The 72,089-nt window shown below is 42.1% G+C and overlaps 1 long non-coding RNA gene across 1 annotated transcript; it reads right to left on the bottom strand.

Moving 5' to 3' along the window:
• Positions 1-10,966: 10,966 nt before the first annotated feature.
• LOC138872638 (uncharacterized) lies at positions 10,967-45,187 on the bottom strand. Its single transcript, XR_011401116.1, has 2 exons — positions 44,847-45,187; positions 10,967-11,587 (listed from the first exon to the last, which is right to left on the bottom strand). It is a non-coding gene; the product is annotated as an uncharacterized lncRNA (long non-coding RNA).
• Between the last annotated feature and the right edge of the window lie 26,902 nt (positions 45,188-72,089).

A 72,089-nucleotide genomic window follows, 5' to 3' on the forward strand; every position in this document is an offset into this window, starting at 1 on the left:
CCAAATCATAATGAGGCTATTATGAATAATTAAAGATATTGAATGCTACGTTACACAATCATTATAATCAATATAAATTCTCTAACGTATCCAGTATTTAATGTCTGTCAAATTCCGTATCTGCGTTCTTTATTATGGTCAGATCTATTCCTTTTGATAAATGACTTAAATAGGTAGGGGCGCTGAATCCTTCGAATGTCCTCCCGTGTCTCTTCCTTTGCCTTTACTCATTTCTATTGCTTCCTGTGCCTCTTGACTAATTATAATTCTTTGACTATTTGACCAGTCCATGTGTCTCAACATGTCACTTACATATATAAATGCAATTTTTCCCAATAGTCCCCCCACTTTTCATTTATTCATCAATTGAATATTTGGGAAGTGGATTTCATTAAAATGAGAATTTTTGTCACCATTAATGCTATCGCAAAATTGACGCTTCAATTGTCACTTCCATTTAATATTCCGTACACGTATCGATTTTCCATTGGCTCTGCAGCTTTTGCAGCCTTTTTCAAGATTTTTACGATTCCACTATTAATGAAGTGCCAGTTATCATAATTATGGTCCTTCCACCTCCGCACTTTTACCTTTGGCGGTTGCTTATCAGTATAAATATAACTTTTTCCCTTGTCTTTTATCACATAAAGCTTATTGAACACTTATTTCTCCAAATCTCTATTTACTTCTTCCTTAAATCATTCTTCTTTGATATGTCTTCTCCAAGCCCTAACCCTGAGAGAGTTTCCATTACTGACTCCTTCGCCAACGCCCCTGTTAGGCACAGAAGGGGAGGTAGACTTCGTAGTTTAGGATCTACTCGAGGTGGTTCGTCTATGCCTTCTTCTAGTTCTGGTCCTTCTTCTAGAACCAGAGGTTCCCTTTCTCACAAATCTTCTTCTAGGGGTAAAGATCATTCTGAACCTTTACGCGAACCTTTAGTATATGAGATAGTCCCTTCAGAATTGTCTTTTTACTATGACATGGAATCTCTTAGAAACCAGGTTTCCACATTAGAACATGTCGATGCTTACCCCACTCAAATTACAGAGGTTTTGACTCCTATGGTTTGTAAGGACTGTCATTAGAGTAATGATTTTCCCATTATTATCCCTAATCCGAATCAAAGAATTACTTCTTATTTAACTGGGTTCTCTTTTGTTTACACTTACCCTTTTACTTTAGGGTTTAGACCAGCAATCGACCTAGTCATTCTTGAATTTTGCCATTTCTTCAATGTCTGCTTGGGTCAAATTGGCCCAATCATATGGAGGGTTATTGCCTGTTTAAGGCATTTAGCCACTAAAGCCGAAGTTCCTTTTACTTTCCCTCACTTGATTCATCTTTACTCACATAGGCTTTTTCGCAATGGTGTTTTTACACTAGTAGCCAGGAGTAAGAGGGTTTTGGTGAGCCCTGAAGATGACAAGGATCGTGGCTGGTATGCCCGATTTGTTGCTGTCCCCACTGTTGGTTTAGTGGGTGAAGATAATGTTCCCTTCCCTGAGAAGTGAAATTTTGCACGTAGGTCTTTTATCCCTCTCGTACCTTCTTCTTTCAAGTTTATCAACTTTTTCTAATTTTACCCCCCCTTTTTTAGCAACCATGAGAGTTGTGGGGGATATTCCCAATTTCCGTGGTTGGGTAGATAAATTGCTGAAGATCGCACCAACGGATGGTAGATCTTGGAAAACACTTTCTAACCACTTTAGTTGGAAGGTAAAGACTCATGGTAAGAGTTCACATTTGTTCTTTTCGTGCCTATATTCTCCTTTATTGTTTTAACTTTTATCCTTCTTTTTGTCAGGATTTGCTATTCGAGGGGTTACTGCTGAAGCAGTTGCAGCCTATCGTGTCTCTTTGGGAACCTGTACTCCTTCGAGAACCCGTATCTCTTTAGAAAGAGCCCTAAAAACAGTCTTGGGTTCCTCTTCTGTGAAAAGAAAGGCCGCTGAAGAGGAAAATTCTGAATAAGAGGAAGATGAGAGTTCCCTGGTAACGAGGCCACGAGTTAGGAGACGCATCGTTTCCGATGACGAAGCTGAAGTTTCGGTTTCTCTTACCAAACCTGTTGAAACCCCAATAATAATTCCTGATGATGACGTCACTCCCCACGATATTCGTGAGTCTATTGACCAATTTTTCATCAGTGGATTTGGTCGTGAAGATGTCGGGCCTATTTTAGACGAAGTAACTTTATCGTCTTTTTCATCACCCGTGCCTGTGATTCCTTCTTTACCGGCCCCAGCTATTTTCGTTCCTTCTTCTACTGCTCTTACCTCTTCTCCGGCTCCTCATTTGACTATTCCCCCTCCTATCGTTCATCATACTGAAACAGGCTCTTCATGTAGAAGTGCCGCTATGAGGCGGGTAATTATTGAAGTTCCTGCTGAGAGCAACCTTTTGAGAAAGTCAGGTCAGGCAGATGTATGGCTGGAGCCTCTTATTGGCCCAGTTGAAAAAGCAAATTTGGAGAGCCACAGTTCCCTGACTTTAATGAATGATATCATACATGCCACTTTGAAGGTATTTTTCTTCTCTCCCTTTTTTACTTTGCAAAATTTTTCATCTTTAGGATTCTTATTTCTTTTTTTTTTAGGCCAATCTTATCGGCACAGAATTGATGAAAAGAATTGCCCCTTTGGAGAAGATAGCACGCGACTCTCAATTGGAAGCAATCAATTGGAAGGAGCAATTTCAGAGTGCACAGTTTGATTTAGAGGACTTACAAGAGAGCAAGAATACCTTAGAGCAGCGAGTACGGGCTTTAACTTCAGAATTGGCGGTTACAAAAGCCTCTTCAAACCAAGCAGAAAAAGAAAAAGAGCGTCTCGAGTCCTCCTTCTCAGAGCAGTTATCTAAAGCTAGTGAAGAGATTAGAAAATTAAAGGCTCTTTTAAACCAAAAGGAAGTTTACGCTGGGGAGCTTGTGCAAAATTTGACTCAAGGACAAGAGGACCTCAGAATTTCTGCTGATAAGGTGCGTGCTTTGGAATGCTCTCACGCCTCTCTTCAAGCTTCCCACAGCTCCGCCTTGGCTGAAAATGAAGAGCTAACAAATGAGATCGCTGCTTGGGAAAAGGATTATGAGATCCTTGAAGAAAAATTTACTGTTGAGGCAAGTTGGGTATTTTTGAATTACCATCGTGATACCCTACTTGAAGCTGGCCAAGAAAACTTCAACCTAGAGGGGAGTTAGCTAAAATCAACGAAACCATTGAAAAGGCTCAACAAACTCAGGACTTCCCTTCTCTCGTGGATGAAGTTCCCATGAATGTTGAAGCTAATACGGGTATCCCGACTATTTCAAGCCCGATCGAGCCCGTTGCTGCAAGCCAAATTGAAACTGCACCTGCTGATGCACCTGCCCAAATTGAGCCCGCTGCTATTGATGTTCCTTCCTCAGTACCACAAACCTCTCAGTGACCGGTTTTAATCATTCAAATGATTTTGTTTTTGTTTTGATTTTGGAAAATTGTAATCAAACCTTTAGCTTCATTTGAGGGTTGATTTTGGAAACGCCAGTCCCCAAGTCTTTTTATGGGGCAATCTATATAAACAATTTCGTAGTTTTATGCTAAGTTCGAACTTAGTCTTAGATTTTTTTACATATTAAGAAGTTTTTCATGTTATTATCTTAAACTTCTGTTTGCTTTATTCTCGCCTTTATTTTTAAGGACTTACAGAATAATTTGCATTTTTGTTTTCCGAAAATGCTTCTGTTAACCTCATGATTAATTTAAACATGAGTTTTATAAAAGAGGGCCCTTTTATATTCCGACACTTAATGAAAAAGACATCTCAACTTCATAATGGTGTTGTCATACGATAAAAGAAATAGGAACACACATGTTTCTTTGAAATAACTTTGACAAGTTTTTATTTTTGAACCTTGTCTAGTTCCGAATAAAACTTTACATGTATTTAAATTACATCTATAACTTTCTCGTAACTGTTTTTCTTGTAATAGATTTAAAAGAAGAATAAGACACGAGGTTTTTCCTTATAACCTGTTTTAGTACATAGCCTTTACCCTAACTATAGTAAGGTTTGTCTTTGGCCTTAGCTCGTGGCTTTATGACTTTTACTCTGCACTTGACTCTTTCAGACTTGATTTTTCCTTAATCTTCTTTGCCTTCTTTATACACATGTCCATGTATATTATGTAGTCCCCCAAGTATTTGAGTGTTGAAGTATGAAGTCTCGAGCACTTGATAGTTTCTCTCATTTGGTCCTTTTCCTGAAAAGGAAAAACATACGGGACTCGGAGGGACGATTATAGATGAAGAATGCATAACCAGTTTGCATTTCTATCAGAATAATTGTAACATTAGGCCAAGAATTTTAGGTTACTCCATGTGCCTTACAGGTCGTGACTCATCATTTAGTACGGGTTAGCTTTTTGCCTATCATCTAAAATCATTAGTAAAATTTTAACAATTCAAAAATAAAATTTAAAATGGTTATACCTGATCGTGGGTTTTCCTTAGAAATAGTATCTCTTTAAATGAACAACATTCCAATGCGAAGGTAGTATCTTGTCATCCATTGTTTCCAGTTCATATGCCCCCTTTCCTGCAACATCACGAACTCTGTAGGGTCCTTCCCATGTTGCAATTAATTTCCCTGTGTTAGCTACCTTTGTAGATTGAAAAATCTTTTTAAGCACGAAGTCCCCAATTTTGAAGAACCTGAGGCGTGCTTTTCTATTGTAGTATCATTCTATGACTTGCTTTTGTGCTGCCATTCTTATTAAAGCAGCTTCTCTCCGCCCCTCGAGTAAATTTAGGTTGAACTGCATCTCTTCGTCATTAGATTCTTGTGTCGCCTGTGTGAATCGTGTACTTGGTTCCCTTATCTCAACTGGAATTAAAGCCTCAGCTCCATAAACCAATGAGAACGGTGTTTCTCCTGTACTTGTTTTTGCAGTTGTGCGATATGCCCATAAAACTCCAGGTAACACTTCAGGCCAATTTGCTTTTGATTCCTCTAGTCGTTTCTTTAAATTATTGATAATGACCTTGTTCGTTGATTCTGCCTGTCCATTACCCACCGGATGATAGGGTGTTGATGTAATCCTTTTAATTTGCTAGCTTTGAAAAAATTCCGTGATCTGAGCTCCAATAAACTGAGGACCATTATCACATACGATCTCCTTTGGTACACCGAATCGACATATGATATTCCGCCAAATAAAGTCTCTGACTTCCTTTTCTCGCACCTGTTTGAATGCACCTACCTCTACCCATTTAGTAAAATAATCAGTGAGAACAAGCACAAACTTTACCTGTCCTTTTGCTTGCGATAATGTACCTACGATATCCATTCCCCATTTCATAAATGGCCATGGCGCAATGACCAGATGTAATAATTCTATAGGTCTATGCATATTGTTACCATACCTCTAGCATTTATCACATTTGGCCACGAAACTTTCTGCCTCCTCTTCCATTCTGCAGATCTTCCACCTGCGTGATTCCCGCAATGACCCTCGTGTATTTATCTCATTACATACTCTGTTTGCGAAGGTCTAAGGCATCTCGCTAAGGGACCACCAAATATTTTACGATATAGATTGCCTTGTTTTAAGCAGTACCGAGCAGCCTGTCTTCGAAGCGCATAAGCCTTTTTCTTGTCATCAGGGACGGTTCCATACTGCAAAAAAGCAATAATTTCATTCCTCCAATCCCAGGTTAAGTTATTAAAATTTACCTCATTCGCATCAGGATCAAGAACTGAATGAAATAAATGTATCACTGAGGCATTTGCATCGTTTGCCACATCGGCTGTAGATGCGAGATTAGCTAGGGCGTCTGCTTCAAGATTTTCGTCCCTGGGTATTTGTCTAACTTTCCAATCTTGAAATTATTTTATCGATTCCCGTACCTTTTCCAAGTACTGGTGCATCCTTGCTTCCCTGGCTGTATAAGTCCCTAGCATTTGATTAACTACGAGTTGCAATCATAGCCTCATATTCTGTCTCATTGTTAGTTATGGAATGACATTTAATAGCTAGCCGAATGGTTTCACCCGTAGGTGGTACCAATACGACCCACAAACCTGCTCCTCTCACATTAGATGAGCCATCAGTGAATAAAGTCCAAGTTCTTGGGTTAGCTCCATTGAACACCTGTAATTCTTTTTCTGCTTCTAACTGTATTCCCTGACTAAAATCAACCACGAAATCAGCTAATACTTGTGATTTTATAGCAGTTCTAGGTTGGTATGCAATTTCGTATTCACTTAACTCTATTGCCCACTTAGCTAACCTACCTGATAACTCATGCTTATGTAATATGTTACATAAAGGGTAGGTAGTTACCACAACAATAGGATGACACTGAAAGTAAGGTCTTAACTTTCTAGATGCCATGATTAACGCAAATGCAAGTTTTTCTAACTGAGGATACCTCGTCTCTGCATCTAACAAATATTTACTTACGTAATAGATAGGGGATTATTTACCTTGCTATTCTCGGACCAAAACAACACTTACCTCCACTTCCGAAACAACAATGTAGAGGAGTAGCTTTTCCCCAGCCTTTGGTTTTGCCAACAAAGGTGGATTTGATAAGTACGTTTTCAAATTCCTAAGTGCTTGTTGACATTCCCCATTCCATTCAAAATGATCCTGCTTCTTAAGGGCTGAGAAGAATTTAAAACACTTCTCTGATGATTTAGAGATGAATCTTTCCAAGGCCGCAATTCTCCCTGTTAATCTTTGAACTTCTTTCTTGTTTGAAAGTATGTCAGGGATTTCCTCAATGGCTTTAATCTGTGCAGGATTCACTTTAATTCCACGGTTAGAAACAAGAAAATCCAAAAACTTACCTGATGCAACGCCAAATGCACATTTTTTGGGATTTAACTTCATATTAAATTTGCGCAAAATTGAAAATGTATCAGATAAGTGTGATATGTGATTTTTTGAGTACTAAGTTTTAACAAGCATATCATCTATATATACCTCCATAGTCTTTCCTAAATATTCCTGAAACATTTTGGTAACTAACCTCTGATACGTTTCACCTGCATTCTTTAGACCAAAGGGCATTACTTTATAACAGTAAGTCCCCCTGTCTGTTATGAATAAAGTTTTTTCATCTCCCGGATCCATTTTAATCTGATTATAACCTGAATATGCATCTACAAAACTTAATAATTCGTGACCTGCAGTTGCATCAATCGATTGATCTATGTGTGGTAGTGGAAAAGAATTTTTAGGGCAGGCTTTGTTAAGATCTGTATAATCTACGCAAACCCGCCACTTACCGTTTTTCACCACAACAGTATTGGCTAACCAGTTAGGATACTTTACCTCTCGAATGGAACCAATTTTTTAGCAATTTTTGGACTTCTTCTTGAATCACTTGATTCTTGAAAGTTCCCTGCTTTCTTTTCTTTTGCTTCACAGGAGGATATGACGGATCTTCATTTAGTTTATGAGTCATCACCTCCGGTGGTATTCCTGTCATGTCGGAGTGGGACCAAGTAAAGCAGTCCATGTTAGTTTTCAAAAATTCAATTAACTTACCTTTCATTCCTTGGTCAAGATTAGCTCCAACATAGACTTTTTTATCAGGCCATCGATCGAATAACACGACAAGTTCTAATTCCTCTATCGTTGTTTTGATATTTTCATTCTCTTTCGGTTCTTGAATGGTATCAGTTCGCCCTTGTTCAGTTGAGGTTTGTGTTGTGATGTCCTCAACTACCTTCTGTGATTGCTATTTGCCTTCACTTCTCGTGCTTGTATCTGCAACGGAGTTAATAGCCCTGGATGTATGTTGATCTCCGCGAATTTGACAGATTCCCCATGTCGATGGAAATTTGATAACTTGATGCAAGGTTGAAGGAACAACATCCATTTCATGGATCCATGGTCTCCCCAGAATCATGTTGTAAGCCATCTCCATGTCTACTACCTGGAACTTTGTATCTTTGACGACCCCTTCAGCAAAAGTGGTGAGTGTTACCTCTCCTTTCGTGACGACACTGGAATTATCAAATCCAGATAGAGTATGCGCCTTTGGTATTACTCTATCTTCAGCTTGCATCTCACGTAGCACTCTTAGCAAAATAATGTTCACGGAACTACCTGGATCAATCAAAACTCGTTTCACATTAGTATCATGCACAATTAAAGATATTACCAGTGCATCGTTATGAGGGGTTAATATGCCATCTGTATCTGCATCATTGAATGTAATATTGCCTTCTTCTAAAACATGTAGTACCCGTTTCCCTTGGGTAATAGTTACTTTAGAACTTTTGTTAGCTGCAGTATATGACATACCATTGATGTCTTCACCCCCACTTATAACGTTAACAGTTCTTTTGGGAGAAGGTGGTTTTTGAGGCTCCTGCCTGTTCTTCATGTAAGCTTGCTTGCCTTTCTCATTGAACAACTCAGTAAGATATCTTTGTTTTAATAAATGATCAACTTCACTTTGTAAAAATCTGCAATCTGTTATTTTATGCCCGTGGTCATTATGGAACTCGCACCAATGGTCAGGTTGCGCCTGTTTGGATTTGATCTCATTTCATTTGGCCGTCGAACCTTATCTCCCATGCTTTTCAAAATAGCTACGAGCTCGGAGGTGTTGACGTTGAAGTTGTAACCTTCAAATCTCGCTTTTAAATTTCTATCATCATCCCGTGACTCATAGTTGTTTCGCTCGTTCCTAAATCTTGATGAAGAACCTGATTCTCTGTTTCTTGATCTGTGATCGTGCCTTTGATTATCCTGTTTTGACCGTGAGTCTTTCCCCGCAGGTCCTATATAGGGCTCGTACCTATTTTTACCGGATCTTTTTTCTGTCTCTGCACATCTTGAACATATATTTTCTTCTTTTTGAGATCGTGGAACAATATCTTCCTCAATCCTCAACTTCGTGCTATACCAGTTATAAACATCATTCCACGTTGTAGCTGGGAATTCTCGAAGGCTTTCCTTGAGTCTCCTCGTAGCTTTCGAGCTTTTTTCATTCAAATTACTTGTAAAAGCTATAGCTGCCCAGTTATCAAGTACACGCGGCAATGTCATTCTTTCACGTTGAAATCTATCCACAAATTCTCTAAGCAATTCTGAATCTCCTTGCTTGATTTTGAAAATATCCTCCATTCTTTTTTCCACTTTTTGGGCTCCCGAGTGTGCTTTGATGAAAGAATCTGCAAGCTCAGCAAAAGAATTTATAGAATTTTCAGGTAAAAGGGAATACCATGTTTGTGCTCCTTTGGTGAGTGTTTCACCAAATTTCTTGACTAATACCGATTCAATCTCCTGCTTAGTCAAATCATTGCCTTTTACGCCCGTTGTGAATGTAGTCACGTGGTCTCGTGGGTCTGTTGTTCCATCATACTTTGGAATATCAGGCATTTTGAACTTTTTTGAAATTGGGAGTGAGGCAGCACTTGGCTTCCAGGGTTGTTGCGAATATCTATCCATGTATACCCCTTTGATTATGGGCGGCACCCCGGGTATCTGCTCTATGCGTTCACTTTGCTCCTTGAGCTGTTTCTGCAAGGTTAGTACTAAATTTTGTAAATCAGAATTAATAACATTACCTGGTTCTCTCTCCTGCGATTTACTGGGAGTTGCACCGCTGCCTAAGTTAACAAGCCCGGAACGAGGGTTTTCTATAGTGTTATTATTTAGAGTAGGTATGGGTGTTGCAACAGGTAACTGGTTAACAAGCGCCTCAACAACTTTGTTGACCTGAGTAGTAATTAATTTCTGCAAAACTTCTTCAGCAGCTTCAACATTTTGAAATTGAGCGTACTCGTTTGTTTGAGACTCATTAGGAGAACCCTCGCGAGATTGCCATGGAGAGTCTTGCAGAGTAGGAACTTGAGTGTTAATATTCTGTGGATCTCCCTGACTTTGTTGGTTCTCTTGGTTTCCTTGAGTGTTGTCATTGTTATTCGACATAATTGATGCAACAAGGAAGGGTTAAGTGAAAAGAAAATAGATTATCAGATTCCCGGTAACGGAACCAATTTGTTTAACCAAAACATAAAATTTTAGTCAAAGCTAGAATTTAGAAGAACGCGGGTTACTAATAATCAAAAGAATATGTAAAAGAAAATAATTTGAGGTAACCAGAGTATAATCGGGAGAAAAATAAGTGAATCAAAGTATATTCCAATAGTATCTCGTGTTTACAAGTGATCAGATACCTCCCTTTTATAGGTATCTTAAAGATATGCGTTTTCCCCAAATCATAATGAGGCTATTATGAATAATTAAAGACATTGAATGCTACGTTACACAATCATTATAATCAATACAAATTCTCTAACGTATCCAGTATTTAATGCCTGTCAAATTTCGTATCTGCGCTCTTTATCAGATCCATTCCATTTGATAAATAATTTAAATAGGTACGGGCACTGAATCCTTCGAATGTCCTCCCGTGTCTCTTCCTTTTCCTTTACTCGTTTCTATTGCTGCCCGTGCCTCTTGACTAATTATAATTTTTTGACTATTTGACCAGTCCACGTGTCTCAACATGTCACTTACATATATAAATGCAATTTTTCCCAATACACTAACAACAATGTAATTAAAAAGCTGTAATTTTACTACTAACAAAGCAAATGTTGTAGACAAGATTGGAAAGGTCTAAGGTTATGATTTTCCCTCTTATCGGAATCCTCTCTATTACGTCTCCTATAAATTCGCCTAGATACTCTTTACCGATCGTGAACACTTTAGATGTTGTAATTCTTCTCTGAGAAAATACAATAATTTACTAAACGTATTCTTCCGAACTACATTAGCTAGCACTAGTTTACCGCTTACTAAGACCGCACCAAGGTTTCGTTATTCCTAATCCCACCTTTAAACCCTTTGTATTGATCCCTCATATACGTTAGGAGTGATGTTGTTCAACAACTACCTAAATATGTATCCTTTTCCAAGCAATACACACTAAATACGCATAGCCGATTGAGAGCCCTTCAATCAACCACAATAATCACGTAATTGAACAAGTAGAAAAAATCCAATGGAAAATTTATATTAAACGCAACAAAAATTCGTCCTCCAAGAGGTTTCATCAAACCCTGGAATAAGGAGTTTAGCCACTCATAATTGTTTTCACAACCATAATATAAGAATGCATCACCAATAATAGAAAAAGGGAAGAAGAAAGATAAAAACTCGATTCCGAATCTTCCGTCTTGTTCCTTGCATGTTCTTGCCTTCAAAAGTCTTCTAAAACCAAGGTACCCTCTTTTTGGGCGAGCTGGGCTTCATATAGGTCAAGGGAATTCGCCTTCGGAATTACAATTTTAGCCCTGAAATATTTTTTCTCGAAAGGTCGTGTGCGGCCGCGCACCTAGGCAGGTGACCGCGCATCTGGCCCCGCACTTTGGCCAGTTTCTTCTTGACTTGCGTGGCCCAGTACGCGTCCGCGCACATGGGCAATTTTTGGCACTCTTCTTCGTTATTCTTTTTAAGTGCGTTAACCTCCTTCGATCCTCGAATGAACTCCTAATTTATTCCATAAGCTTTTACTTGGCCTTTAACGCTCCATAGTAGCTCAAAAATGCTCCATAACTTCATTGTAGCCCGGAATTGCTCCTACAAAGCATAAAGTACTCAATCAGAGCAATTTACTACCATTTAATGCTCAATCATCAGTAAAGTGCAAATTTAGAGTGCAAATAGTGGCCAAAATACATAGTTATAGACTACTATCAGTTAGGAAACACGTTACTTCATGATTAATTATTCCGGATTAATTATTCTTAGATTAATTATCTCACCCTTCCATAGAGATAAAAATACTGTAATCTCGGAACTAGTTATACCACGATTTATTCCAATAAAACATGAGATAAATTCATTTCAAGTATAATCCCAAAATTAATTATTCCTATGTCTCATGCCAAACGAGTCCTTAGCGTCGAGGTTATATATCGTGCATGTGGTTTTAAAGAGTACCTCGCAATCACAAGTTGCACATTAATGAGGCTTTATTAATTTCACTCATTGCTTCTTTAAGTGGAACCTTGGGATTCTCAAGACATTTATGCAAAAGTAGACACTTGTCTCAAATAAGTGGAAGAGAGAACTAAAAGAGAAACAATGTTCAGAAAGGGAAGAACAAATTAAAAAAAGTAGGAATAGTACGTAGTGAAGTGACTAGGAGTTGAAGAAAGCGTCAGATCTAAAACTGGGTCGAAATAGCACAGGCTAACCAATTATCGGACTGATCAATCAAAAATAGCTAGCGTTTGCCAAGTTATTGAAAAATAGTCACTATTTTGTTGTAACAGAGACCGGTCTAGCATAATTTACTGGAGTTCGGTGCACCTGTGTATGAACTTCCAGCATATTATGCTGGACCGGTATTTCGGACTAGAGTTCCAGTATATATTTTTCGAATTTTGAATAGTATTTTCGTTCAGATTTATCTTTACATGAAAAGTGGCTAAATTTCGATGACTTTTAAAACTGTGGTTATTTTTGAATGACCACTTATAAATCTAGCTATTTTTGAATTTCTCCCAAAACTTGAAGGTTTACTTTGGCACATGGGGTACATAGTATAATGTAACAGTCAACCCACTAGTGATATTGTTCGCTTTGGGCCTAGGCCCGCAGTACTTTATGTGATGACCTTTTCACTTGTTTTAGAAATAAATTCTGCGTTCCGAGGCCTTAAAAACCACTTTCAGCATCACCTCGATTTGCATGTGTAGTCCGAGCGTATAGCCGGAAGCCATTATGTAAAAATCTGTGTAAAATGATGAATTTTGACCTTAAAATGAATTAAAGTTGACTTAGGTCAACATTTTGGGTAAAGTGACTCGGACCCGGGGCTTGGGCATATGCTCGGAATCGAATTCCGAGGTCCCAAGCCCAAGAAATGAATTTTTAAAGAAAATTATATTCTGAAATATTTATGAGTTTTTGGAAATAAAATGTGTTTAAAATTTGATTGTATCGGGCCCATATTTTGGTTTCGGAGCCCGGTATAAGTCTTATATGTGATTTAAGATGAGTTTGTGAAATTTGGTAATAAACAGACTTAAAACGACGTGAATCGGACCGTATTTGAGAAAATTGAAAGTTTTTGAAGTTCTTAGGTGATTTCATGATTTTGATGATAAATTCATAGTTGTTGATGTTATTTTTCCGATTTGATCGCACGAGCAAGTTCGTAGGATGTTTTTGAGGTAGTGTACATGTTTGGTTTGGATCCCCGAGGGTTCTGGTGAGTTTCGGATAGGTCTCGGGAGGTTTTTGAACTTAAGAAAAATTGCAGAACTGCTGTTTCTGATGCACATGCCCTATGTGCTTCGCGATCGCGAAGCCTACCACGCGATCGCGAAAGGGAAAGTTGGGCTAGGATGAAATTGTTCTATGTGAACATGAGGTAAGGGACGCGAACGCGGAGCACTGGGGGTTGCTCTACGCGAATGCGACCCATTTCCTGCGAATGCATAGTGTAAATGGGGGACTGGTCTGGGGAAAAGATCGTTCTTCTACGCGAACGCGTGCACAGGCCCACGAACGCGAAGGTCAGGGGGGTCAACCGTTCGTGAACATGTAAGTCCACATTTAGCAGTTCTTCGCGATCGCGACAGTGTTCATGCGAACGCGATGAACACTGTCGCCCAGTCATTTCAACAGTGACAGAAGCAGGATTTAACCCAAAATTCGTAACTTCTTCTTCCAAACTCCAAATTGGGCGATTTTTGAAAGAGAACTTCACCACAAATTCATAGGTATGTAATCTTAGATTAATTTTTCTTCAATTTCCATTAACACCCATTAGATTTCTAAGCCGAAATCATGTTCTTACGGGTAGAAAATTAGGGATTTGGGTAGAGTCAGGGCTTTTTGTATAAATAGAATTTAGACCTCATTTTGGGGTCGATTTTCGAAACTAATTACATATTCGGACTCGTGGGTGAATGAATGATCGGATTTTGGTCCGAACCTCATATTTTGACCAAGCGGGCCCAGGGTCGATTTTAACTTTTTGGGAAAAATGATAGGAAATCTATAATTAAGCATTGGAATTGAATTGTTTAGTGTTTATTGATGTTATTAAGTCGATTATGTCTAGATACAATTGATTTGGAGCCAAATTCAAAAGGAAAAGAGGTGTTTAAGGCTTGAGTTGGCCGTGGAAGTTCGAGGTAAGTGTTTGGTCGAACCTTAACATGAAGGATTAAGAGTTGTGTCCTATTTGCTACGTGTTACTTGTTGAGTACGACGTATAGGCATGGTGATGAGTATCTATACGTTGGTGTCAATCATGACTGTGAGTCTTAAATTGAAATTGTTGTGTTCTTAACAAATACTACAAATGCCTAAGTTGCTGATTCTCTATGTTGAGCATGAATTATGATTATTCTCGTGGAAATTACTTATGATTGAGTATTGGTTCTAGTTGGGGAAGTTAGATGTTAGAACAAGTTTGGTTATAGATAATTTTCCCTTGCCGAGATGTATTTACTCCTACTGTCAATTCCCTTGCCAAGATAGTGTTGTTTCTTTATTAATCCCTTGCCAAGACTCCCTTTGTAATTGGTGTTAAACTGTATATGTGGATCGGGTTGTAAGCCGCAATAATATTATGTTTAGATCAGGTTGCACGCCGCAACAATATTATGTTTGGATCAGGTTGCACGCCGCAACAATAAGATGATTGGATCGGATTGCACGCCGCAACAGTAATAAATGATATGGATCAGGTTGCACGCCGCAACAGCGTTTTTATGATTTAGATCGGGTTGCGCGCCACAACAATAGATAATAAAAGTTCTTATTGGTTGGTTACGAGTTCCTTATTCTGTTATTGTGAATTCTAAATTGTTCTTTATGTTTTCTCTTAAATTACTGTTGGAAAATGAATTTCCCGCAGCATATCTCCCTCCCATCTTTACTTGCTTATTTCTGTTTTATTTTTCGCTGTATATTATATAACTGCACAAGTTTATTTGGTAGTCTGGTCCTAGCCTCATCACTACTTCGCTGGGGTTCGACCAGGCACTTACCAGCACATGAGGTCGGTTATGCTGATACTACACTCCGCACTGTGTGAAGATCCCGGAGTGTCAACTTTTGGACCATAGCTTTGGGTGGCTGCCTTCAGTCTAATCAGAGATCCCGAGGTAGTCCTGCAGGCGTCCGCAGGCCCTGGCGTTCTCTTCTATCTTTATATTCTATTTCATTTACTTCAGAGACAAATTGTATTTTTCTTTCCAGACAATTATTTGTAGTATTCGTAGATGGTCCGTGATATTGTGACACCGGTTCTGGGTAGAGATGTACTTGATATTGTCGTACTTATTTTTGGCTAAGTTGTCAGATTATGTTTTCCGCATGTATTTAATTATTGTTAATATTTCACTGTTGATCGCATGATTGATTTAAACTGCTAAAAAGGGCTAAATAAAAGAGTTAGTTAATCTATAATACTCAGCTTGCCTAGATTTCACGAGTAGGTGCTATCACGACTCCCGATGGTGGGAAATTCGGGTAGTAACAAGCAGGTATCAGAGCTCTAGGTTACATAGGTCTCACAATTCACGGACAAACTTAGTAGAGTTTGAGGGATCGGTACGACGACGTCTGTATTTATCCCTCAGAGGCTACAGAGTTAGGAAAAACTTCACATTTATTATTTCCTGTCGTGCGGTTTGGTTTCTCAATGCTAATTGAATTTATACTTTGTTCTTTCGTAGATGGAGAGAACACGCACTTCCTCATCCACCGATCAGCAGCTCACGCCCCCAGCAACAGCTCCTACGAGGGGCAGAGGGTGAGGCTGAGGCTGTGCTAGAGGTCGAGGTAGGGGTAGAGCTCAGCCTAGAGCAGCAGCACCAGCGGCGGAGCCTCAGGTTGACTTTGATGATGAGGTTCCAGCCCATACAGTTTCGGTGGGCCCAGCTCAGGTCCCAGAGGGGTTTATTGCTACCCTAGTACTCCAGGATGCTCTGGTCTGTCTAGTGGTCCTTATGGAGAGTGTCACCTGGCAGGCTTGCTTTTTGTATCACTAGCCGTCTCTCAAGCTGGAGGATGAGCCTAGACTCCTGCTACTCATACTCTGGAGTAGATGGCTCCCCAGTTTCAGACTCCAGCAGCTCAGCCAGTTGGAGCAGTTTAGCCAGGTGTGGTAGCTCAGACCGGTGATGGAGCAGCTATGTCTGCCGATGCTTTGTGGAGATTGGACAGGATCACAAAGCTCTTCACTACTACTTTTGGCAGTGCATCTTCTGAGGATCCCCAGTATTATCTAGACAACTGTCATGAGGTTCTCAGGAACATGGAGATAGTGGAGACCAATGGGGTTGACATTACTACCTTCCGCTTATCTGGATCTGCCAAGACTTGGTGGAGAGATTATTGTTTGGCTAGACCAGCCGGATCCTCATCTTAGACTTGGGAGCAGTTTACTCAGCTATTTACGGAGAAGTTTCTCCCTATCACTCAGAGAGAGATCTATCGGAGGCAGTTTGAGCGTCTCCAGTAGGGTTCTATGACAGTTACTCAGTATGAGACTAGATTCATCGACTTGGCCCATCATGCTCTTATCATACTTCCCACCGAGAGAGAGAGAGAGGGTGAGGCGGTTCATTGAGGAACTTATTTAGCCGATTTGACTCCAGATGGCTAAAGAGACGGGGAGTGAGATTTCTTTTCAGGAGGCGGCTAATGTGGCCAGGAGAGTTGAGATGGTTCTATCGCAGGGGGGTAGTCAGGGGTCTGACAAGAGGCCTCGTCATTCAGGCAGATTCAGTGGTGCCTCATCTAGAGGCTGGGATTCGTATGGTAGGGGCCATCCTCCTAGGACTTTTCAGTCAACACTTTAGGTTTCTCACGGTGCTTCAGGTGGCCGTAGTTCTCATATGCAGTATTCTGATCAGCATCCCTACAGTGCACCACTAGCTCCTATCAATGCACCACCGCTCCAGAGTTTTCAGGGTGGTCATTTAGGTCGCCAGGGTCAGTCTCAGTTTCCTCAGCCGCAACATTCAGGTGGGTGTTTTGAGTATGGTGAGTATGGTCATATCTGGAGGGCTTGTCCGAGATCGGTGGGTATTCAGTTGTAGCAGCAGGGTTCCCGTGCTATAGTTCAGGCACCAGGTGTTTCACCGCCCGCTCCGCCAGCTAGGGGTGGGGGTAGAGGTGCTAGAGGTGGATGTAGAGGTATTAGAGGTGGAGTTCAGGTAGCTAGAGGTGGAGGCCAGCCAGAAATAGGCCATCCCAGAGATGTAGTTCAGGGTGGTGGGGCCCAGCCCCGATGTTATGCTCTTCCAGCCAGGCCTGAGGCTGAGGCTTCTGATGCAGTTATCACAGGTACCGTTCTGGTTTGTAATAGAGATGCTTCGGTCCTGTTTGATCCAGGGTCTACATACTCCTATGTGTCATCATATTTTGCACCGTATCTGGTCATGCCTAGTGATTCCTTGAGTGCCCCTATATATGTGTCTACACCGGTGGGTGATTCTATTGTGGTAGATCGAGTCCATCATTCGTGTATAGTTGTGATTGGGGGTCTTGATACTCGTGTAGATTTGTTACTTCTGGACATGGTCGATTTCGATGTCATATTGGGGTTGGACTAGTTATCACCTTACCATGCTATCTTGGACTGTTATGCCAAGACTGTGACCTTAGCCTTGCCGGTTTTACCTCGTTTGGAGTGGATAGGGACTCCTGGCCATTCTATCCATAGTGTTATCTCATATATGAAGGCTCGGCGTATGGTCGAGAAGGGGTGTTTGGCCTATTTGGCCTATGTTCATGATTCTAGTACTGAGGTTCCTTCTATTGATTCTGTGCCGGTTGTTCGTGAGTTTCCTGAGGTATTTCCTTCAGACCTGCCGGGTATGCCATCCGACAAGGATATTGACTTCTGAATTAATTTGGCTTCGGGAACTCAGCCCATTTCTATTTCGCCGTATCGTATGGCCCCGCCTAAGTTGAAAGAGTTGAAGGAGCAGTTACATGACTTGCTTGAAAAAGGTTTCATTAGACCTAGTGTTTCACCTTGGGGTGTGCCTGTGTTGTTTGTTAAGAAGAAGGATGGATCAATGCGAATGTGTATAGATTACCGACAGTTGAACAAGGTTACAATCAAGAATAAGTATCCATTGCCGAGGATTGATGATTTTTTTTATCAGCTTCAGGGTGCCAAGGTATTTTCAAAGATTGACTTGAGATTTGGCTAACATCAGTTGAGGATTAGGGCATCCGATGTCCCTAAGATAGCTTTTCACACTCGGTACGTGCATTATGAGTTCTTGGTGATGTCATTCGAGTTGACAAATGCCCCAGCAGCTTTTATGGATTTGATGAACCGAGTGTTCAGGCCTTACTTGGATTCATTCGTGATAGTCTTCATTGATGATATTGATCTATTCTCGCAACCGGGAGGAGCACGAGCAGCATCTTAGAGAGGTCCTTTAGACTTTGAGGGATAGTAAGTTGTATGCCAAGTTCTCGAAGTGCGAGTTCTGGTTGAGTTAAGTTGCATTCCTAGGTCATGTTGTATTAACGGAAGGTATTCAGGTTGATCCGAAGAAGATTGAGGCAGTCAAGAACTGGCCTGACCAACATCAGCTATAGAGATCTGGAGTTTCTTGGGTCTGGCAGGCTACTATCATCAGTTTGTGGAGGGGTTTTCATTTATTGCAGCCCCGATGTATGTTGACCTAGAAGTGTGCCCAGTTTAGATGGTCAGATGAGTGTGAGGCGAGCTTTCATAAGCTCAAGACAGCTTTGACTACGGCACCAATATTGGTTTTGCCCATAGGTTCAGGGCTATATACCGTTTATTGTGATGCGTCTCGTATTAGACTTGGTGCGGTGTTGATGCAGGATGGCAAGGTCATTGCCTATGCTTCACGGCAGTTGAAGATTTATGAGAAGAACTATCCGGTTCATGACTTGGAGTTGGCAGCCATTATTCACGCATTGAAGATTTGGAGGCACTATCTGTATGGCGTGTCATGTGAGGTGTTCACGAATCACAAGAGTCTGTAGTATTTGTTCAAACAGAACGAGCTAAATATGAGGCAGAGAAGGTGGTTAGAACTGTTGAAAGACTATGATATCACCATCTTATATCATCTGGGAAAGTCCAATATGGTGGTCGATGCTTTGAGTAGGAAGTTAGCCAGTATGGACAGTCTAGCTTATATTCCGGTCGGTGAGAGGCCGCTTGCTCTGGATGTTCAAGCTTTGGCCAACCAGTTCATGAGGTTGGATGTTTCTGAGCCCAGCCGTGTGTTAGCTTGCACAGTCGCTCGTTCTTCCTTATTGGAGCATATCCGAGATCGGCAGTATGATGATCCCCATTTGTGAGTCCTTAAAGACACGGTGCAACACAGAGGTGCCAAGCAGGTCACCTTAAGAGATGATGGAATTCTGAGATTGCAGGGTCGAGTTTGTGTGCCTAATGTGGATGGACTCTGAGAGTTTATTTTAGAGGAGGCCCATAGTTCCCAGTACTCTATCCATCCAGGCAAAAGAGTTGTGCCGACCGTAAGGTTTGTGATTTGGCTTTCATGGTCGGTGAGCGGGTATTGCTTCAAGTGTCGCCTATGAAGGGCGTGATGAGATTTGGGAAGAAGGGCAAGCTTATCCCTAGGTTCATTGGCCCGTTTGAGATTCTTGATCGAGTGGGAAAGGTGGCTTATAGAATTGTGTTGCTGCCGAGCGTATCAGCCGTACATTCAGTGTTTCATGTGTCCTTGCTTCGGAAGTATCACAAGGATCCATCCCACGTGTTAGATTTCAGCACTGTCCAGTTAGACAAGGACTTGTCTTATGAGTAGGAGCCGGTAGCTCTTCTAGACCGGCAGGTTCAATAGTTGAGATCGAAGAGTTTTCCTTCGGTTCATTTTCAGTGGAGAGGTCAGCTTGCTGAGGCATCGACCTGGGAGTCCGAATCCGACATGCGGAGCCGTTATCCCCATCTTTTCCCCGACTCAGGTACTTCCTTCTTATGTCCGTTCGAGGACGAACGATGATTTTAGAGGTGGAGAATGTGATGACCCAAAAGGGTTATTACTTGTTTTAGAAATAAATTCTACATTCTGAGGCCTTAAAAACCTCTTTCAGTATCACCTCGATTTGCATGCATAGTCCGGGCGCATAGCCGAAAAGCCATTATGTGAAAATTTGTGTAAAATGATGAATTTTGACCTTAAAAAAAATTCAAGTTGACTTCGGTCAACATTTTGGGCAAACGGAGTCGGACCCGTAATTTGACGGTCCCGGAGGGTCCGTAGGAAAATAGGGGGCTTGGGCGTATGCCCGCAATCGAATTCCGAGGTCCCCAGCCCGAGAAACTAGCCTATGATTACAATGAAAAGGACTTAGATTATTACAAGGTAAAACTAAGTCCGATGGCAGCATCTTTGTCTTGCGGGTCAGGGTTTGCGCGCGCGTTGCTGAGGGCGCGCGCGACACTTGATGTGCTGGCCTGAGGCTGGGCACTGGTGCTTGGCATCAGGGTCTGTGCGCGAGGCGCTGTTGGAATGGGCCGGCAGCTGGGCGCTGGCGAGGCATCAGGATCTACGCGCGCGGCATTGTCAGGGCGCGCGACGCTGTTGTCAATGGCCAGCCCTTGGGCGCTGGCGAGAGGCATCGGTGGGGCGACAGAGGCACATGCGCACTTGTCACTTGGCGCAGCCAAGACCACGGGGCCGACCATGGTGCTAGGCATTATGAGGCTTGCTAGGCCGCCATGGGGCGGGGCCAAGGGGTCATGGGGCGTGTCTGGAAAGCAGCCCATGACATTCTCCCCCACCTGAGTTGGCGCCGTCCTCGGATCCTTATGATGATGATGATGATGATGATGATGTTTCTGATGGTTGTTGGATGGGAGGTCTGCGCCCCTCTGCTCTATGAGCTTGCTGTTGTAGCGACGCAATGATTCCATGCGGCTGACATGGAAGACTGGATGGATCTTCCACCAGGATGGAGTTTTTACCTGGTATGTGGACTTCCCAATGCGTTTTTCAATGGGCAGGGGTCCGATGTATTTTCGTTGCAGGCGAGGGTCATGGGTCCTTTCTACAAACAAGTACCGCTTTGGGATGCATAGCATTACTTTGTCCCCTGGTTGATGTTGGGCAAAGCAACGCTTTTGTTCGGTGAACCTTTTTGCCCGCTCTTGGGCCTTGATGAGATAGCTCCGCACTATCTCCATGTTGCGCTCCCATTCGCTCGAGAAGTTGGCAGCTCGAGGAGATTTTGGCATGGTTGATACATTCACCGTTTGCGGGAGAAGCGGTTGCTGTCCGGTAACAATTTCAAAAGGGCTTTTGTTTGTATGATGGCTCTTTTCAGAATTGAAACATAGTTGAGCAGCATCCAGGAGCTTCATCCAATGCTTCTGTGATCCAGTTGCGAAGTTCCGGAGATATTCCTCCAGCATGTCATCGAACCGGTCTGTCTGGCCGTCCGATGGTGGATGGATGTCTGAGTTGTGACTCAATGTTGACCCAAAGCACCTGAAGAGATGGGTCCAAAAGTTGCTAGTGAAGCGTGGGTCGCGCCTACTAAAAATGTCTTTGGGCAGGCCCCAATGTTTGACAATGTGCGAGAAGAAGAGTCGAGCTGTATCTTCTGCTGATGCATTTTGCGGGGCTGCTATGAAAGTTGCATAGTTTGAGAACTAATCTATGACAACCATGATGGATGCAAGATTGCCGACTTGGGGCAATCCCGTGATGAATCTGAGGGAAACACTTTCCCATGGTCTCTGAGGGACATGTAATGGCTGCGAGGGTCCCGTCTGTGATGAGTGATCCGACTTGTCCTTGTGGCATGGCTGACAAGTCTTCACACGATGAGTAGCATCACCAGTCTTTTGAGGCCGATGACATGATGGCTGATTGTTGCTGCGAAGGGTAGTCGGAACCAGGGGTTCATGTCTGTCGACTACCTTCTCCAACTGCATGGCCGAGATGTTTTCAGCGACCATCTTTTTAGGAAAGCATGGTATGGTGCAGGGCTTGGCCCCTTTTTCTCCCATCATCAGGAGCATGTTGGCATATGGTACCGGTATGGTGTTGGTTTGCCTCATGAACTCCAAACCCACTATGATGTCGAAGTCATCTATGATTGCGATGCGCAGGTCGATGCTTCCTTTGTATGGGCCAAGTTTCACTGGGACATTTGTAGCTGTTCCACCCAATGTCTGAGGTGGTGAGTTGATAGCCTTGACGCGGCCTTTGCTCTTTTGTACCACAAGACCTAGGCGCTCTACTTGCGTTGATGACAAGTAGTTATGGGTGGCACCCGTGTCTATCAATGCGTGAAGGGGCTTGCCGTTCACTTTCAATTCGACGAACATTAGGGTCCTCGCTTGCTTAGGAGGTCCTTCGTCCATCTTTTCTTTCCCTTTCCTGGTGATCGGGACTGATGTTTTCTTAGGAGGACATGCACTGGTCCCCGCTAAGGCATGAGGGATAGAGCCAACAATTGCATTGAAGGCGCCTACCTGGTCGTCGTCTGATGAGTCTGATGTGTCTAACTCATCCTCGACCGTCTGATGAGCATTGACCTTGATGTTTGGGCATTCATTGTTCCAATGTGCCCCACCGCAATGACGGCATTCTGAGGGAGGCTTTCTCCCCTGATTGTTGTTGATGGATGCAGCACTGTTGCTGTTGGAGGGAGGAGTCTTAGTTTTGGATGCACTCCGATCTCCCCCACTTTTGCTTGGGCCACCATTGCTGGGATGGTGCCCGTTGGATCCCCCTCGGACAGACGGCTGGGGCCTGTCGTTCTGAGTTCCCAAATGATAATCGCCAAGGCATTCTGCATCTTGAATGGCCTTGGGCAGGGTGTCTACCCGTTATCTTTGTAGTTCCATACGGGCATGAGGTTTCAAACCTTCTATGAATGCGAAGAGTTTGTCTTTGTCCCCCATGTCGCGTATGTTTAGCATGAGTGCAGAGAATTCGCGCACGTACTCCCGCACTGATCTGGTGTGGCGGAGTTCCCGTAGCTTTCTCCTTGCATTGTATTCCACATTTTCGGGGAAGAACTGCAGGCGTATGGCTACCTTCAATTCATCCCATGTCTGGAGAGTATCTTCACCGGCCTTGATGGCTTCGTATTTGACCCGCCACCAAAGTTTGGCATCGCCCTGAAGATACATGGCAGCAGTCGCTACCTTTTTGGATTCCTCCAAATGGCCCACGGCATCGAAGTATTGTTCGATGTCGAAGATGAAGTTTTCCACTTCTTTAGCATCCCGGGATCCGTCGTATGGCTTTGGCTCCGGTATCTTAAGCTTTTGTGGAATGGGGGTGAGGTTAGCTGCACCCCTGATGTGATGGTCGCCTTCTCGAAATAGGCTCTGTAAGGCAGCATTGACAACATTGAGCTTGTCTGTCAAGTCGTTTATGGTTTGCTGCATGGCAGTTAGTCTGTCTGCCTCCTGTTGCTGATGGGCTAAATCGTCGGCACGCTCCTGTTGGAGGTCCTCAAATTTGCCATGAATATTGGCAGTTTCGATGGCTGCCGTTTGTTCGGTCGTCGTCAGAGTCACGACTGATGTTTGCAATGTCATTTTCGGCCTGCCGCATTCGGCGGTCCAGGTCGTCCAACCTTTGCACTAGGTTGTTGTTTTGATCAGGCACCGTATCCACGATGGGTCGTAATCGGTCAACCGTCTCTTCTAGGGATGCTAGACGCTCCCCATGATTCACCATGGTCAGAAATGGTGATGATGGCAAATGTTCCCTCGTCCGATGTCGAGCCTAGGCTCTGATACCAACTGTTACGCAACGCCTTCCTGATGATCTTTGGAAGGGCAACGTAAGGCTAAGCAACCGATGTCAGTGCGGTTGCTGTCCGCCAATGAGGTCCTCGCCGCACGCTAGACTAGATTGTCAGTGCCGTGCGGGAAAACCAATGTCGTGAGCAAATTGCGGAAGCTGAGAGAGAATTGGGTTTTGAATGATGATGATGATTTTATTGATGAATGAAAATGCTGATTACAATGATGCGGTGTCGAGGGGGAGAGACACCAGAAAATGCTTGCTTGAAAATGTTTGATTGTTTGGTCCCCCTTAATAATGCTTATAAAAAATAAACCAACATTACAAGACTAGCCCTAATAAAGCTGTAGAAGCACACTGAAATGAAAATGATGAAAACTAGCCTATGATTACAATGAAAAGGACTTAGATTATTACAAGGTAAAACTAAGTCCGATGGCAGCATCTTTGTCTTGCGGGTCAGGGTCTGCGCGCGCGTTGCTGAAGGCGCGCGCGACACTTGATGTGCTGGCCTGAGGCTGAGCACTGGTGCTTGGCATCAGGGTCTGTGCGCGAGGCGCTGTTGGAATGGGACTGCAGCTGGGCGCTGGCGAGGCATCAGGATCTGCGCACGCGACATTGTCAGGGCGCGCGGCGCTGTTGTCAATGGCCAGCCCTTGGGCGCTGGCGAGAGGCATCGGTGGGGCGACAGAGGCACATGCGCGCTTGTCACTTGGCGCAGCCAAGACCACGGGGCCGACCATGGCGCTAGGCATTGTGAGGCTTGCTAGGCCGCCATGGGGCGCGGCCAAGGGGTCATGGGGCATGTCTGGAAAGCAGCCCATGACATTCTCCCCCACCTGAGTTGGCGCCGTCCTCGGAGCCTTATGATGATGATGATGATGATGATGATTCTGATGGTTGTTGGATGGGAGGTCTGCGCCCCTCTGTTCTTTGAGCTTGCTGTTGTAGCGAAGCAATGATTGCATGCGGCTGACATGGAAGACTGGATGGATCTTCCACCAGGATGGAGTTTTGACCTGGTATGTGGACTTCCCAATGCGTTTTGCAATGGGCAGGGGCCCAATGTATTTTTGTTGCAGGCGAGGGTCATGGGTCCTTTCTGCAAACAAGTACCGCTTTGGGATGCATAGCATTACTTTGTCCCCTGGTTGATGTTGGGCAAAGCAAAGATTTTGTTCGGTGAACCTTTTTGCCCGCTCTTGGGCCCTGGTGAGATAGCTCCGCACTATCTCCATGTTGCGCTCCCATTCGCTCGAGAAGTTGGCAGCTCGAGGAGATTTCGGCATGGTTGATGTATTTACCGTCTGCGGGAGAAGCGGTTGTTGTCCGGTAACAATTTCAAAAGGGCTTTTGTTTGTATGATGGCTCTTTTGAGAATTGAAACACAGTTGAGCATCATCCAGGAGCTTCACCCAATGCTTCTGTGATCCAGTTGCGAAGTTCCGGAGATATTCCTCCAGCATGTCATCGAACCGGTCTGTTTGGCCGTCCGATGGTGGATGGATGTCTGAGTTGTGACTCAATGTTGACCCAAAGCACCTGAAGAGATGGGTCCAAAAGTTGCTAGTGAAGCGTGAGTCGCGCCTACTAACAATGTCTTTGGGCAGGCCCCAATGTTTGACAATGTGCGAGAAGAAGAGTCGAGCTGTATCTTCTGCTGATGCATTTTGCGGGGCTGCTATGAAAGTTACATAGTTTGAGAACTGATCTATGACAACCATGATGGATGCAAGATTGCCGACTTGGGGCAATCCCGTGATGAATCTGAGGGAAACACTTTCCCATGGTCTCTGAGGGACATGTAATGGCTACGAGGGTCCCGTCTGTGATGAGTGATCCGACTTGTCCTTGTGGCATGGCTGACAAGTCTTCACACGATGAGTAGCGTCACCAGTCTTTTGAGGCCGATGACATGATCGCTGATTGTTGCTGCGAAGGGTAGTCGGAACCAGGGGTTCATGTCTGTCGACTACCTTCTCCAACTGCATGGCCGAGATGTTTTCAGCGGCCATCTTTATGGGAAAGCATGGTATGGTGCAGGGCTTGGCCCCTTTTTCTCCCATCATCAGGAGCATGTTGGCATATGGTACCGGTATGGTGTTGGTTTGCCTCATGAACTCCAAACCCACTATGATGTCGAAGTCATCTATGATTGCGATGCGTAGGTCGATGCTTCCTTTGTATGGGCCAAGTTTCACTGGGACATTTGTAGCTGTTCCACCCAATGTCTGAGGTGGTGAGTTGATAGCCTTGACGCGACCTTTGCTCTTTTGTACAACAAGACCTAGGCGCTCTACTTGCGTTGATGACAAGTAGTTATGGGTGACACCCATGTCTATCAATGCGTGAAAGGGCTTGCCGTTCACTTTCAATTCGACGAACATTAGGGTCCTCGCTTGTTTAGGAGGCCTCTCGTCCATCTTTTCCTTCCCTTTCTTGGTGATTGGGACTGATGTTTTCTTAGGAGGACATGCACTGGTCCCCGCTAAGGCATGTGGGATAGAGCCAACAATTGCATTGAAGGCGCCTACCTGGTCATTTTCTGATGTGTCTGATGTGTCTGACTCATCCTCTACAGTCTGATGAGCATTGACCTTGATGTTTGGGCATTCATTGTTCCAATGTGCCCCGCCGCAATGACGGCATTCTGAGGAAGGCTTTCTCCCCTGATTATTGTTGATGGATGCAGCACTGTTGCTGTTAAAGGGAGGAGTCTTAGTTTTGGATGCACTGTGATCTCCCCCACTTTTGCTTGGGCCACCATTGCTGGGATGGTTCCCGTTGAATCCCCCTCGGACAGACGGCTGGGGCCTATCGTTCTGAGTTCCCAAATGATAATCGCTAAGGCATTCTGCAGCTTGAATGGCCTTGGGCAGGGTGTCTACCCGTTGTCTTTATAGTTCCATACGGGCATGAGGTTTCAAACCTTCTATGAATGCGAAGAGTTTGTCTTTGTCCCCCATGTCGCGTATGTTTAGCATGAGTGCGGAGAATTAGCGCACGTACTCCCGCACTGATCTGGTGTGGCGGAGTTCCCGTAGCTTTCTCCTTGCATTGTATTCCACATTTTCGGGGAAGAACTGCAGGCGTATGGCTACCTTCAATTCATCCCATGTCTGGAGAGTATCTTCACCGGCCTTGATGGCTTAGTATTTGACCCGCCACCAAAGTTTGGCATCGCCCTGAAGATACATGGCAGTAGTCGCTACCTTTTTGGATTCCTCCAAATGGCCCACGGCATCGAAGTATTGTTCGATGTCGAAGATGAAGTTTTCCACTTCTTTACAATCCCAGGATCCGGCGTATGGCTTTGGCTCCGGTATCTTAAGCTTTTGTGGAATGAGGGTGAGGTCTGCTGCACCCCTGATGTGATGGTCGCCTTCTCGAAATAGGCTCTGTAAGGCAGCATTGACAACATTGAGCTTGTCTGTCAAGTCGTTTATGGTTTGCTGCATGGCAGTTAGTCTGTCTGCCTCCTGTTGCTGATGGGCTAAATCGTCAGCACGCTCCTGTTGGAGGTCCTCAAATTTGCCATGAATATTGGCAGTTTCGATGGCTGCCGTTTGTTGGTCGTCGTCAGAGTCACGACTAATGTTTGTAATGTCATTTTTGGCCTGCCGCATTCGGCGGTCCAGGTCGTCCAACCTTTGCACTAGGTTGTTGTTTTGATCAGGCACCGTATCCACGATGGGTCGTAATCGGTCAACCGTCTCTTCTAGGGATGCTAGACGCTCCCCATGATTCACCATGGTCAGAAATGGTGATGATGGCAAATGTTCCCTCGTTCGATGTTGAGCCTAGGCTCTGATACCAACTGTTACGCAACGCCTTCCTGATGTTCTTTGGAAGGGCAACGTAAGGCTAAGCAACCGATGTCAGTGCGGTTGTTGTCCGCCAATGAGGTCCTCGCCGCACGCTAGACTAGATTGTCAGTGCCGTGCGGGAAAAACAATGTCGTGAGCAAATTACGGAAGCTGAGAGAGAATTGGGTTTTGAATGATGATGATGATGATTTTATTGATGAATGAAAATGCTGATTACAATGATGCGGTGTCGAGGGGGAGAGACACCAGAAAATGCTGATTGAAATGTTTGATTGTTTGGTCCCCCTTAATAATGCTTAAAAAAAATAAACCAACATTACAAGACTAGCCCTAATAAAGCTGTAGAATCACACTGAAATGAAAATGATGAAAACTAGACTATGATTACAATGAAAAGGACTTAGATTATTACAAGGTAAAACTAAGTCCGATGGCAACATCTTTGTCTTGCGGGTCAGGGTCTGCGCGCGCGTTGCTGAGGGCGCGCGCGACACTTGATGTGCTGGCCTGAGGCTGGGCACTGATGCTTGGCATCAGGGTCTGTGCGTGAGGCGCTGTTGGAATGGGCCTACAGCTGGGCGCTGGAGAGGCATCAGGATCTGCGCGCGCGACATTGTCAGGGTGCGCGGCGCTGTTGTCAATGGCCAACCCTTGGGCGCTGGCGAGAGGCATCGGTGGGGCGACAGAGGCACATGCGCGCTTGTCACTTGGTGCAGCTAAGACCACGGGGCCGATTATGGCGCTAGGAATTGTGAGGCTTGCTAGGCCTCCATGGGGCGCGGCCAAGGGGTCATGGGGCGTGTCTGGAAAGCAGCCTATGATAGGTTGGATGTTTCTGAGCCCAGCCGTGTGTTAGCTTGCACAGTCGCTCGTTCTTCCTTATTGGAGCGTATCCGAGATCGGCAGTATGATGATCCCCATTTGTGTGTCCTTAAAGACACGGTGCAACACAGAGGTGCCAAGCAGGTCACCTTAAGAGATGATGGAATTCTGAGATTGCAGGGTCGAGTTTGTGTGCCTAATGTGGATGGACTCCGAGAGTTTATTTTAGAGGAGGCCCATAGTTCCCAGTACTCTATCCATCCAGGCAAAAGAGTTATGCCGACCATAAGGTTTGTGATTTGGCTTTCATGGTCGGTGAGCGGGTATTGCTTCAAGTGTCGCCTATGAAGGGCGTGATGAGATTTGGGAAGAAGGGCAAGCTTATCCCTAGGTTCATTGGCCCGTTTGAGATTCTTGATCGAGTGGGAAAGGTGGCTTATAGACTTGTGTTGCTGCCGAGCGTATCAGCCGTACATCCAGTGTTTCATGTGTCCATGCTTCGGAAGTATCACAAGGATCCATCCCACGTGTTAGATTTCAGCACTGTCCAGTTAGACAAGGACTTGTCTTATGAGTAGGAGCCGGTAGCTCTTCTAGACCGGCAGGTTCAATAGTTGAGATCGAAGAGTTTTCCTTCGGTTCATTTTCAGTGGAGAGGTCAGCTTGCTGAGGCATCGACCTGGGAGTCTGAGTCCGACATGCGGAGCCGTTATCCCTATCTTTTCCCCGACTTAGGTACTTCCTTCTTATGTCCGTTCGAGGACGAACGATGATTTTAGAGGTGGAGAATGTGATGACCCAAAAGGGTTATTACTAGTTTTAGAAATAAATTCTGCATTGTGAGGCCTTAAAAACCTCTTTCAGTATCACCTCGATTTGCACGCATAGTCCGGGCGCATAGCCGAAAAGCCATTATGTGAAAATTTGTGTAAAATGATGAATTTTGACCTTAAAATGAATTCAAGTTGACTTCGGTCAACATTTTGGGCAAACGGAGTCGGACCCGTAATTTGACGGTACCGGAGGGTCCGTAGGAAAATATGGGGCTTGGGCGTATGCCCGCAATCGAATTCCGAGGTCCCCAGCCCGAGAAATGAATTTAAATAAAAATTGTTTTCTAAAATATTTATGAGTTTTTGGAATTGAAATGTGTTTAGTTATCAGACCCGTATTTTGGTTCCGGAGCCCGGTACAGGTCTTATATGTGATTTAAGATGAGTCTGTGAAATTTGGTAAGAAACGGACTTAAAACGACGTGAATTAGATCGTATTTGAGAAAATTAGAAAATTTTGAAGTTCTTAGGTGATTTCATGATTTTGATGCTAAATTCATAGTTATTGATGTTATTTTGGCGATTTGATCGCACGAGCAAGTCCGTAGGATATTTTTGAGGTAGTGTACATGTTTGGTTTTGAGCCCCGAGGGCTCGTGTGAGTTTCGGATAGGTCTCGGAAGGTTTTTGAACTTAAGAAAAATTGCAGAACTGCTGTTTCTGATGCACAGGCCATCTGTGCTTCGCGATCGCGAAGCCTATCACACGATCGCGAAAGGGAAAGTTGGGCCGGGGTGAAATTGTTCTATGCGAACGCGAGGTAAGAGACGTGAACTCGGAGCATTGGGGGTTGCTTTCGCGAACGCGACCCATTTCCCGCGAATGCAAGTGTAAATGGGGGACTGGTCTGGGGAAAAGATCGTTCTTCTACGCGAACGCATAAACAGGCCCGCGAACGCGAAGGTCAGGGGTCAACCCTTCTCGAATGCGTAAGAGGACTCACGATCGCATAAGTCCATGTTTGGCAGTTCTTCGCGATCGCGACAGTGTTCACGCGAACGCGATGAACACTGTCGCCCAGTTATTTAAACCGTGACAGAAACGGGATTTAACCCAAAATTCATAACTTCTTCTTCCAAACTCCAAATTGGGCGATTTTTGGAAGAGAACTTCACCACAAATTCATAGGTATGTAATCTTAGATTCATTTTTCTTGAATTTTCATTAACACCCATTAGATTTCTAAGCCTAAATCATATTCTTAAGGGTAGAAAATTAAGGATTTGGGTAGAGTCAGGGCTTTTTGTATAAATGGAATTTAGACCTCGTTTTGGGGTCGGATTTCGAAACTAATGACATATTCGAGCTTGTGGGTGAATGGGTGATTGGGTTTTGGTCCGAACCTCGTATTTTGATGAAGCATGCCCGGGGTCAATTTTTGACTTTTTGTGAAGAATGATAGGAAATCTATAATTAAGTATTGGAATTAAATTGTTTAGGATTTATTGATGTTATTAAGTCGAGTATGTCTAGATACAATTGATTTGGAGCCAAATTCAAAAGGAAAAGCGGTGTTTGAGGCTTGTGTTAGTTGTGGAAGTTCGAGGTAAGTGTTTGGTCAAACCTTAGCTTGAGGGATTAAGAGTTGTGTCCTATTTGCTATGTGTTACTTGTTGAGTACGACGTATAGGCATGGTAACGAGTATCTATACGTTGGTGTCAAGCATGACCGTAAGTCTTAAATTAAAATTGTTGTGTTCTTAACAAATACTACGAATGCCTAAGTTGTTGATTCTTTGTGTTGAGCATGGATTATGATTATTCTCGTGGAAATTACTTATGATTGAGTATTGGTGCTAGTTGGGGAGTTAGATGTTGGAACAAGTTTGGTTATAGTTGATTTTTCCTTGCCGGGACGTATTTACTTATATTGTCAATTCCCTTGCCGGGATAGTGTTGTTTCTTTATTGATCCCTTACCGGGACTACCTTTGTGATTGTTGTTAAACTGTATATGTGGATCGGGTTGCATGCCGCAACAATATTATGTTTGGATCGGGTTGCACGCCACACAAATAATATGATTGAATCGGGTTGCACGCCGCAACGGTAATAAATGATATGGATTGGGTTGCACACCGCAACAGTATTTTTATGATTTGGATCGGGTTGCGCGCCACAATAATAGATAATAAAAGTTCTTATTGATTGGTTACGAGTTCCTTATTCTGTTGGTGTGAATTCAAAATTGTTATTTATGTTTTCTCTTAAATTACTGTTGGAAAATGATATTTCCCCGTAGCATGTCCCCCTCCCATCTTTACTTCATTATTTCTGATTTATTTTTCGTTGTATATTATATAACTGCACGGGTTTATTTGGTAGTCTGGTCCTAGCCTCGTCACTACTTCGCCAGGGTTAGGCCAGGCACTTACCAGCACATGGAGTCGGTTGTGCTGATACTACACTCTGTACTGTGTGAAGATCCCGGAGCGGCAGCTTTTGGACCATAGCTTTGGGTGGCTGTCTTCAGTCTAGTCAGAGATCCTGAGGTAGTCCTGCAGGCGTTCGCAAGCCCCAAAGTTCTCTTCTATCCTTATATTCTGTTTTTATTTAGTTCAGAGACAGATTGCATCTTTCTTTCCAGACAATTGTTTATAGTATTCGTAGACGGTCCGTGATATTGTGACACCGGTTCGGGGTAGAGATGTACTTGATATTATCGTACTTGTTTTTGGCTACGTTATCATATATGTCTTCCGTATGTATTTAATTATTGTTAATATTTCACTGTTGATCGCATGATTGATTTTAACTACTAAAAAGGGCTAAATAAAAGAGTTAGTTAATCTATAATACTCGACTTGCCTAACTTTCACGAGTAGGCACCATCACGACTCCTGAGGGTGGGAAATACGGGTCGTGACACTTTAAAACGCGTCACTAGGGTCTAAGGCATGTTTACTTATATACCCAGCATCTCTCCCGTGTTTTGCCTATGTGGGATTCGCCTAGGGTGTCACATACACCCCCTTCCCCCCTTTGGGACTCAGGGTCCTCGCTAAGATTGCACCACCGCCGTTCAAGGTTGCACGCGGAGTGACTCTGATGCCATATGTAACAGTAATCCTACTAGTGATATTGTTCGCTTTGGGCCTAGGCCCGTATGACTTTAAAACACATCACTATGGTCAAAGGCATGTTTACTTATATACCTAGTGTATTGGTCTAAATTTGGGCAGTTTGATAACTATAGATAAATAGGGTCGAGGGCGGGGTCGACCACGACACAATAGCGAGGAGCCGTCTTAGAAGGGTTATGGCCAAGGTCGAGTAAATAGAGTAAAGAAGCAACGGTAGGATAGGCTTAGAAATAGACATAAGGAATATTCCTTATGTTGTACTTTTTAGGGGTTTTTAAGGATATACCTTATAAATAGGAAGAAATAGAGAACAAAACGGGGATCTTCACTTTTTGATAAGAGTACATTGTAAAAGGTTGACAATAAAGAATATATACAAAAGTTGTCTTGTTCACTGACGACACTGCTCAACGTATGTTATTCAATCTACGTTTGTAAGATCCAAAGATTCCTTATCCGTCATCAATTCCCATCCTTCCACGTTCCTGTCAGGTGGAAGATTCATCCAATTCATATGATATTTGGGTGATAAATTCTCTCTTATTACATTTATTTCCATTGTCTACATTTATTGCATGTTCTTATTATAACATTTATTGATAATCATAAAGCTCGTACCCGACATTCATTATACTCGAACACTGTCCATACCGCTGGTGTTCTCCAACATTAGATCTAGAATTTATTATGTTTAACTAGGATTCACTCTCTATTTCATTATTAATTAGTTAAACAAAAAGCTTGACACTTTTTGCTCAAATAATTTGGCGCAGTTTGTAGGGAGGTTTTAGTTAAAATTTTAGTTTTTTCTAGATTATAAAGAAGAACAGCCATCTTTTTCTCGTTTGCACAAACTAACAATGGAAGGAAAAGGAGATGAAAGACAAAAAAATAATAGTGGGTATAACTACCAACATCTTAAACACCATCAACGAGGATGACAGAGAAGAGGAGGAGAATGTGATGCCGAGTGCTACACCCAGGCGGAGTGATTCACCTTCCCCTCATGGAAGTGTAACAGCTTCCCGCTAAAGGGGAGCTTCCACGTCCACAACTGAGGAAGTGCCACCAGCAGTGAAAAAATTAGTGGAGGAGTGGCTGACAAGTACTCTAAATAACATACTCGACAAACCCACTCAAATAGCGAACAAAAATGCCGCGCAAGCGGATACCACAAAGACCACTAGCGAACAACCCGCTCCCCTAACAGGTAACACTCACACCACTATTGATGCAGGTAATGATTCACTTGTGGCCATTCTAACGAAAATGGAAGAAATGGAAAACGATAACAAAGCACTCCGCGACTTAATGATAGAACATCAAGAAAGGATCGATAAGATACCGGGCGCCCCAAAACTGCTACCAAAATAAGATGTCGACCGATTTATCGAACAACTGTATAGCAAGGAGGCAGCCCTGCATGCCATACCCAAGACCTTCAAAATGCCACCGTATTTTAAGATATACAACAGGACCACAGACCCCGAAGATCACATCATTCATTACGTAACAACAGTAGAAGGCAATAACCAATCAAAGGAGAAAGCACCATCAGTGTAACTGAAGAAGTTTGGCGAGACCCTAATGGGGGGGAGCCTTAACCTGGTACTCATAATTACCAGCACGTTCAATAACAACGTTCGAAGAAATGGCCGACAAGTTCGTCACCGCTCACGCCGGGGCTAAGAAGACGTAGGCTAGGATGAAGGATATATTCGACGTTAGGCAATCGCCTGGCGAGGGACACAGGGACTTCCTCGCTTGGTTTAACAGGGTAAGAATGAGCTTACCAAAAGTATCAGAAGGGCTGGCGGTGACAGCTTTCCAAAATGGGTTGAACAGGAATGGGTCGAGAGAGACCAGAAAGTTATTAAGCAGGCTCATGAAATACCCTCCCACCACTTGGGAAGTAATTCACAACGCCTACTACGCCAAGGTGAGAGTAGATGAGGATGACCTCAACGGTCCAACCCAACGGTTAACTTCGGTCCAAATGGAGTCGAGGAAAGACCATCGTAGTGATGGCCAAAGAGATCAGTCAGGTTCACGCCTCAACCGAGACATGCATCAACCCTATGTCAGAACAACCATCCTACCATCTCCTCGACATACGGAAGAGCTGTCCAGGACAAATACACGGACTCAGCAAAACGAAAGAGGTATGTCTCCACTCTTATCTTCTCACAATTTTTGTGTTTCCCCTTCAAAAATAGTGTACGCACTAGAGAAGCTTGGCACAAAGGTGAAGTGGCCACAAAAAATGAAGTCGGGCTTGGGACCTCGAAATTCGATTCCGGACATATGCCCAAGTCCCAAATTCATTTAGCATTTATTGATATCGTTAAGTAAATTGTGACTAGATACAAGCGAATTAGTGGTGGAAACAAGAGGTAAAACGATAGTTGAGGCTTGAATTATGTTCGTGGCATCGAAATAAGTGTTTGGTCTAACCTTAGCTTTAAGGATTAGGAGTTGTGTCTTATTTGCTATGTGTTAATTATTGAGTACGACGTATAGGCATGGTGACGAGTATCTATAAGTTGGTGTCAAGCATGCCCGTAAGTCTTATACTATGATTACTGTAACTCCGTTTCGTATTGTTCATGCTTTGTATGATGATTTCTATTGTTGAACAAGGCTTGTGGAAGTATTATTGGTAAGTGGACATTGTAGAGCGTTGGCTCAAGTTGAGAATTGAGTTGTGAAGTAAATGTGAAAGAGAGAAGAGGATTATGATATTGTCTCCCTTGTCGGGATGTTATTGCTTTTGATATTATCTCCCTTGCCAGGATATTATTATTCATGATATTGTTTCCCTTGCCGGCATATTGTTGTTATGCTATTGTTCCCTTGCGGAAATTTTATTGAAATATTATTGATTACCTTGCCCAAATTGCTTTGTGATTGTTGCTTGGGTGAGGAAGAATGTAAAGCACGAATGGTGATGCCGTGTATGATTTTTGAGAATGTTAATGAACGAAGGGTAATGCCGTGCCAATATTGTAAGGTAAAAGCACGAAGGGTGATGTTGTGTTGCACGATGTACAATGTCGTGCCATGATATGAGTGATAATGCACGAAGGATAATTCCGTGCCATGATTATGTGAGGTAAAAGCATGAAGGGTGATGGCGTGCACTTGTCTTTGATTTCTGATTCTTGTTGATAATTGAATTATGGTGTTCTTTACATGTATCTGTTGTCCTTCTGTTGTTACTTGTTGTTCCCCACAACATGTTTCCCCCTCCCATTCTTAATTGTAAATTTCTGCCTTTACTTTTCCGTTGTATATGATTTAACTGCACAAGTTTATATGGTAGTCTTGTCCTAGCCTAGTCACTACTTCACCGAGGTTAGGCTAGGTACTTACCAGCAAATGGGGTCGGTTGTGCTGATACTACACTCTGCATTGCATGCAAATCTCGGTGCTGCAGCTTTTGGACCACAGTGAGATTGCTGCTTCAGTCCATCAGGCAACCTAAGGTAGTCCTGCAGGCGTCCACAGGCCTTGGCGTCTCCTTCTATCTTTCTATACTGTTTCTCTTATGTATTTCTGAAACAGCTTGTATTTATCTTTTAGACCCTTATTTGTAGTATTCTTAGACAGTCTATGAAATTGTGACACTAGATCCGGGTAGCTTTTGGTTTATGGATTTTTATCGGTATTAACATTAAATTGTTATATTTCATTCTTCCGCTTTATTATTTCTAGTGATTATGCAATGTTAATTCACAACTGCAAAAGGATCTAAAAATAGAAAAAGGTAAATAATTGTAATGGTTGGCTTGCATAGCTTTCACTAGTAGGCTCCATCATGACTCCCTAAGGTGGGAAATTCGGGTCGTGACAATAGCACACAGCCTAAGAATGCTATCGAATCGCTTAGGATTGTACATACACTCAACAGTTAAAGGGACCAAACTCAGAAACGTAGCAATCACCAAAGTCGGGGGTCGAACTCGACACACAAAAAGACGTCATCAGGGACCCCGACGTCGTGGAAGCCGCAGGGTCAACAGTAGAAGACCTTGATCCCATCCAACTAGACAAAAACAACAACAACAACAAAAAGGCTTACATCAGCTATAAACTCTCAGAACCAGGTAGATTTCATAAATTTTTAATTGACAACGCTGATTTGTTTGCTTTCTCCCATGCAGATATGTCAGGCATCCCGAAAAACGTTGCCACATACAAGTTGAACGTCTATCCACTCTACCCCAAGTATGGAAAGTAAGAAGAAAATTCAATGCCACAATCAACGAGGCCGTCAGTGATGAGGTGGATAAGCTACTTGCTAACGGTTCCATCCGAGAATCAAAATACTCCCAATGGCTCGCCAATGTAGTCATAGTGAAAAAGAAAAATGGGAAGTGGCGAATGTGCATGGATTTCGCGGACCTAAATAAGGCCTGCCCAAAAGAGTCCTTTCCATTGCCTCATATCGATCAGCTCATCGATGCAATAACAAGGCACGAGTTGTTGAGTTTCTTGGACGCCTAATCAGGTTACAACCAAATGCTCATGGAGGAGGAGGACTAGGAAAAGACTACTTTCATCACCCATCAGGGAACGTACTATTACAGAGTCACGAAATTCGGGTTGAAGAACGCAGGGGCGACTTATCAAAGGTTGGTTACCAAGATGTTCAAGAATCAACTCGGCAAAACAATGGAAGTTTACATAGATGACATGTTGGTAAAATAAAAAAAGAAGGTAGACCACATCGACCACCTGAGGGAACATACTATTACAGAGTCATGCCATTCGGGTTGAAGAACGTAGGGGCACGACTCTGCGTTCTTCCATTGTTTTGCCGAGTTGATCCTTGAACATCTTGGTGACAGGGAACGTACTGTTACAGAGTCATGCCATTCGGGTTGAAGAACGTAGAGGCGACTTATCAAAGGTTGGTCACCAAGATGTTCAAGGATCAACTTGGCAAAACAATAGAAGTTTACATAGATGACATGTTGGTAAAATCAAAAAAGAAGGAAGACCACATCGACCACCTGAAAGTGGACTTCGGTATACTAAGGCAGTATAGCATGAAGCTGAATCCCGAAAAATATGCCTTCGAAGTAACTTCGGGCAAGTTCCTCAGCTTTCTGGTATCACAAAGTGGCATCAAGGTCAACCCCGACCAAATTAAAGCCATTAAGGGAATACCTGGAGTATTAACCAGCAAGAAACATGTGCAAAAACTGATAGGCCACATAGCCACCTTGTCGAGGTTCATCTCACGATCCTCCGACAGGTGCCACAAATTCTTCGACGTGCTCAAAAAGAACAACAGGCTCCAGTGAAATTCAGAATGCACTAAGGGCTTAAGAGAACTAAAGGCATACATGGCCTCGCCCCCGCTACTCGCCAAAGCAGAACCTGGCGAACGCCTACTGATATACTTTCCATCTTCGTCGCCCATTTCAGTGCCAAAATAATCCCCGAGGTCGAGCAAGAAACTTCTCGTACCTCTCCCAGGCTGCCCGACCTATGGGTCCTATACACCGATGGTGCATCCAACGTGTCAGGATTTGGACTGAGACTCGTACTCGAGGTCCCAACAGGCAAAGTCATCCGCCAATCCATATGGTGCTCCAATATGACTAACAATGAGGCCGTAATTGCAGGTCTAAAGCTAGCCCTCAAATTCGGAGCATGACTAGTCGTCCTCATATGCGACTGACAGCTCGTTGTCAACCAAGTCACGAGGACTTTCCAAATCAAAGAGCAGAGGTTACAAAAGTACCAGGCAGAAATTCATAAACTGCTACCAAAATTCGACGAATGTCGACTCGACCAGATACCTCGAGCACAAAACATTGAGGCAGACTACCTCGTCAAGTTAGCAGCGGCCACCAAAAACATTATAAGAGAAAACGTGATCACCCTCCTCCACTCGTCAATAGACCAACTTGAGGTACACTCTGTAAATTTGACTTGGGACTGGCACAACCGTATTATAACATATTTGCAAGAGGGAGTACTCCCATCAGACAAAAAGGAAGCCAAAAAGCTTCGAATTCAGGCGGGCAGGTACAACATCATAAATCATGGCCTATACAATAGAACGTTTGGCGGCCCCTTGGAAAATGCCTACGACCGAACCAAACAAGACGTGTCCTCGAGGAAGTACATGAAGGCCACTGCAGTGCCCATACCGGCAACCGATCCCTCGTTAGATGCCTTATTCGAGTGGGTTATTATTGTCCTACAATGAAGAAGGAAGCCACGACTACGTCAAGAAGTGCGAGCAGTGCTAGAAATACGCTCCCATGATAAACCAAGCAGACGAGCACCTCCACTCAGTTACACCGCCATGACCGTTCATCAAATGGGGAATGGACATTGTCGGACCCCTTCTAGCAGGGTGAGGTAATATACGATTTCTTTTGGTTCTACCTAACTATTTTTTCAAGTGGGTAGAAGTAGGTGTGTTAGCCCAAATATACGAACAGGAAGTTATCACATTCATATGGAGAAACATCATATGCCGCTTCGACATCCCCAAAGAAATCAGATGTGACAACGAACCCCAATTCACCGAAAAAAGACTGTCGAATTCTTCGAAAAATGGCACATCAAGTGAATACTCTCCATGCCATATCACCCTGCCGGTAACGGTCAGGCTGAATCCTCCAACAAAACAATACTAAATATCTTGAAGAAAAAGCTTGAGGACGCCAAGGGACTATGACCAGAATTGCCACAAGAAGTACTGTGGGCATACCGCACCTCGCCAAAAACAAGTACAGGAGAAACGCCATATTCACTAGTCTATGGGACTGACGCCATGATACTAGTCGAGGTCGGGGAACCTAGTTTGAGATACTCCAATGAAAGCGGACCAAGAAACGACGAAAATAAGAAACAAGACCTCGACCGAAGCAGAGGAGCGAAGAGACATGGCTTACAAAAGAATGATAGCCCAAAACAACAAGCAGAACGGTACTACAACAAAAAAGCCAAAGTACGACTACTTAAAGTCAGAGACTATGTACTCAAGGCCAAAACACAGGCGAGCAAAGATTCAAGAGAAGGTAAACTAGGAACCAATTGGGACGGTCCATACAAAATCATGGCAGCAACAAACAAAGGATCATTCCAATTAGAAACAATGGAAGGAAAGCTACTACAAAATAATTGGAACGTCGCCGACCTCAAATACTTCAACTTCTGAAAACGGACGCCCTCCAAGTCGTACTCTTTTTCCCTCGCTTGGGTTTCGTCCCAACTGGGTTTTCTCGGGGAGGTCTTTTATGAGGTGACAGAGGGGACGTCTCGAAGTTCAAGTATAATTCATCGCCCCGCCTACCGACTAATTCTCCAGGCCGAACGATGAAGGGACTAGGTACACTGAAACTTCTCCAATATATGTATGGAACAAACAGAAACATGTATTATTTTCCAATTAATGAAATAAAGCAACATCTTTGCACCCCTCCAAGTCACTTTACATTTTACATTCGACCTCGCTCGGATTACTTTACATTCGACCTCGCTCGAATTACTTCACATGCAACCTCACTCGAATTACGTCACATGCAACCTCGCTTGAATTATTTGACATTCGACCTCGCTCGAATTACTTCATATTCAACCCCACTCGAATTACTTCACATTTGACCTTGCTCGAATTATCTAATTTTCGACCAAGCTCAAATTATTTGATTTTCGACCTCGCTCGAATTATTTGATTTTTGAACTCATCAAACCTTGACCTCAAGCCAATCTATGCTCGACTCAACCAATATCAAACATATACAAACCGAAAAATCAGGGGCTTCCCCTCATAGCAAAAAATAAGGAAAAGAGCACGGGATCCATTCTTCCAACCTCACCACCTCAAGCACCGATGTCTCTACCTTATTAACCCGCTCGGACCTGCAAATACGAAGGGCGTCTTCTAGGGCTGCCTCTTCAACCATAGCGGTCATTCTGTCTTTTTTGGCCTGATTCAATTCTTCGACCTTGGCACTCAGCTCACCCCTCAAATCGACAGCCCTCGAATCGCTCTGCCCGAGTTCAGTCGTTAAGGATGCCACCTGCGTCTGAAGGTCGGCGTTCTCAGCCATCAACCCCTTACTCACCTCGAGCTCATCCTCTTTGTCCTTTAACGCTGCCTCAAGCTCGTTGCACCTACTGATGGCCCTCATAAGCTCATCGTCCCCCTCCCTTGGCGGAGGAAGTCAGCCAGTGTTCGGTGCTTAGTACGATACTCCTTGTACTTGGGGGTCATCTTCTTAAAAATAGTCGTCATCCGCTCCTCCCGCCGATCACGCTCGATCCCTATGATAAGAGTCTAATATGCAAAAAGAGAGGAGTCAGTGTAAGCAAATTACACATACGAAACAAATCCTAGCATAGAAAAGCACTTACTCGTAGAGCCATGCCGAATATACCAACGACAGATCTGCATCGTTCATCGCCTGTAGCGCCTTGTTCTCAGAAGCCGTGCATAGGGGAGCAACGGCTGGCACTGCCCATTCTGAGTTGGACAAAAGGTCGTAGTCCACGAGAATCATTATGTGTCGGTTAGGATCCTCCATCCTTATCTCCACGCGAGTATTGTTCTCCAGGAAGGCCTGTACCTCTTTAGGGTCGACGTCCAAGCCAGAGTCGTCATCCCCCGCGGGGACCACTCTACTTACCCCGGTTGCTGATGATGAGCCACCTTCTGCGGTCCGTGTAAGCACTCTACTATCACGAACCCCCTCAACCCCAGAGGGTCTCCTCTCCATAACGGCACCTACCGTAGAAATGGCCTCTACGTCTGGTGTAAGCGCAGATTCTGCTTCCAAAGCAATAAATTTTTTCGGCTCGACATCAGCAATGGCCTTCTCAGTTTCCACCCTTCTTCTTTTCCTCGACGATGTCTCCTCTTCATTAAATGGCTCGTCTACAAGATGATGGATGGACTGGGAAGAGATCTCATCCTGCACAGCAACAGTTTGAGGGGTGGAGTCCCTCGGTGGCGGAACTTGAGTCTGACCTCCTCGAGCGGACTCAACTAAGGAAAATTGCATTCCAGCCGATGTGATAGCTTGGTGAAATGCGGGCACTAGAGCCTTCGCCTTTTTAGAAATTTGCCGACCTGGCACCAAATGGAGGTCGTATCAAAAAGCGATGGTAAACGACAATAAGTCAAAGGGTAGAAATAACACTTACTGGATGGGGTCTTGGGCCCAAAACGTTTGTGAAAGGATGCCCCGTCTCGAATTCCCATGGTGTGGGGTAACACGCGAGCCACCTAATCTGCAATATTGAAGATGGGAGAAGCTGAAAGCAAGGAAGCCGCGAGTAAGTCGAAAATTAAAGAATAAAGGAAAACAATGAGCATACGGCAAAGATACTTATGATTATAATTCCATTGCTGGGGGAACCCGATCGGGTCCGCCACTAGGTGCTCAGTCTTGATGAAGAAGTATTTATGCTAGAACCGTCAGTTCATCTTATCATCCATCCAGGCCACCAACCCTTTGTTCCCACGATGCCGTATGTGTATCAATGTACCTCTATAAAAGTTGGGCGAGAATAGATGTAGCAGGTGGCGAACGTTGACCTCACAGCCAACCAACTAGGCGTACTTTGCCAGCATCAGAAAAACCTTGTACAAATAAGGGGAGAGCTGCACCGGGCAAACGTTGTAAAATCGGAAAAACTCCTCCCCTAATGGGGGGAGATAAAGAGAATAACCGATTAAGAACGGATAAACGTAGAAGGCACAATATCCTAGTCGGTGAACCTCTACGATGTCGCCCTCGGCCGGAATAATTTCAACGTGAGGAGGAATGTGATATTTCGATCGAATGTCGGCTATTTGAGGCGGTCCCGTCTCATAAAGCTTCTGAGCAGGAGCGGGATCTGGTTACTTTGGGAAGTCTTGTCTGATCATATGGTTCTTGGGGACCACTTCCTCCACAGTGGGGAAGCTTTCCTCCTCTTCAACCATGTATTCCTCACCGCCAGGAGGAAGGGCCACCGATAATGGAGTGGCATCTGAAACTTCATCATGAATATGAGGGAATTTTGACATAATTACGTAGTAAAACGAATGCAACAAAGCCTAAAGAAGGAGATATCAACTGGAAAAGAAGTCAAGAACTGGAATCAAATAGGTTGCAAGAGATCGAAAGCAGAGATCAGAGAAGAAGGTTAAAGAGGGACAACACGCATGCGAAATGAGAAGTGATGAAAACTTTCGAAAATGAACTCCCCAATCTATTTATAGGGTTGAGTGACACCAGAATCGAAGCAAAATACCATCTATGGCACCAAAATTGGAGCGACAGAAGCACAAACACTATATTGGGAAGACGCGTAATGATGACGCACGTGTCCATGACGTCATCCCGTGTTGGCCACGCCAACCGCAACCCCGCCGGCCACGTTGTTTCGTCGACCTTGGCTGATTCGATTCAATCAACATGGCCAAATTTCTTCTTAACGGTTGCATGCCAGATCCACTCATTGAGGATGTGTAAGATCATGACCTCAACAAGCGGACGGACTAATTGTATTGGTCTTAATTTGGGTGGTTTGATAACTGCAGATAAACAGGGTCGAGGACGGGGTTGACCACGACACAATAGCGAGGAGCCGTCTTCAGAAGGGTTATAGCCAAGGTCGAGTAAATGCAGAAAAGAAGCAAATGTAGGATAGGCTTAAAAATAGACATAAGGAATATTCCTTTGGATATTCCTTATGTTGTACTTTTTAGGGTTTCTTAGGGATATCCCTTATAAATAGGAAGAGATAGAGAACAAAGGGGGATCTTCACTTTTTGATAAGAGTACATTGTAAAGGGTTGACTATAAAGAATATATATAAAAGTTGTCTTGTTCACTGATGATACTGCTCAACATATGTTATTCAATCTACGTTTGTAAGGTCTAAAGATTCCTTATCCTTCCTCATTTTCCATCCTTCCATGGTCCTGCCAAGTGGAAGATTCGTCCAAGTCATATGATATTTAGGCTATAAATTTTTTCTTATTACATTTATTGTCATTGTCTACATTTATTGTATGTTCTTATTATAACATTCATTGATAATCATTGAGCTCGTAACCGACATTCATTATTCTCAAACACTGTCCATACCGCTGGTGTTCTCCAACATTAGATCTAGAATTTATTATGTTTAACTAGGATTCACTCTCTATTTCATTATTAATTAGTTTAACAAAAAACTTGACACTTTTTGGTCAAACATCCAGCACCTCTCCCATGTTTTGCCGATGTGAGATTCACCTAAGGTGTCTCATATAATGAATTCTTCAACCATTGTATATGTAAATTATGTATTAATGTTAACAATAGTAGATAATTAGATATATACATGAAATAAATATATACACGATTCTATAGTAGTGTACTACATTATATATAAATATTATACACAATATAATGATGGTATTTAATAGAGTATAAATTTGAATGGTCTTGATAATTTCTTGAACCCAAATAAAGTTGCGCTAAAGAAAAAGAAGGAATAGTAATTGATTTAATGCAAAGCAAAGTGTGATGAAAATGAATGTGTGTGTGTTAATGGAGGAGAAAGACCTTAGTAATGGCCTTGAACATTTTAGAAGAAAAAAAGCATCCCTAGTTTTCTTTAGCAGCAACGAATTAAGGTAATGAAGCCAAAAAAAGAAAATGTAGAATGGAAAATGGCTAGGTTGAAACTTGAAAGTAAGGGAATAGAAAATAGGTTCAAGGAGAGAAAAAAGGGGGATATTGGTCCCTAAACAATTAGGAATCTAAATTTTAAGTTGCTTTCTATTAAATTTAAGCATTTATTAAACTTGCTCGAATTGTTATTTAAATTGTTACTTTTAAAATATTTTAAAGTAATGTTATTTATATTATTAACTTGTTTAGAAAGTCCTCCGATGTAAAAATCCCTAAATTAAAGTACAATAACTATTACCTACACCTTGCATGAGTGAAAATTTTAGCTAGGATTCTTATGCATGTCACGGAATCATCATATTACATGACTTTATGTTCAAACTTATAGAGTCTCTTTCCACTAGCTGTCGCATAAGTCTAAGTAGCTCTTCATATGGAAACCTAATTATTTTGTGAAACACCATATATCAATCAAATGGCAGGGGCACATTTGTTAAACTAGGTATTTTATTTATATATTTTCTAATCTAATATTATTAATTTGCTAACCCTTACGCTCTAAAAATATTGAATGGTGCACTTATTTTAATTTTATTTTTTCTGATAGACCGGGGTAGGGGTGACAATATATATAATAGCGCACTTGGTTAAATGTCGAGTTATTTGACTAATGAAAGAGGGATCAATTCACACTAAATACACGGTTCTCATTCTCCATTAACCTAATCCGAGGAGACCATACTTTAGCAAAAATGCAGAAAGCTTCTAATTTCACTCGTAATTTCACTCGCTTTTGACAATTTTTTTCCTTCCCTCAAATGACATCTATAAACCTTTTACCCCAAAAAAGATAACAGAATAGAGCAATTGTACTAACCTTTCAGTCTCAAAATTGAATGATATGTTCACCAATCACCACTGAGACGGTTAATCCCAAAATAGAAGAATATTGGTTTATATCATAGCGGCAGATCAAATAAGAACTTGACGGGAAAAATTGACAAGCAAACAATACATATTGAATTCTTGTCTTTGTACCTTTGTGTGATAATAATAGTTAGCGCCAAAGTAGGATCCGATAAAACATGAATACTATAGTACGTTATTCTTCCCTGAATAGAACTTTCATGCTGGAGCATAAACTAGCATAAAAGTCGATCTATTACGACCAGCACACTGTTCCTATTTCATTTTCTTCTAAAGTAAGTGTGGATCTTTAGTTAGAAATGGTTTGCTTCAAATAGCTTATAAAACATATACAAAATTGGATGAATAAGATGGTGACAATTCAACCTAAATACTAGATGGAAACAATATCTAATATCAATAATATTATCCATTTCTCAATCAATCTATCTCTATTTCTAGACCCCACCTTCATGTTCTGTGTTCGTTATGTTCACATAAACATGGACAACATTTCTGGAAAATTAATGTGAAAAATCCATAAGTGATAGTTACTATTTGAAAATGAAATGCTTTACAAGATATATGGTTCATTTAATTTTCATATTTGTGCAATTTCCTGTCTCCTTTTTGGGAGGTTTATTCACATGCTGATAATTCAATTTTTCCTGTTATTACCATGCAACTTTGTTTCCTTCTTTACTTGAAATTATTAATACCCCCCCCCCCCCCCCAAAAAAAAAATCACCCTGACCTCAAAAAAATAATCTTGTCTTATTCTGAATTACTAGGTTTGGTAATAAAAACTAAGAAATATATTATCGAATATTAATAAGTGATAAGGTGGCGTTTGGCACGATCATGGAGTGAAATCCTTTTTGATCAATGATTTTTTCAAAATTTTGAAATTGTTTTCCTTTCATAATATTACCTTTCTTTCAAAACCTTGATTTTTTTCAAAGTTTTTGACAAACTTAAAAAACAAATTTTAGGAGTTTTTCGAGTTGCATCTTGTTCTTTTATAGATGGTTTAATTTGCCAATAATTATCTCTTAGTATAATAGTCTTTTATATTGTCAGCGTATAGAAGTTAAACTCTATAAAAATTAGTTATAAGTCTAACTCTAGTTAAAATGTATGTACAACATTTTATTCTGAAAAAAAAAAAAGCAAAGTAATTAGCAGTCCTTAACCTTGCAAATTAAGAAATGGTACGTAACAAGTGGAAGCCCGAGTACAATCTTTGCTTAGTAAACACATTAACGCTAATTAATTGTATATATACCAACTTAAATTAATAAAACATGTTCTTTAAGGAATGTTCTTACGATTGACTTAAGAATATTATTTTTTTCTATGATTGGCAAGAGTTTTGAATGAAATAATTAGTCGTGGTGGGTGCATTCAATAAGATGTCAGGCACAAGATGTCTAAAATGTTGTTTTTATATTAATTTTCCTATAGCTATTAATTATCCACAAGTTGAATACTCCGCCCATGTTATGATCAGATATCTCTTTAATTAGTTTTTGCTTTTTCTATCAATTTTTTATGGATAAGATTTTATATTACTTATCATATCTTTCCGATATGTAAGGTTAATTCATATGAACAAGGTTGTTATTTTATGCTTTATTTTATAACTGGACATTATTCTAAATTGTGCATTTATTATTAAGCAGTTCTAAATAGAAAATTAGGGCATTATTAGTCATTCGTAACAGAAGCATGAATGAAGAAATTCAATAAATTCGAGGTATAGAAGGAAAATGAAAAGGTGATCAATGCAGGTTTAGCAAAAAACTTTAATTTTTCTAATTGACAGAAATTAAACTTTACGTCAAGTCAATAAATGATATTTTAAGTTTAATTAATTGGAGTAGCAACTTGTAGCAAGAAACTTTAATTGGACTCTAGATTATGATTGAATGGGCAATATGCACCTTATCTAATTCGATCTAATGATGAATGAAGATTACTTAATAGGGAGCATTGCTCACAAAGTACGTAAATACAAAAAGCCCACAAAATTAATTAATTATGAATTTATTCCTTTAAAACAATAAAATCATTCGATTGCATGTGATTTTAGATCCCAAGAGAACTTGCATATACAAAGTCAATGCCCTTTGAACATCAACTCGATATTTTAATAATTTTTCAAAACAATAAACTACGACGCAAACCATTAATTTGGATTTCCTTAAGGTACAAAGGACCTCAATCCGTAGAACTTTGACTTTTCATGTGATATAAATATTTTGATTATTTAAAAACTAACTACATTTAACTACTTTAGTTATCGCAAGTTGATAACTGATATTGACAGAAGAGATGTCTTCTCGTTTGTTGGGAATCAAGTTATGATAGGAAAGGTGTATATCTTCGGGTCTGATCGATAGTATTCGCTATGGGTATATGTGAATCCAGTAACATGTTTCTATCGTATTTGTATTATATATGTATACAATTCACTTAATGTATAAATTATTTAGCTACGAACTTAGAACGTTGGTCCGATTATTAATGTACGATATAGCTAGGAATATTCTTAAACTTCAAATTTTGATTCTGCCTCCACATATCTTAATGCATAATTTGCTTAGCACATGGATTAACTAGTCACTGAAAATCCAATTTAATGATGTTCATGATGTTGTCCTCTATTTCTATTATAGCATCAGTCGCAAGCAAAAGCCTTTTCTATGAAGAAATGTTAATGTGCGTATCGTATAAGTTGTAATATAGAATGTAATATATCTGTATGGGTCAAAATTAGGTCTAACTTAGCGAATGCAGACGGACGAGCTGAGGCCGAGGTCGAAACCAAGTATGGTCTAGTGGCGAGGAGTCGCTCGAAGGGAGAGACCAGTGTCGAGGTCGAGTAGAGAGCAACAACTACAATTGTTAGAATGTTCCTGTTATTATGAATAAGAATATTCTGTTGAATATATCCCCAAATTGTACTTTTCTAAGATTTTATGGGTTATCCCTTATAAATAGGAAGAGAGAGGAAATAAAAAGGGGATTGGAGCCTTTGTGGAAAAACACCTTGTAAAGAGTTGACTATCAAGAATATATAAAAGGCTGGTTTTGTCTCACTTGTTTGGTTACATCACATAACATCCCCTTTAGCTCGCAAGATCCAAGAACACATAGTCCGCTTCATTTGTCTGTTGTCACATGTTGTAGTCATAGGAATGAATCATCCATCTCATTCAATATCTGGGAGACAAATTCCTTCTCATTACATTAAATGACATTTATCACATTTATTGCATATTTCCATCCTTGTATTAATTACATGTCATTGAGCATCAATTCAGCATTCGATAACTTAAGCACGAACTCGTACCGGTAAGGCTGTTTAATTCGGATCTAGAATTTATTACTTTTAACTTGGATTCACCCCTCATCTCTTTATTTAATTGGTTTAATTAAAAAGAATTCAAAACTTTTTGGTTAAATAATTTGGCGCCGTCTGTGGGGAGATTCTAGTTAAAAAGTTTAGTTTTTTCTAGATCTACACAAAATAAAACGACAACAGAAGCTTTTTTTTCTTCTTGTTAGCACAAGCTAACAATGGCAGGAAAAGTAGAAGAAAGACTGAAAGCAATGATGGGTGTCACTACCAATCTCCTAGGCACCATCAATGAGATGGACAGGGAAGGCGAGGAGAATGCAACGCCGAGCACCTCACCCAGGGAAATTTATTTACCCCCTCCTCGTGGGAGTGTAACTGCTTCACATGAGAAGGGGGCTTCTACGTCCAAGACAGAAGAAGCGTCGCCCGCAGTGAGAAAGTTATTGAAGGCGTGGTTGACAAGTACCCTAAGCAGCATACTCGACAAACCCGCTCAAGGGGCGAGTAGGAACACTGTGCGAGTTGACACCCCAATAACCATCAACGAGCAAAACGCTCCTCCCCCAACAGGTAACCCTCACACCGTTGTTGATGCAGGTAACAACGCCCTCGTAGCTATTCTAAAGAAAATGGAAAAAATAAAGAATGTGAATAAAACGCTCCGCGATCAAATGAGGGAGCACCAAGAAAGAGTTGATAAGATACCAGGCGCCCCGAAACTCCTGCCAAAATGGGACATCGACCGGTTCGTGGAACAGCCATACAGCGAGGAGGCAACCCCACATGCCATACCCAAAACTTTCAAAATGCCACTATATCTGAAAATATACAACGGCACAACGGATCCTGAAGACCATATAATCCATTACGTCAAAGGCGGTAAAAGGCAATGACCTCTCGAAAGAGCAGGTACCGTCAGTGTTGCTGAAGAAGTTCGGCGAAACCCTAATGGGGGGAGCCTTAACATGGTACTCACAATTTCCAACATGTCCCATAACAACGTTCGAAGAAATGGCCGACAAATTCGTCACCGCCTATGCCGGGGACAAGAAAGCAGAAGTGAGAGTGAATACTCGCTGTCAAACAATCGCCCGGCGAAGGGCTCAGGGACTTCCTCGCCCAATTCAAGAGTGAGCATGAGCTTGCCGAATGTATTAGAAGGGATGACAGTAGAGGCCTTTCAAAACAGGTTAAACAGGAATGGGTCAAGGGCGACCAGAAAATTATTAAGCAAACTCATAAAATACCCTCCCACCACTTGGAAAGAAATTCACAACACTTACTGTGCCGAGGCCAGAGAAGATGAAGATGACCTCAATGGTCAGACCCAACGGCTAACGACAGTCCAAATGGATTTAAGGAAAGATCGTCGGAATGACAACCAAAGAGATCACGCAGTGTCACGACCCAGATTTCCCACCCTTGAGAGCCGCGATGGCGCCTACTGGTGAAAACTAGGCAAGCCAAATTATTCTAATTACTTAACCTTTTCCATTTTTAAACCATTATCAGTGATGAGTAGATATCATGCAAATAGCGGAAAAAATTAAGCGGAAGACAAAATCTGATAATTTATCTTAATACAAACTGCGAAAGACTAAATACAACTCTACCCAGAATTTAGTGTCACAGTTTTACAGATGGTTTAAGAATACTACATACAAAGTCTGAAAGATAAAAGATACACTGTTTCTGAAATAAGTGAAGGAAGCAGGATAAAGGAGAGATAGGAGGTGACGCCAATGCCCGTGGATGCCTGCAGGACTACCTCGGGTCGCCTGCTGGGCTGAAGGCAGCAACCTCACTGCGGTCCGAAGTCTACAATACTGGGATCTTCACAAAAGAGTGCAGAGTGTAGTATCAGCACAACTGACCCCATGTGTTGGTAAATGTCTAGCCTAACCTCGGCGAAGTAGTGACGAGGCTAGGACTAGACTACCAAATAAACCTGTGCAGTTAAATCATATACAACGGAAATAGAAGCAGATAATTACAATTAAAATTAGGCAGGGGAAACATGCTTCGAGGAATAACAGATAACAACAGAATATCAAGAGAATATAAAGAAACCAAAATCCAATTACTAACAAGGATAAGGAAAACAAATGCAGAATTCACTTTCATTTCACATTTTGTTGCAGGCGTGCAACCGATCCCATTTTATATATCTCGTTGCAGGCGTGCAACTCGCTCCCATTTCATATATCTCGTTGCAGGCGTGCAACCCGCCCCCATTTCATATATCTCGTTGCAGGCGTGCAACCCGCTCCCATTTCACATATCTCGTTGCAGGCGTGAACCCGCTCCCATTTCATATATCTCGTTGCAGGCGTGCAATCCGCTCCCATTTCATATATCTCGTTGCAGGCGTGCAACCAGCTCCCATTTCATATATCTCGTTGCAGGCGTGCAACCCGGTCCCATTTACAAATCAACAACAATCATAAACGAATTCCGGCAAGAGAACAATAATATTTCAATAACATCCCCGCAAGGGAACAATAATATAAAGACAAACATCCCGGCAATGGAACAATAATATGACAATAACATCCCGGCAAGGGAACAATAATAATAATAACATATCGGCAAGGGAACAATAATGTAATCCTCATATGAAGCGCAATAAACCACAGCGGAGTCATAACTATTACAATACAAGACTCATGGGCATGCTTGACACCGACGTATAGATACTCGTCACCATGCCTATACGTTGTACTCCACAATTAACACATAGCAAATAAGACACGACTCATAATCCCTCAAGCTAAGGTTAGACCAAACACTTACCTCGATGCCACAAACACAATTCAAGTCTCTACTATCACTTTACCTCTTGATTCCACCACCAATTCGCTCGTATCTAGCCACAACAACAACAACAACAACGACCCAGTATAATCCCACAAGTGGGGTCTGGGAGGGTAATATGTACACAGACCTTACCTCTACCCCGAAGGGTAGAGAGGCTGTTTCCAGGAGACCCTCGGCTCAAAAAAGCAATATACTGGGTATATACTAGCCACAAGTTACTTAATTACATCAATAAACGCTAAATGAATCGATTCTAATGCATGAAAATAAGTTTTTCAAAGGTTTACCTAAAAGTCAAAAATCACCCCCGGGCCCACGTGATCAAAACCCAAGGTTCGAACCAAAACCCGATTACCCATTCCCCCACGAACCGAAATATATAATTTGTTTTGAAATCGGACCTCAAATCGAGGTCCAAATCCCCAAAATTTGAAAAACCTAGGTTCTACCCAAAACACTCATTTTCCCCCATGAAAATCATTGATTTTGAGTTGAAATCATGTGAAAAGATGTTAATGATTGAAGAAAACGAGTTAAAATTGACTTACAATCGATTTGGAAGAAGAGTTGTCTTTGAAAAATCGCCCAAGAGTGTTTTGATTTTGAAAGAGTGTGAAAAATGAAAGATTTTCGGCTAAGTTAAAAAATTGCAGGTTGTAGATGTCGCAATTGCGACCAGGGTTCGCAATTACGAACCCAAACTTCTGCTAAGTTTGCATTTGCGAAGCAGTTTTTGCATTTGCGAAGTGGGAATTGCGAACAATGTGTCGCATTTGCAATGTCTGGCTGAAACTGGGGGATCGCATTTGCGATCAATCCCTCGCATTTGCGAGGTAAGCTGGCCTGGACTATTGTTCGTATTTGCGAAAAAGCTTTCGCATTTGCGAACTCGCATTTGCAAGCCAGGCTTCGCAAATGCGAAGCCTACAGACCTGGAATGCAACAGCTGAAATCTGCAATTCCTCAAGTCCAAAATCCACCCCGTGGCCTATTCAAAACTCACCCGAGCCCTCGGGGCTCCAAACCAAACATGCACATCAACCTAAAAACATCATACAGACTCGTTCGTGCATTTTAATCTCTCAAATAAAATCAACAACTATGAATTTATCATCAAAATCATGAAATTTCTTAAGAACATCAAATTTTCCCAATTTCCTCAAATAAGGTCCGATTCATATCATTTCAAGTCCGTTTATTACCAAATATCACAGACTTATCTTAAATCACATATAAGACCTGTATCGAGCGCCAGAACTAAAATACGGGCCCGATACCATCAAACTTTAAACACATCTCACTTCCAAAAACTCATAATATTCCAGAAAACAATTTCTTTCAAAAATTCATTTCTCGGGCTTGGGACCTCGGAATTCGATTCCGGGTATACGCTCAAGTCCCATATTTTTCTATGGACCCTTCGGGACCGTCAAATCACAAGTCCGGGTCCGTTTAACCAAAATATTGACCGAAGTCAAATCAATTCATTTTAAAGTCAAAATTCATCAATTTCCGCAGATTTTTACATATTGGCTTACCGGCTACGCGCCCGGACTGCTCACGCAAATCGAGGTAATGCTGAAAGAGGTTTTAAGGCCTCGAAATGTAGAATTCATTTCTAAAACAAGTGATGACCTTTCAGGTCATCACACGCAGGCCCCACGCCTATATCGAGAAAGGCATCAACCGTACAGTAAAGCGATATCCCGCTATCTCCCCACCAAGCCGAAGGGGCTTCCCGACCAAAAATAGGAACTCACTGAAATGAAAGAGGTATGCCTCCACTATTATCTGCTCATAATTTTTGTGTGTCTCCTTCAGAAATAGCTTACTCCCTAGAGAAGCTTGGTCCCAAGGTGAAATGGCCACAAAAGATGAAGTCGAACCCAAATTCTAGAAATTCAAATGCCCTTTGTGAGTTATATCAGGAACGAGGCCACAAGACCGAGGATTGCATAGCCCTACAGCAAGAAGCAGTGAACATGCTCTACCAAGGACACCTAAGGGAGTTGATGAGCGACCGAGGGAGATACAATTTCGCCCGTGGACGAGAACCACATAAAGGCCCCCCAAAGCCACTCTCCCCTACTCGTACCATCTAAATGATCATCGGTGGAGGCGATGAAGCAACAATCAACTAGGTGAATTTCACCACTATACACAAATTGAAGGGTCGGTCACCCATGAACGGTATGATGACCTCGAAGACAGTATCATCTTCGATAAGTCAGATACCCACGGTTTGATTACTTTATGAATTTAAGATACCGACATAAAAAGAATCATGCCAGACAAGGGGAGCGGCACATGTATTATCCACCCCCGAGTTCTCACAAAAATGAGACTCGAGGATAAGATTGTGCCACGCTGAATTACACTAACAGGTTTTAACAATGCAGTTGAACGAACATCCGGAGACATAATATTGCCCGTTCTGGCCAGGGCCGTCACCCTGGAAACAACATTCCATGTCATGGACCAAGACACAGCCTATAACGCCATTACAGGACGACCCTGGATATATGCCATAAGGGCCATCCCGTCCAGTTTATATCAAGCCATCAAGTTCCCTACCCTATAGGGAATATTCAGCATCCGCGATGAGCAGTGCAATACTCAAGAATGCTACTGTATCGCCCAAGATTGCACATACACTCAACAGTTAGGAAAGGAAGGCTCATAAGCATAGCAATTACCGAAGTCGGGGGCCGAGTCTGACCAACAAATAGACGTCATCAGAGACCCCGACGTCGTGGAAGCCACTGGGTCAATAGTGGAAGATCTCGATCCCGTCCAGCTGAACGAAAGTGACCACAGCAAAAAACTTACATCGGCCACAAACTCACAGAACCAGGTAAATTCCATAAATTTTTAACTGACAACGCCAATCTGTTTGCTTTCTCCCATGCATATATGCCAGGTGTCCCGAAAGACATTGCAATACACAAGTTGAATGTTGATCCACTCTACCTGCCGGTACGACAAATCAGAAGAAAGTTCAATGCTGCAATCAACGAGGTCGTCCACGAAGAGGTAGAAAAATTTGTTCGGCAATAGTTCCATTCGAGAGTCAAAATACCCTCAATGGTTCGCTAACATGGTTATGGTAAAAAAGAAAAATGGGAAATGGCGCATGTGCGTAAACTTCACGGACCTAAACAAGGCCTGCCCGAAAGACTCCTTCTCGTTGCCTCACATCGATTAACTCATCGACGCAACAACAGGACATGAGCTATTAAGATTCTTGGACGCCTATTTAGGCTACAACCAAATCCTCATGGAGGAGGAAGACCAAGAAAAAACCACTGTCATCACCCACCAAGGGGCGTACTGCTATAGAGTCATGCCATTCGAGTTGAAAAATGCAGGGGCGACCTACCACAGGCTGGTCACCAAAAAGTTCAACGAGAAACTCGAAGAAACAATGGAAGTCTATATAGACGACATGTTAGTCAAATCCAAAAGAAAAGAGAACCATATCGACCACCTGAGGGAAGCCCTCGCCATACTCAGACAATACGACGTGAAGCTGAACCCCGAGAAGTGTGCTTTCGGTGTGACCTCAGGAAAGTTCCTCGGCTTTTTGGCGTCGCAAAGAGGCATCAAGGTCAACCCCGACCAAATCAAGGCTATAGAAGGAATACCTGAAATTTTGACCAACAAGAAACAAGTGCAGAAGCTGACCGGCCGTATAGCTGCCCTGTCGAGGTTCATCTCACGATCCTCTAACAGATGCCATAATTTCTTCAACGTCCCTAAAAAGGACAATGGACTCTAGTGGAATTCTGAATGCGTCAATGCCCTAAGAGAACTAAAGGCATACTTTTCCTCACCCCAATTACTCGCCAAGGCAGAACCAGGTGAACGTCTCTTAATCTCCCTGGCCGTGTCCGACGTCGCAATAAGTGTAGTCTTGGTTCGTGAAAACAAAGGTACGCAATCTCCAATATATTACATTAGCAAAACCTAGGTCGATGCCGAAACGAGGTATCCCCACCTTGAAAAACTGGCCCTGGCATTAGTCGTTGCTTTACGAAAGCTAAGACCCTATTTCCAATTCCACCCCATCTCAGTGGTCACAACTTTCCCCCTAAGAAGCATCTTACATAAACCCGAGCTATCGGGTAGACTAGCCAAGTGGTCCATCGAATTAAGAGAGCACGATATAACATATCAGCAGCGAACGGCGATAAAGTCGCAAGTACTTGCTGACTTCATCGCCCACTTCAATGCCAAAATATCACCTGAGGCCGAGCAGGAAGTAGCCCGTACCACTCCAAAGTTACACGACCTATAGGTCCTGTACACCGATGGTGCCTCCAACGCGTCAAGGTCCGGACTGGGACTCGAGGTCGGAACAGGAGAATTCATTCGCCAGTCTGTATGGTGTCCCGACATGACTAACAATAAGGCCGAGTATAAGGCCGTAATTGCAGGACTGAAACTAGCACTCAAGTATGGAGCATGACAGTCCTCCTCTGATGTGACTCACAACTCTTCGTCAACCAAGTCACAGTGACTTTCCTAATATAAGAACAAAGGCTACAAAAATATCAAGTAGAAATTCATTAGTTACTTCCCGAGTTCGACGAGTGCCAACTCGACCAGATACCCCGAGCACAAAACATCGAAGCAAACGACCTTGCCAAATTAGCAACGGCCACCAAGAACATAAGCAAAAAAGAATACGTGGTCACCCTCCTCCATTCGTCGATAGAACAAATTGAGGTACACATTATAAACTTGACTTGGGACTGGCGCAATTGCATTATGTCATATTTGCAGGACAGGTTGCTCCCACCCGACAAAAAGAAGACAAGAAGCTTGGACTGTAGGCGGCCCGATACAGCATCATCAACCATGAGCTATACAAAAGAACATTCGGCGGCCCCTTGGCAAAATGCCTAGGGCCAAACCAAACTAGACGTGTCCTCGAAGAAGTACACGAAGGCCATTGCGGAGCATATATCGGTAATCGAGCCCTCATTAGATGCCTTATATGGGCTGGCTATTACTAGCCCACTATGAAAAAGAAGCCGCCGGCTACGTTCAAATGTGTGAACAATGCCAAAAATACTCTCCAATGATCCACCAGGCAGGTAAGCACCTCCATTCCATCACATCACCTTGTCCATTCATCAAGTGGGGGATGGACATCGTCGGACCCCTTTCAGCGGGACGAGGTAATATACGATTTCTTTTGGTTTTAACTGACTATTTTTTCAAGTGGGTAGAAGCAGGTGCATTCGCCCAAATACGCGAACAGGAAGTTATCACATCCATATGGAGAAACATCATATGTTGTTTCGGCATCCCCAAAGAAATTAGTTGTGACAACGGACCCCAGTTCGTGAACCGAAAAAAAAGACCGCTAAATTCTTCGAGAAATGGCACATCAAGCAAATACACTCCACGCCATATCACCCCATCGGCAATGGTCAGGCAGAATCCAACGCCAAAAATAATCACAGGAGAAACACTATATTCACTAGTCTACGGGACTGACGCAGTGATACCAGTCGAAGCCGGGGAGCCAAGTTGAAGATACTCCAACGAGAGCGGACCAAGTAATGATGAAATCAGAAAACAAAACCTAGACGAAACAGATTAGCGAAGAGATATGGCCTACGTAAGCATGATAGCTCAAAAACAACAAGCAGAAAGGTACTACAACAAAAAAGCCAAAGTCATACCACTCAAGGTAAGGGATTATGTGCTCAAAGTCAAAACAAAAGCGAGAAAAGATCCACAAGAAGGTAAACTGGGAGCCAATTGGGACGGACCATACAAAATCACAGCAACAGCAAACAAAGGGTCTTTCCAACTAGAAGCAATGGAGGGAAAACTACTACCAAACAATTTGAACATCGCCCACCACAAATACTTCAACTTCTGAAGATGGACATCCTCCAAGTCATATACTCTTTTTCCCTCACCTAAGTTTTGTCCCAATTGGTTTTTCTCGGGGAGGTTTTTAATGAGGCGACGAAAAGGGAATCTCGGAGTCTAGGTATTTAGTTCATCGCCCCGCCTATCGACTACTTCTCTAGGCCGAGCGATGAAGGGACTAGATAGATTAGGACTCCTCGAATGTATGTACGAACCGAAAAGAAATGTAATATTCTCCAATGAATAAACAAAGCAGTATTTCTTACACCTCCACCAAATTTACACGTCACACCAACACAAAGGCAATATACATTCGACCTCGTTCGAATCAACATACATTCGAGCTTGCTCGAATTAACTTACGTTCGACCTCGTTCGATTTAATATACATTCGACGTTGCTCTAATTAACTTAAATTCAACCTCATTCGAATGAATACACATTCCACCTCGTTCGAATCAACATACATTCGACCTCGTTTGAATTAACATACATTCGACCTCGCTCAAACTAACTTACATTCAACCTCATTCGAATGAATACACATTTGACCTTATTCGAATCAACATACATTCGACCTCGTTCAAATTAACATACATTCAACCTCACTCGAAGTAACATACATTCGACCTCGCTCGAATTAACTTACATTCGACCTCGTTCGAATGAATACACATTCGACCTCGTTTGAATCAACATACATTCAACCTTATTTGAATTAACATATATTAACATACATTCGACCTCGCTCGAATTAACTTACCTTCGACCTCGTTCGAGTCAATGACCTTGTTCTAAGTGAATCGCAAGTTAGGGACTTTCTGCCAAAATAACTCACAACAAAAAAAAAGAGAAAGAAGAGCCAGAAATACACAACAAAAGACAATTGTTTCATTTCAGTCATTCTATTCCAACACATTTTTTACAAAGGGCTGAAAAAACGCCCCCAAAAAAACAACAAAACACAGAAAAGCAAAAACCAAGTACAAAGACTTCATGCTGCATCATCCCCCCATCGCCTACACCACCAACATACTCATAGTCGTACCAAGGGTCGGAGGAAAGCCTATCCAAGGCATCTTCATCATCATCTCCTCCTGGCATACCTGGATCATAACCACATGCGTCACGAGCTGTACGCACCTTAATACGAACATCCTCAAATTCAGCCTCGAAAATCTTCCTAGCCATCTTCACAGACCTATATATGTCAAGTTGAGCCTCAGCATGAACCCACATTTCATACAACTCCTATGACATATCGGGAGCAACAGAAGTATGAGAAGTGGACGGTTGAGCCTGCACCTGCGCCTTCTTGGCCCTTAAGGCGACAACCTGCTCATTCAGCTGAGACAGCTCCGCCGCCAAATCCCCATTACTCTCCTGAAATATCGCTTCCTTAAGCGCCGAAGTTTCTACCTCAGTAGCTCGCTCAGACCTGAAAACTTGAACGGTGTCCCCTAGGGTTGCCGTTTCTGCCACCGCGATCGTTCTTGCTTTATCTGCTCGACCCAAATCTTCAACCCTGGTGCTCAACTCATCCTGCAAGTTGACGACCCTTATTTTTCTCTGCTCGAGCTCGACTTTTAAAGATGCAACCCGCGCCTGAAGGTCAGCATTTTTGGTCGTCATTCCCTTGGTCACCTCGAGCTCATCCTCATTAGCCTTCAACGCCTCCTCAAGCACACTACATCTGTTGATGGCCCTCATAAGCTATTCGTCTTTCTCCCTCAACACCTTATCTTTCTGCTTGAGCCCAACGCTGAAATTGGAGGTCTTAGCCGACGTAACGACTACCTATGGGGCAAAATCACCCAACGACGGAGCTAGGTTCTGATCCCCTCGGGCAGATTCATCCAGTGTAAATTTCATTCCAGCCGAAGCGACCGCTGGCGGAACGCGGGCACCGGAGCCTTCGCCTTCTTGGAAGCTCGCCGACCTGGTGAAAAAAGAAAATTATATTTAACAAAAATGACTACAAAATCGTGGTAAGCTATAACGAAAGTGAAAAGGGCCGTAGAAATAGGAATCAGACTCACTAGCTAAAGGCTTGAGACTGAACCGCTTGTTAAAAAATATCCAGTCGCGAATCCCAACAGTATGAGGTAAGACGTGAGCCACCTAGTCCTTGATATCAGAAACCAAGAGGAGGGGTGGATACTTACCAGCTGAAAGTAGAAAAATATGAGAAAGTCAAAAACAAAAAAGATGGGGGAATGAACAAAACATGTGACGAACGGTAAAAGGCCCTTACGATTGAAGTTTCACTACTCAGGGAACCCAGTTGGTTTCGCCACAACATGCTCAGTCCTAACAAAGAAGTAATTACACCAGAACCGGCGGTTCGCCTTGTCATCCATCCCCGTCACCAAGCCTTTAGTCCCACGGTAGCAAAAATGAATCAACGTCCCCCTGTAGAAACTAGGCGAGAAGAGATGCAGAAGATGTCGAATGGAGACCTCACAATCGGTCAACTCTGCAAACTTCGCCAGCATAAAAAAGGCCTTATATAGGTAAGGGGAAAGTTGTACCGGGCAGACGCCATAAAAACGACAGAACTCCTCAGCAAGCGGAGGAAGAGGAAGAGAGTAACCCACTAAGAATAGGTATTGCACAATACCCAGCTCTGTGAATTTATATTGAGTCGTTCCCCGCTGGAACGATATCGACGTAATCAGGAATGCAGACTTTAGACCGCATATCAGATATTTGCTTCGACCCCATGACTGATAGAACGTGCTCAGGAGCAGGAACAGGTTCCTTCTAAAATCATTTCTGACCGACGGGTTCCGAGGAACTATCTCCTCCACGGTGGGAGAATTTTCATCTTCTACAACCGTGGGTTCGCCACTATCGGAAGTCATAGCCACCGATAAAGGGGTGGCATCAGAAACTATATCAGAAATGTGACGGGAGTTTGTCATTTCTACCAGAAGCGTATATACTATAGAATCAGAATAAGGATATCAACAGGAAAGTATTCGATCAACAAGAAAGCTAAAACTGAAAAGTAGGAGCAAATCGGAAGTAAGGGTTAGAGAAGAAGCAAAAGAACATGCAAAGTGCTAAAGAAGCAGGAAGTTCGAAAAGTCTCATTTTTGAATCTCCCTTCCCTTATTTATAAGATATTATGACGCACAATCAAGGTAAGAAGCTTCATTGACACTAAGATCGAAGCGACAGAGACACTGGAAACCACACATTGCATTAAGAAGATGCGTAATGATGACATGCGTAGTCATGAAGTCATCCTATGTTAGCCACGCCAACCACAACCTCTGTGACGACTCGTTATTAACGCGACATCGACCATCTCAGCTCATTCGAGATGGCAGAATATCTTGCGATTAGTTACAGACAAAACCCGCTCATCAAGAACTCCCAAGAGGACGACCTCAATAAGCGGAGGGACTAACTGTATGGGTCAAAATTAGGTCTAACTTAGCAAATGCAGACGGACGAGCTGAGGCTGAGGTCGAAACCAAGTATGGTATAGTGGCGAGGAGTCGCTCGAAGGGAGAGACCAGTGCCGAGGTCGAGTAAAGAGCAACGACTATAATTGTTAGAATGTTCCTGTGATTGTGAATAGGAATATTCTGTAGAATATTCCCCCACATTGTACTTTTCTAGGGTTTTCTAGCGATATCCCTTATAAATAGGAAAGGAGAGGAAACAAAAAGGGGATTGGAGACTTTATGGAAAAACATCTTGTAAAGAGTTGACTATTAGGAATATACAAAAAACTAGTTTTGTCTAACTTGTTTGGTTCCATCACATAACATCCACCTTTAGCTCGCAAGATCCAAGAACACACAGTCCACTTCATTTGTCTGCTGTCACATGTTGTACTCAAAGGAAAGAATCATCCATCTCATCCAACATCTGGGAGACAAATTCCTTCTTATCACATTAAATGTCATTTATACATTTATTGCATATTTCCATCCTTGTATTAATTGCTAGTCATTGAGCATCAATTCAGCATTCGATAACTTAAGCACGGACTCATACCGCCAAGGCTGTTTAATTTCGAATCTAGAATTTATTATTTTTAACTTGGATTCACCCCTCACCTCTTTATTTAATTGGTTTAATTAAAAAGGATTCAAAACTTTTTGGTCAAACAATATCATCGTAATGTTGTTATAATGTTATTACCATTTATGCTTTTCAGTCGGCTTTCATATTTAAGGGGTGGAAATTAAAATAGCTACAAGTTTCTTCTATCTTAACCATGGATGAGACTTAAGAGGTACAGATACAACTTTGAAAGTTCTATAAAATTTATGATTTGCATTTGGGCTAAATAATCTCGAGCAATCATAAATCTTTTTTATTTGTTTTCTCTTTTTCGTTATATTTATGCTTATTAGGGCTAGTTCCGTCATTCACAGGGAAAGAGAAAGAATAAGAAAACCTGGTGGTAGAATTTTAGCCAGCGTTTGGCCATAGATTTCTAATAAATTTATTTTGAAAATTTTGATTTGGGTGAAGTTTGAGTTGAAGATGAAAATGTGTTTGGACATCAGTTTTCAAAACATATTTGCAAATTTATTTTGAAAAAAACATGAAACATGACTTATACCCACAAATTCTAAAAACTATCACAAATACCCAACAAAACCATTATCAATAACATTCATTATATTATTACAAACCATTATCCTGAACATAAATAAATTTGGTACAAAATTGTTATTTTTATAATGAACTACATGATACACTATCAGATGACCGAGAAGACGAAGCAACATTGTTACAAAATAATAAATAGTGGGCTCTTTTATAAGGGAAATTTTTAAAAAAATGTAATAGTGATATTTTGGCCCAAAATCAGCTATTGACCTGGTTTTGGAATTTGAAATTTGGGATTTTGCCAAAATTTAGCCAAATATAGGTTTGCCAAATAAAATCCAAATTTATTTTGGCAAAATTCATGGCCAAATGAGTCCTTAATCTTTCACGTAAGTGGTGAGCATGGGCAAAGCTAGAGAAGTAGATCTGAATTGCATGAAAATTACATTGTGTAAATAATTAAGGTTAATTTTTTATGTATACATATTAGATGTTAAATTCCTTTAACAATTTTACATATTTACTTTTTTTATGTTTATTTTTAATTTCCTTAATGAAAATCCTACAACAAGAGGTCCTTTGGTAGTGTTTTGCCAACCTATGTATAACTAATACTTATATTAATTATACATCCTATTAAATACTAGTATTCTTATTCATAGCAAACTATGGCATTAGCATTACCATGATTTTTAATACATGGATAAGCATGTATAAATATAGTCCACCCTTTCAAAACATACACCAAACCAAACCGGCGATAAGAGATAATCTCAGCATAACTAATCCTAGCATAACTTATCTCAGTATTACTAATCTTAACATTACTAGTACATCATATTCAATACTATTCTTGTACATCCTACCAAACAACCCCTTAGTGTTAAGTGGCAAATACTATATAAATTTCCAATGCTCAAGCAACAAAATAGATCTAGTTATGCTCTAAATGAAAAGTTAAAAATAAAGTTTACTCCTGCATAGATGTGAAGGCGCATTATTCTTGTTGCAATGCGTGTAATGATCAACAATGTGGTTGGTTGAGCAGTTAATAGTCTTTAATTATTTTTTCGATGTTTTAATTTGAAACTTTGTGGTCATAAGGTAGGATCAAATTTTATTTTTCATTGTTCATAAAGAACATTAGTTTCGATGTCTATCACAGCTATGGAGTCTTTGTTAATAAAGTCTGTAATATTAATTGCCAAACAATGTTAGCTGCTCGGTGAAAATGTGCCAGCATACTGTGTTTGATTTTGTTTGATATGATAGAACTTAATTTTTCATAATTTAAAAATATTTATTTGGAGAATGTTGTCCGGTATTTGGCTGAAGAGCAGAAAATATATTTGCTGAACAAAAAAATATTTATTGAGGAACCCATAAATTTCAAATCTTGTTAATTTATAACACCTTAGAAAAACGGAGGCGAAAATGGTCTTTCAAATTTGACCAAGGAGTAATATAGTAATTTACAGGAGTTGTATTCTATTTCTAAAAGTGTGTACCATCGGTAGTATTGTTATTTGTGGGTAAGTCTTAAGGTAATTGAAAGCATATGACGAGGTCTTTTCACTTTCTATATTTAGGCGTTAGTAAAGTGATGAAAATAACAAGGTGGGTGTTCTCAGCTAGCCACCATAAATTCAGCTGGCAACCGCCAGAAGCAGAGAGGCCTAATAAATTTTGGTCAGCAATAAGGAGGTTGGTTTATAGTTCACATGTCTACACGTGTACATGCACACTAGGATTGGCTGGGTTAAGGGCTGAGGGGGGGCATAACATTAGTGTATGTGTAAGTGGTATCGACCTATTATCACAATAAAATTTAAACATAGAAATTTGGGTGTCTGTGGGTGGTGGGGAGGGTGAAAAGAGTTTACAGTTGATAGTCTTAATGTGGTATAGCTACTACTGAGGTGGGGTTAGCTATAATTGGTGACAAATTCACATGCATTTTGCCATAAGGGTCATGACTCATGGGCTAGTAAGATTTTGAGGGTTGGTGGCAAAATTTGGGTTTTAAGCCTTTTGTGATGATTTGGCAGATTTCCTAGATTTGGTTGGTCATGGGTGCTACTTGTCCTCTTTCTTTTCACTTCTTCAACACAGTTGGCTTTTTAACAGTCAATCCTACGAGAAATTTTATTTGCATGTCTACATCATTTTCACGTAGGATATACACACCATATTTATAACGTATACAAGAAATTTTCATGGGCGCAAATGTTTTTGAGACAAGCACCATATTTTCGCTTTGGTTTATGTATTGATATGACAAAATAAAAAACAGATAAAATTGAGAACTTAACAGTTGCAAGAAAGATATTGTAGTTTCTATTTTAAGTAATATATAGTGTTAGCACAAGAAAGATATCGCAGCTCCTTTTTAAAGTTAATATATAGTGTTAGCACAAACATGACTAGAGAAATGTACTATGCTAATAGAGGGAGAATGAGACAAATAGGATTTTTGGTGCACCATTGATTTTTTTACTCCGGTAAGAAAATTTTTGAAAAAATAATCTCCTAGCTAAAATTTTAAAGTACGCTGCCAGAATTTTTGCTATCAGAATTCGGAATCACACTGCCAGAATTTTGAAGCATTTTGAAAAATTCTGACGGCATGCTTCAAAATTTTGACAACGAACTTTAAAATTTTGATATTTTACCAATAGATTTTTTAACAGGATCAAATATAAATGGTGATTCTAGAAAGGTCCATTTGCTTATAATAGACGTGACAATACAGCATTATAGGTACATTTAAGTAGTAACTTTTGCCACTGAGTTTCATTAAACCAGTGACTCAAGTAGAAACCAAAAAGAGAATGAAGAAAACAAATAAAAATCTTACGCGAAAAAATGGTAGCAATAATTTAATAATGAAACAAAAAAACAAAAAGAGGAAAAGACGGCAATAAGTGAAGGCACATGGGAGGTTGGGTTTTGCAGATGTAGCAGCATAGTTTGAAACAAAGTAGTAGTAGAAATAGAAGCTAACTAAATGAATTATTCGATTCACATGTAGTTTTGGCCCTTCCTCTTCTTCTATATTCAGGATCCTTCTATACCATATGCACGCACACAGCCTCTCATCCCTTCTCCGATGTGACAAATTATGGATTTCAGCATATCCACAATTGAATATATATATATATATATATATAACACTAGACCTTTTTTTATTATATTTTCGAACGATAAATATAGGGATAATTTTTTTTGAACACTATGTAACTTTTTAATTATAACGACTTTTTGGAATCTTCATGCGTAAGTTTCAGCGATTAGACTATTTTCAACGACCTTTAGGTCACCAGGAAAAATCATCACAAAATGTCCTATTTAAGTTCTATTAGTTCAACTTTTAAGATTTTTAACATTAAATCGGTCCATTATATTTTAAAGTTATGAGTTTATATCTATTATTAATTGCAAATTTAGTAAAATATTAACCAGAAACTTATAATCTGCGTCAAAAGTACTACTGTTTACCCTAAAATTTGAGTAACAATTAAACTTATAATGTGGTTTTAAGGATATGTGATTTCACCTAATACCAATTGATAAATGTAAAGATAAATGATGCAAGTTGACAATAATGTAAAGCAAACAAGCGTTTGGACAGAACCCTCGAGATTGGACACCCTCGAGCTAGTTATGCAAGAATAATTAGAGGCACAATAAGCCGATGAACAAGAAAGTAGACTGAGAAATATTATATTGCTTTGATATTCGTGAATATAAGATGTTTACAAGATGATTAGGGCCCTCTTTATATAGCAGAGGAGTCCTAGTTATGGTACAATTCTAATTAGGGAAGTAAATCCCATGATTAACTAGATATCCGCCCTTGATTTGATTTGTTCCGAGATCTACGCTATGATCTCTGGCCAATCATGGATATCTCGCTTTCCTGTTACTGCACTTTGTCCGAAGTCTATCATCAGTCTTGAGCGCTGGTGGCCTCGATCTCGACAAGCATCTCCATCTTCGAACCGGCTGCATGTCTTCGTGCTCTAGTCCGATTCATTACGAGGCTGACCTTCGATCTAATTTCATGCTCTCGATCAAATAGCATAATCGGGTAGGCTCGGTTTAACCGTATACAGATAGTCCCCTCGTTTCTTGGAGTGTAATGAGAAGAAATGAACTGAGCCTTCGATTTTATACCTCAACCAGTTATGATGTCACCCTCTTGACGTAAGCGACGCAAGCGATCGAAACGTCCCGTCAGTCCAGTTCCCAAAATCATTAAAGAGTGTCAGTTGGTGGTCGGCCACTAGTGCTTTTGAACCGTCGCCGTGAATCTTTTAAATAGGTCTTCTTCTCACTTCCTCAAACTTTACTTTGGATTTTTCTAGTATCAATCTTCAAAATATTTCTTTGTGTTCTCCAAGTTTATCTGCAGATCTTCAACGTTTTCCTCAATCTTCTAAGTCTTCCCGTTCACTCTGTTACCAAACCTTCACCAAACCCTATCCTTTTCTCTTCTATTTAAACAAAAATGGCAAAAACTTCAAAAATTGTTCCTCAGAAAGAAAGCGCCTCTTCGTCGTGACCGGCCAGTGATAAAACGCCAGTGGACCCGTACCCTGAGGAGTGTGTTCCCGAGGGAAGATGCAATCTCACTTCCGACTTCAAAGTCAAGAAAGCCTCATATGTCCTTGGCCGATGTGAACCCATGTCGAGATACATATGCTCGATAACTGAAAGTGACCTCGAGCAGGTCAAGAAAGACTGCAAGTGGGACAGGAAAGAGGTGGTGGTCCCGACCCCTGAGGAAGATATCACTACTCACGTCGATGGGTTTCTAAGTATTTACACTTACCCCTTCACGCTGGGTCCTATCGACCCTATCGTCCTCGACTTCTGTCGCCAGTACAAAATAACCCTAGGCCAGATCCATTCTTCCTTCTGGCAGATCGTCATTTTGTTTCGATTTTTTGCGAGCAAAAAGGAAGGGACACCTTTCACCCTCTATCATCTCATCAGACTGTGCATGCCTCGTCTTTTCCGAGGCAGATTGATAAAGCTTCAACACCAGGCTACCAAGGTATTGTTCATCATAGATGAGGAAAAGGATAGAGGGTGGATGAGTCAATTTGTCCGAATGAAGACTTCCAACATGATTCCGCCCAAGAAGATGCCATTTCCCGAAAAGTGGAACATGAACCGTAAGTTCAATTCTTCCTTTGGCTTTTATCATTGTTTTGTTTCCTTTTTACTCCTTTTTCCTAACATCTTTTTTCATGATGTAGCGGTTGCTTGGATGCCCGGCGCGATTCCAAACCTCGAGAGCTGGGTTCGGACCCTAGCTTCAACCTCTTCGTACATTGAGCGCTCATGGCGCGATTTAGTAGGGGGCCGATGGGAGGCCAAAAATCACGGTAAGCTTTTTCCTTTGCGTATCTGATGGCCTTATAATATTTCCCTCTTATGCTTACTTGGTTTCTTTTCATATAGGCCTTGGGAAGGATGCAGTCATGAGGCCCTGTCTAGGTAGGAGGAGGTTCCGCCCCCCATCCCGAAGCCATCAAAGGAGAAGAAAAGAAAAAGGGTCTCGCCCTCCGAGACTCCGAAGCCTAAAAAAAGCAAGGCTCGTAAGTCGAAGAACGACACTATTGCTCTTCCTGCTGACGTAGCTCAGAATCTACGAGATGAAGAAGACGAGAAAGAAGATGCTGACTATGAGCTCGTGGCTCGAAAGATGGGGGAGCGCCGAAGTTTCAAAGGCAAATGAGCCGGCGGTGGTCGAGGAGTCTCATCTTCGGACCGAGGAGATCTTAGAAGATTGTCAGAGCAAAGTTCCCAAGTCATCGGAGGCTGAAGGTGTCTCCTGTCGTGATGAACAATCGGCGAGTCTGCCTGTCTGTCGTGACAAACAATCAGCGGGTGTGCTTGAAAGGTCCGGTTTCGAGGCCCTCCGAAAAGGAGAAAGCGCCCCAAGTGTCTTGCTTGGGGCAATCAATATCGATGATTCGCCGCCCCTCCCCACATTTTCTGAGGGGCAAATTCAGGAGGCCCAGGCTCTGGGGACCCCCGATGTGGGAACGACCCACAAAGGGGATGACTTATTCCGTGGCTACTTCACGGGGGTCGATGATGTTTTTGATCTGGATGCATCGATCATTTTCGATGAGGCTCAACAACTCCTGAACCAGGTAGACTTCAGCCCCCGTTATTAGTTTTATGTTTGCCTTTATTTCCTTTTGCCTGATTTCCTTCCTTTCTCCATAGGGCTATGACGCTTCATCGAGAAGTATTTTCCAAATCCCGAGCCGAGATGAACCGGTGTGAGGCCGATCTCAAAAGGCTCACGGAGCAGAGAAATGCCCTTAAACTCTTCACTAGGCAAAAATAAGAGGAGATCAAGGACCTCCAAGCTGAACTGGCCAAAGCTCACAAAGAGCAGACTGACTTGATCGAACAGGTAATGAAGAATTTCCTTAAAAGTTTGGTATGTCGATTCGGGGATGGCGACTAATACTTTGATCCTGCAGGTTCAGCAGAAGGCCGAAAAGATCTAGCAGCTTTGCGAGGAGGCCAAGATAAAAGAGGCAGAGACTTTGGGGTGTAAGCAGAATATAGACCTCCTCGCCTCAGAGAAAGATACTACTCGAGCCTAGCTATATTCGGTTGAGCATCAACTCCAAAGCATAAATGAGGAGAGCTTGGCCCGAGCCAAGAAAATTGAGGAGCTCGAGAATTGGCTGGCCGTTGAGCTTGCAAAGGCCACATCTGAGGCACTAAGAATAATGGTTGAAGCTGAGGAGATGGTGGCCATCTATCGAGCTGATGCTGAAGCTGCTCAAGTTCAAGCAAAGGCAGCGGATGACACAGCCCAGACTCGATCATACTGGGTCGTTGAGCATGCCAAGTTTCAATCTCGAAGAGAGACTCTCGAGGAGATTCATGCTCATAGCTTTGACCTTGCCGCCGATATCGAGAATGCAAAAATACTCGAGGCCGATGCTAGCGCATTGATTTCTTCCGATGATGATGACTCCGGGAGCGCGAGTGGATCGGAGAGAGGAGAAGATGGAGATGAGGCTCTAGGGGAAGATTAGGCACTTAGAATTTTTTCTTCTTTTTTGGATTTTTTATGTAAGACTCTGAGTGGTCTTAGTAAATATTTTTGCATATATGAAAAATCCCTTTTCTTTCCAATTTGTCTCTGATTTGTGTTTCGTGAAAAATCAGTTTTCCTCTGTCTTATGATAATTCTTATCCACTTTAGATCTTGTGAGAATTTTGACTCACTTCGTTGCCTTGCGAAAATATTGTCGAAGTCAGATTAGTAGTGTCTCTATAATCGTGTGAGTACTTATTCGAACTCGGAGTAGAAAAAACCCCTAGGTTTCGGTTGAGCGATGGCAGATCCTCAAGCTCAACAATATAGTGGCCCTTAGGCTCTTGAATCGCGCCGATAATGGCCTTAAAAGAGTGGCTTTTTCCTTTTTCGGCTTCAAAAATTTTGATCATATAAAAAGTTGTTAAGCCTTAGCACGGGATAAATCTATACCATTAGGATTCAATGTTATCGAAAATTTTTGTTATGCCTTAGCATAAGTTTGGTCGAGAGTTCGAACAATTTATGGTACCTCTTAAGGTTTTTGAGGGTTGATGTTATCGAAACCCTTTGTAACTTTGCCGAGGGTAGCCTTCTCTAACCGGTTTTATAAAAATATTTTAAGGCCTATTTGATTACGGAATTCGGACATCTCCAAACCGTGTTAGTTCGGTCGTAGCCTTTAACTTGAGATTTTCCCTTTGGGCTCGTTTTTCGATTATACTTCGAATCTATTCGAAGTGTCAGACCCCGAGTGGGGTGGTCGTGGCCTATAAAATTAAATATTGCCTTTTTTAAGGTCTTATGATTTCGAAGTTTAATAATTCGAGCACGTCAATTTTCGGATGGCAGTCCCCAAGTACGGGGTTAATTGCTCGAGCTTTAGTTGCGATAGGCTCTTGAGCCAGTTTTGGCATAGATCGTAAGTATGAAATTGCAAAGTAGAAATTTCACCAAGGCATTGAACATTTGGTATGGAAAGTATACTTCTTTCAATGGATCATTCATGCGTACATGTTTTACCATTAGGTCTCGAGTAATCTACACGGGCACGGTTCATTCAACCATTTGGCCCTTTACAAAATTTACCTATCGAGACCTTATCGACACGAAGTATTTTCCTTGAAAACATAACATCCGAGGGTGATTCCCCCCAGTATTCGAGGTTGATTGTAGAGAAGCCTCAGATACTGTTGAATTGCTCTAAGTTAGCACGAACAATGGTTTCCTCGTTAAAAACTTTACCGAAAAAACTCATTTGGGATAAAAAATCGGTCGAAGGAAAAAAGAGTGCAACACTTGCTTTCAGATCTAAGGACTTCGTTTTAGGAGAGAACTTCGACATCTTCGACCAAACACTTGCAATAAGTTAGTAAAAATACAGATGAAAAATGGAGAAAACCATACCTTAGCAATAATATCTCTTGAGGAGTGATATGTTCCAATTATTTGGCAATTGTTCATTATTTATCGTACCAAGTTTATAAGACCCTTTTTCTAACGATGCCGAGGACCTAATACGGTCCCTCCCAATTTGGACCGAGCTTTCCCCCCTTTGGGTCTCGAGTGTTGATGGTGACTTTTCTTAGAACTAAGTCCCCAATTTTGAAGTCTCGAAGATTGGCTCTTCAATTGTAATATCTTTCGATTCGTTGTTTCTGGGCGGCCATTCGAACGAGGACGGCTTCCCGTTTTTCGTCTAGCAATTCGAGGCTCGTGTTTATAGCTTCATAATTTGATTCTTCCGTTGTATATTGAAACCTGACGTTGGGTTCCCCGACCTCGACCGTGATCAGGGCTTCGACACCATATACTAAGGAGAATGGTGTTGCCCCATACTAGATTTTGACGTTGTTCGATATGCCCGAAGGACTTCGGGCAAAATTTCTCTCCACTTCCCCTTAGCTTCGTTCAACCTTTTCTTTAGGTTTTGAATGCTAGTCTTGTTTGTTAATTCGGCATATCTGTTTCCTCTAGGATGATATGGCATCGACATGATCTTTTTTATCTTGTGATCTTCGAGGAACTTTGTTATTTTGCTGCTAACGAATTATTCCCGTTGTCGCACATGATCTCAGTGGGTATGCCGAATCGGCATATGATGTGATCCCAAATAAAGTCTATGACTTCTTTTTCTTTGACTTTCTCGAAGACCTGTGCTTAAACCACTTAGAGAAATAGTCAGTCATAAATAAAATAAACTTAGTTTTACCTGGGGCCAATAGTAGAGGGCCAACGATATCCATTCCCCATTTCATGAATGACCATGGGGATAGGATTGAATGAAGTTGCTCCCCGGGCTGGTGGATCATCGGTGCATGTCTTTGGCATTTGTCGCATTTTCGAATGAACTTCTTAGTATCCTTTTCCATACTGTCCCAGTAGTATCATGCTCTGATGACTTTGTGAACCAGTGATTCGGCACTGGAATGGTTCCCCCAAGTACCCTCGTGAATCTCTCGTAAGACATAGTTTGCGTCTCCCGAACCCAAGCATATTGCCAAAGGCTCATCGAATATCCTTCTGTACAACGTTCCATCTTTGGACAATGTGAATCGTGCAACTTTCAGGGTCCGATAGAAGTTACCCATTATTTAGATAATCGATATATTTGTTCCTCCAATCCCAAGTTACGCTTGTGGAGTTTATTTCGGCGTGACCTTATTCGACTACCGACTTTGAAAGCTGTATGACAGCCCCCGAGCTAATTTCATCATCTTCGACTAATGATCCCAAATTTGCATGGGCATTAGCCTCACCGCTATGCTCTCGAGGTACATGGTGTAGGGTCCATTCTTTGAACCGGTGTAAGGTTACCTACAATTTGTCTAGGTACCTCTGCATTCGATCTTCTCGAACCTCGAAGGTTTTGTTGACCTGGTTAACCACGATTCGGGAATCACACTTGGCTTCGATGACCTCTGCTCTTATCTTTTTAGCCAGCTCGATACCTACAATCATGGCCTCATACTCGGCCTCGTTGTTAGTCAACTTAAAGGTTTTGATAGATTGTCTAATTGTATTGCTTGTGGGCGGCTTCAAAATAATGCCTAACTCGGACCCCTTCACATTCGAAGCACCATCTATGAAAAGGGTCCACACCCCCGATGAGGTACTCGATTTTAGCAATAGTTCCTTTTCGACCTCGGGCATGAGGGCTGGTGTAAAGTTGGCCATGAAGTCTGCTACGATTTGAGACTTGATGGTCGTTCGGGGTTGATACTCGATATCGTACCCATTGATTTTGACGGCCCATTTGGCTAGTCGGCCCGAGAGATTGGGCTTGTGCAAAATGTTGTGAAGGGGATAAGTGGTTACAACACAAATTGGGTGACATTGAAAATACGATTTTAATTTCCTAGAGACGCTTACTAGAGTAAGCGCTAGTTTTTCTAAGTGTGGATATCGGGTCTCTGCTTTACCTAAAGTTCGGCTAACGTAGTAAATAGGAAATTGCACACCTTGCTATTCTCAAACTAGGACACCACTTACCA

Source organism: Nicotiana sylvestris, chromosome 7 (assembly GCF_000393655.2).
Source record: "Nicotiana sylvestris chromosome 7, ASM39365v2, whole genome shotgun sequence".
Lineage (NCBI taxonomy): Eukaryota > Viridiplantae > Streptophyta > Magnoliopsida > Solanales > Solanaceae > Nicotiana > Nicotiana sylvestris.